Source organism: Dendropsophus ebraccatus, chromosome 6 (assembly GCF_027789765.1).
Source record: "Dendropsophus ebraccatus isolate aDenEbr1 chromosome 6, aDenEbr1.pat, whole genome shotgun sequence".
In the NCBI taxonomy this organism is placed as follows: Eukaryota; Metazoa; Chordata; class Amphibia; order Anura; family Hylidae; genus Dendropsophus; species Dendropsophus ebraccatus.
In genome coordinates this window covers 59614783-59686871 of record NC_091459.1, presented here as the reverse complement: position 1 = coordinate 59686871, position 72089 = coordinate 59614783, and the positions used below count along the sequence as shown (strand labels likewise).

The 72089-nt window shown below is 42.8% G+C and overlaps 1 protein-coding gene across 2 annotated transcripts; it reads right to left on the bottom strand.

Annotated features, from left to right (window-relative positions):
* Positions 1–21612: 21612 nt before the first annotated feature.
* SAMD5 (sterile alpha motif domain containing 5) lies at positions 21613–46863 on the bottom strand. 2 transcript variants are annotated; one of them, XM_069973779.1, is made up of 3 exons: positions 45968–46863; positions 23694–23786; positions 21613–21937 (listed from the first exon to the last, which is right to left on the bottom strand). In XM_069973779.1, the coding sequence occupies exons 1-2, from the start codon at positions 46430–46432 to the stop codon at positions 23730–23732; spliced, it is 522 nt and encodes a 173-aa protein (XP_069829880.1). In that variant the 5' UTR covers positions 46433–46863; the 3' UTR covers positions 21613–21937; positions 23694–23729. The 2 variants fall into 2 exon arrangements, with proteins under 2 accessions (XP_069829880.1, XP_069829881.1); XM_069973780.1 differs by lacking the exon at positions 23694–23786.
* Positions 46864–72089: the final 25226 nt, after the last annotated feature.

The window sequence follows — 72089 nt, the reverse complement described above, 5'->3', positions numbered from 1 at the left end:
CATAAATTTTCTGGTAAGATTATTATGCACAGGGCACAGGAATATAAATATTTGCTAAACAAGTTAGGAGAAGACCATAGGTCATTTTTAAGTAGGGACATTCAATTATGTTATTAAATATAGTATAGCAGCACAGGCCAAAGTAGAAAAAAGTAGAAAAAATTAATTAGTGCACGCCTCACCAGGCTGGGCTCAATGTCCGAGATTATCCAATACATTTAAAGGAGACAGCACTTTGTAGAGTGAAAAACGGTGACTTTTATTCACACCTCAATGTTGCGACGTTTCGGCTATACACAGTAGCCTTCCTCAAGCAGGAAGGCTACTGTGTATAGCCGAAACGTCGCAACATTGAGGTGTGAATAAAAGTCACCGTTTTTCACTCTACAAAGTGCTGTCTCCTTTAAATTTATTCAATTATGTTATGTCAGGAGGAAAACTAGGTCTGTTCTGATGCACAATGTTAAATGTATAAGCATTTTCTAAATTGTATCATAAAATATAGATTTACTAATCCCCCATGTGATACTTTGTTTTAATAACCTGTTGACTTTGGTTATGTCCAGCCTTTGGGCATCCACTAGGTTGGGTCCCTCATGATCAGTTCAGTTGCAGTCTCCTGAGCTGTCCCATCAGTACTGACAGTTGGTTTTCACTTCACACCCAAACAAGGGGGATTATGAGAAAATGTCAACTCTGTTGGGTCAGTTTTAGAAAGGAAATCTGGAAGTGAATACTGTACATCCACTGGAGAGGAAAACAATACAGTGATGTAAGCTACTTTACTTAAAACTGCAATATATATATATATATATATATATATATATATATATATTGCAAAGGAAAGTTGCACATCCAGGAAATGGTGAAGTGGGTGCTTGCAGAGAAAGTCCCTTGGCCAGAGATCCCAAATACAGACAGCAACAGTCCGCAGCACTCCTACATATAGTAAAAAAGTGGTTTATTCCATCAAGATGTTCAGAGTTCTGGGAGAGAGATGAAATGTAGCTATTTGTGTTTGCTCCTGTTTTGATAGAATAAACCACTCTTTTACTATATCTTGGAGTGCTGCGGACTGTTGCTGTCTGCTGTGCTTCGTGACACCACTCCTTTATGCTTTATGCTTTTGTATATTCCATTTAAACATCCCTTTAAGGGATAAAATATATACAAACAAATGGAATGAAAAAATGAAATTGTTTCTTCAGCAGGTGGGAGATATAACTGATCAGTTATTGATGGTATGTGGCCATCTTTACCTGAGCACCACAAGATGCTCGAGGTGCACAATGCTCGCCCGAGTGTGCTCGCTCGACACTACATATAACAAATTCATAACTAGCGAGAGAAATCTTTTCAGGAACTTCATTGATTACAAGAGTATCTATCAACAACTTTATATGCATACTCAACTGACAGAACCATATTTACATTGCTGTACACTACAATTTCTTGGCTGGAATTCCAATACGACCTTTTCATTCTATCTAACTAACCAGCAATTGATGTATTCTAACATAGTTATATTCCTGCTTTGTAATACACAGCGTTAGGTCAGCCTATACATTAATCAAGCTAAACCGTAATAAATCTAAGTCTTGATTGTTGTGTTGGTTTGGATCCGTCTGGCCTAAGGCATTCTGCTTGGAGTAATGGTATCAATGACCTGAAACTAATGTATAATGAATGTATAATATTAACATAAATGTCATTATACTTGTAACACTTGTGCACACAGGTCACATAAGAAACTGTATTGTGGTGACTTGCAAGGTCGGACAATTGTAATGAATGACAGACTTTGTGAAATGTGTTCTTTAATGAGAGATATCCTATTGAGCACAGAACAGGATAATAGCGTGGTCACAGAGCATTGCTTATTCGCGATCTGCATGTTCAATGAGGGGGTTGTGAAATTAGTTTTTTAAGATGTTGGAAGCAGAAAAATGTACATATGATTGTACATCATATACCTATTTAATGTGTCACTATTGTTATAACTTTTGAAATCTGAATCAGCAAGGGATGTGGTATAAAGCATGTTTACAATTTACATTGTTTGTTTGTTTCAGTTATCATGGAAAAAGAGTCTAAACACAGAAAGTCCCATGTTTCCCAGGTCATCTGTACACACAGAGACGGAAGTCATTGACACTCTGTACTGCCCAAGACTTTCTGTGTTTGTTTGTTTTTTTCAACCAGCACAAGACTAAAAAGCTTCAGTAGTATAGCTGTTATATAGCTGCCTTCTGGAGACTGGACCTAGCTACAGTAAGTATAGCTTTTATGTAGCTGCCTTCAAGAGACTGGACCTAGATACAGTAAGTATAGCTGTTATGTAGCTGCCTTCAAGAGACTAGACCTAGATACAGTCAGTATAGCTGTTATATAGCTGCCTTCAGGAGACTGGACCTGGATACAAGTAAGTGTACCTGGATACAAGCAAGTAAGTATAGCTGTTATAAAGCTGCCCTCAAGAGACTGGACCTAGATACAGTAGGTATAGCTGTTATATAGCAGCCTTCAGCAGACTGGACCTGGATACAAGTAAGTATAGCTGCTATATAGTTTCCTTCAGGAGACTGGACCTGGATACAAGTAAATATAGCTGTTATATAGCATGTTTTCAGGAGACTGGACCTAGATACAGTAAGTATAGCTCTTATATAACAGCCTTCAGGAGACTGGGCCTGAATACAAGTAGGTATAGCTGTCATATAGCTGCCTTCAGGGAACTTGACCTGGATACAGTAAGTAAAGCTGTTATATAGCAGCCTTCAGGAGGCTGGACCTGGATACGGTAAGTATAGCTATTATGTAAACCAAAAAAAAAAAAAGAGAGAAGGAAGGTCGGCACGTCCTGAGTAAGGAGACAAAAAGATGCACAATCTCCGATGCAAGTCTCCTTACTTGTGACTTTTGTACCATGAGATTTTAATGCATTGGAATAAAGTACAGCATTTTTAGAACGTGCGACCTTCCTTCCTTCTCTTTTTTTTTTTGGTTCGTGTTGCATTGAGGTCTGGGATATCCTCAAGTCGGGCACTCACCAGGTGAGCTGGATAAACTGTTTGCTTTCACTATAGCTTTTATAAAGCTGCCTTAAGGAGTAAGTAAGTATAGTTGTTATACAGCTGCTAGAGATGAGAGTATTTACAGTACAGAAAAAGTGAAGTGTTTTGTTAGCTCAGCAATTGGCTGATCAACCAGCTGCCTTTGAAGTCTGTGCTGCTCCAACCCGGGTGCCTGGAAAGCTGGCTCCTGTCCTGAGAGAAGTTTTGCTAAATTGGAACTAGCTTTTTCAGGCACCCAAGATTGCGCGGCACAGACTTCCAAAGCAGCAGGCTGATGAGCAGACTGTCATGCTAACAAAGTGATTCGCTTAGTTGGTACAGTAAATTTGCTTATCTCTAATAGCTCCCTTTAGGAGACTGGACCTGGATACAATAAGTATAGCTGCCTTCATGAGACTGGACCTGGATACAGTAAGTATAGCTGCCTTCAGGAGACTGGACATGGATACAGGTAGTATAGCTCTTATATAGCTGCCTTCAGGAGACTGGACCTGGATACAAGTAAGCATAGCTTTGGAATAAAGCATGAGAACTAGAAACAATAAATAAATGAATGTAAATTGCAAACTTGATTTATGTTACATCTGCTGCTGATTTAGGTTTTAAAAGTTATATCGACAGTGACACTGTAACTCCTGTTCACAAAAACAAAAAAATTGTTATAAGTTGATAGTTGGTGTTGTGAAAATACATATAAAACAATGTCTGCCCTGGTTCAGCCTAAAGAAGAGGCATTTGGCATATTAATGAAAATATTATTAAAGGATAACTTTCTTTCTTTCTCTTTAATTAACACACGTTACAAAGTTATATTACCTTATTATGTATGTTATTAACCTATCTGGCCCTGTTGAACACCCTCCCCCCCGCCCCCAATAGAAGTGAAAGAAAGCTTACATACCTACTGTAAAAATTGTCAACCCCGTCCTCTTTTCCTGGTGCCATATTGTGTCGGTGTAGAACTGAATGGGAGAGAAAAGTTCCTGTAGAATGGGAGAGAAAAGTTCCTGTAGAATGGGAGAGAAAAGGCTACTGGTGCACTTGATTGGCTGAGCAAGCTGGAAGCCATGTGAAAAGCCATTGAAAAGGTTGCCAGTGCCCAATATCCTTTTCTCTCCCAAGCCGGAAGTGAGGGAGATCTGGAGGTGACGGGGACCGCAGCTGGCGGGTAATTAAAGTGCTGATGGTCAGCAGAGGGATGGTAAGTATAAAATGTATGTGTGTCTGTTTTTGTTGTGGTTGTCCTTTAATGCTCCGTGTGATACATTTAGGCTATGTTCACACTATGTATGTGTGCGGCTGTATTTTTTATGCGGCTGTAAATGTGCGGATGAAACTACAGTCGTGGGAAAAAATAGACATGCGGCTGAAAACATACGGTCATTTACTTGGAAATCTGGTTCAACTAAAAATAACAAATAAAATCTTAAGAAAGTGATGCAAACACCTCTGGATGCATCTGGGAAAGCAGGGAAACAGTTTACATGAATTGCTATTACCGGGGTTTGCGATCCTCTGCAGTATGCCGATGCCGATGCCTCTCATAGTTAATATATTGAATTAATAAAACACATTTTCATTGTAATAAAGTCCCTTTCATTGTTCAATAATTAAATTTAAACGATTCCATCATTTTGCAATTAAATATACTGTTAAAATAAATATATATATATATATATATATATATATAAATAAATGTATATTTATATATATATTTATTTCTTGACAGTATATTTAATTGCACAATGATGGATTCATTTAAATAAATTATTGAACAACGAAACTGATTTTATTACAACGAAAATGTGTTTTATTAATTAAATATTAATTAGTACAGGAAGCTCCAGTAAGCCGTTAATTCATATTGCCGGCAATAGAGCATTCTGTACTAATCATCACTTTACTTTAATTAAAACATCAAATGTTTCTTCTAATTATGTTATCACAATAGCATTATTAGAAGAAATATTTAGAATTATATGTGCGCTCAGCTGATTGGCTGATCGGCTGAGCGCACGTATAATTAGCGGGTCCGCAGCACAGTGACTTCATTGTGCTGCAGACCAGCGAAGAGGACACATCGGGGTGAGTATAGAGCTCTCCCCACCCCCTCCCCAGCACTGCACCCCTCCCAGCAAGGAAGGGGGGTCACTTAACCCCTTCGTTGCTGGGATGGGTGCAGTCTGACATCAGTCTGGCCCCCAGGGGGTTAAGGGGGATGCAATACATCCTCCCTTAACCCCTTGGGGGTCAGACTGGAAGCAGCGATCTGTAAAGATGCTGCATACTGTAAGGAGCACAACACCGCTCATAATGATGGGTGTTGTGCTCCTGTTTGTGTGTTTTTTGTATGTTTCTCCCTTTTTGTTTTTCAGATATCGGTATCCTGGGGATTACGTCGGATTCCGTGGACTACGTCGATGACCAGCGGTTGTTTGTTGTTTTTTTTTTATAAAATGGTCAATGAGGGGTGTGGGGGTGTTTTTATTTGAAATTTTTTTTTTTTAACTTGTGTCTTGTCTTTATTTCTTTACTTTATAGACTTAGTAGTGGAAGACGTCTAATAGACGGAATCCATTACTAAGATGGGGCCTAGTGTTAGCCGGTATAAAATGGCTAACACTAACCCCCTATTATTACCCCAGTACCCAATGCCACCAGGGGTACTGGGAAGAGCCGGGTGCCAGTGGTCCCGGAGCGTCAAAATTGGCGCTCCTGGACCGGGCGGCAGCAGGCTGGTAAGATTTAGGCTGGGGAGGGCCTAAACCAATGGCTCTTCCCACCCTGGTGTTACCAGGCTGCTGTCGTTTGGTTTTTAACCCGGCTGGTTATAAAAATAGGGGGGACCCTATGCGTTTTTTTAAAATAAATAAATAATTTAAAAAACCGCACAGAGTCCCCCCTATTTTTATAACCAGCCGGGTTAAAAACCAAACGACAGCAGCCTGGTAACACCAGGGTGGGAAGAGCCATTGGTTTAGGCCCTCCCCAGCCTAAATCTTACCAGCCTGCTGCCGCCCAGTCCAGGAGCGCCAATTTTGACGCTCCGGGACCACTGGCACCCGGCTCTTCCCAGTACCCCTGGTGGCATTGGGTACTGGGGTAATAATAGGGGGTTAGTGTTAGCCATTTTATACCGGCTAACACTAGGCCGCAACTTAGTAATGGATTCCGTCTATTAGACGGCTTCCACTACTAAGTCTATAAAGTAAAGAAATAAAGACAAGACACAAGTTAAAACATTTTTTTATTCAAATAAAAACACCCCCACACCCCTCATTGACCATTTTATAAAAAAAAAAAAAACAAACAACCGCTGGTCATCGACGTAGTCCACGTAATCCGACGTAATCCCCGGGATACCGATATCTGAAAAACAAAAAGGGAGAAACACACAAAAAACACACAAACAGGAGCACAACACCCATCATTGTGAGCGGTGTTGTGCACCTTACAGTATGCAGCATCTTTACAGATCGCTGCTTACAGTCTGGCCCCCAAGGGGTCAAGGGAGGATGTATTGCATCCCCCTTAACCCCTTGGGGGCCAGACTGATGTCAGACTGCACCCATCCCAGCAAGGAAGGGGTTAAGTGACCCCCCCCCTTCCTTGCTGGGAGGGGTGCAGTGCAGGGGAGGGGGTGGGGAGAGCTCTATACTCACCCCGATGTTGTCTCTTCGCTGGTCCGCAGCACAATGAAGTCACTGTGCTGCGGACCCGCTAATTATATGTGCGCTCAGCCGATCAGCCAATCAGCTGAGCGCACATATAATTCTAAATGTTTCTTCTAATAATGCTATTGTGATAACATAATTAGAAGAAACATTTGATGTTTTAATTAAAGTAAAGTGATGATTAGTACAGAATGCTCTATTGCCGGCAATATGAATTAACGGCTTACTGGAGCTTCCTGTACTAATTAATATTTAATTAATAAAACACATTTTCGTTGAAATAAAATCAGTATTGTTGTTCAATAATTTTATTCTAACAAATCCATCATTGTGCAATTAAATATACTGTCAAAAAATAAATATATATATAAATATACATTTATTTATATATATATATATATATATATATATATATATATATATATATATTTATTTTAACAGTATATTTAATTGCACAATGATGGATTCGTTAGAATTAAATTATTGAACAACGAAAGGTACTTTATTACAAAGAAAATGTGTTTTATTAATTTAATATATTAACTATTTGAGGCATCGGCATTCGGCATCATTGCCGGCTATTTTTGAAGTACTCCATACCGACCGCCTGTCAATCCACGGCCGCATTTCCAGCCGCAAACAATGGTCTTGTTCATTTTTTATGGGTCCGTTTACGATAGGGACGTAGATTCATACATAGTGTGCACTGTGCAGCCGTAAATCGTATACTTTCCAGCGTACTCATGAACCACTAAAAATACCGCCGCACAATTACAGCCGCAAATACAGCCGCACAGTTACATAGTGTGAACCTAGCCTTAAAGTGTATGAGCAGTAGGGTGGACCAGAACGCTTCCTGTATGTATCTCTTCCAATGCCAATTGGAATAAAGAATATTTTATGAATCTTAGCAAGTGTCAGGCCTACTGTTTCTCATTTCTCTGGACGAGCCATAGAGATCCTGCCTCAGACAGGCTTTACCAGCAATAGCATAACATTGATCAGTATAAGTAATCTAAAGATTTCTTATAATAATTCCCTGGGGGAGCTTAAAAAGTGTGAAAGAAAATAATTTTTTTTTTAAAAGTCCCACCAAACTTTTTAAAAAGACTCCAATCAAAATAGTACTGATGATCAATCTATAAACTGTATATATATATTATTTAGTGATAAATAAGTAGTAATGCTACTACGCCAATGGAAATGCTAACAGTTGACAAAGTAGCATTAAAGGATACCTACCATCCCGCTTGCGTGGCAAGATACCTTCTCAAAACTCCAGCAGGTACTGTCTGCTTCTAAAGTAAGCAGTTTAAAGAACTGCCAGAAATGCTATATACTGCATTGTAAAGGCTTAAGGAACGGAATGCGTACCTGCCTGAGTTTTGCTGTGTGAGTGGAATGGTAGCTACTAAAGATGAGTGCAATTCAAGCATGATTGAGTTTGATAATTCAGCATTTGTATACTGGTGGCTGAGGAAGTTGGATGCAGCCCTATGGAGTACGGGAAAACCGTGATACAGTCACAGCTGAAGCCATAGTATGCTCGATTTACACTTATCTCTAGGTACAAGTGCAATGGAAAGCAATTTTGGCCTTTGGTTAGGCTAGGGAATAAAAATGAGCAAATTTAGAGCACTAGCACTTTGTTAGCTTGGCGGTTGGCTTGTAAGCCAGCTGCTTTTGAACTCCGTACCCTTCAGCTAAGAGTGTCTAGAAAAGCTGGATCCAGTCCTGGGAAACAAGGAAAAAGATTTCCAGGACTGGATCCATCTTTTCCAAGCACCCAGAAAGGAGCAGCATGGAGTTCAAAGGCAGCCGTTGACAGAGCTGAGCCTAGCAAAGCGATTTGCTTCCCTAGTACTGTAAAATCACTCAACACTACTAGGGAACAAAATATCTGTCTCTTTGGGCAGTGACACAGTTCAGAAATTGCAAACACACAAAAACACAGAAAAATGCAACAGCTCACCGCAACAGCAAGATACAGACCCACCACAGACATGAAAATAATTAAAAGCAGCCCCCCCAACTGCCAAAAAAACTTCCACAAAAATAATGAGTCTCTTGGTTACTATTTGCAAACAGTGTAAACTGCCTCACCACAATAAGGTGGACTCATATCGAGGCAGACCCTACACTGTAATGGCCTCTCCATGGCATGTAATACGCCTATGCTCTGGGCATGCAAGATCTGTCTAATACCTGCAAATATGATTGCACCACCTGGGTGAGACAGGTGGAGTGCACGACCAAATGGAGGCAGCCACTCCCCCAACTGGAGTTTTTAATTAGTTTCATTTCTGTGGTGGGTCTGTATCTTGCTGTTGCGGTGAGCTGTTGCATTTTTCTGTGTTTTTGTGTTTGCAATTTCAGCCATGGCAGCGTGCTCCTGCCTAGTGTGAACGGTGTTGCAGGAGAGCTGACCAATTTTTTCTTTTTTTCTGTGTTCCAGTTGGGGCAGTGGCTGCCTCCATTTGGTCATGCACTCCACCTGTCTCACCCAGGTGGGGCAATCATATTTGCAGGTATTAGACGGATCTTGCATGCCCAGAGCATAGGTGTATTATACGCCATGGAGAGGCCATAGTGTACATACAGTGTAGGGTCTGCCTCGATATGAGTCCACCTTATCGTGGTGAGGCAGTTTACACTGTTTGCAAATAGTAACCAAGAGACTCATTATTTTTGTGGAAGTTTTTTTGACAGTTGGGGGGGCTGCTTTTAATTATTTTCATGTCTGTGGTGGGTCTGTATCTTGCTGTTGCGGTGAGCTGTTGCATTTTTCTGTGTTTTTGTGTGTTTGCAATTTCAGCCATGGCAACGTGCTCCTGCCTAGTGTGAACGGTGTTCCAGGAGAGCTGACCAATTTTTTTCTTTTTTTCTGTGTTACAGTTCAGAAATTGTCATCAACTACAAAAATATTCAGCGCAGGACAACTTGATATTGTTTCTACACAGCATGTGCACGTACATTCATACCCAGGCTACTAAAAGCTGACTCTCTAACCTTTCCTTCTGCTGTTCTTAGGGCATCACCAGCAATTTGTCATGTATTTCAGTCCACTTTATAAGTGACTGGTTTGCTATTAATTACTGACTGACACCTTTTCTCCCTGGGTGACCTCCGTCCCAGTCTGGCTGAATGTAATCTAAAAGTGATACTAACACTCATTCCCACCTGTGAGATCCCTGCTAGCTCATTCTGAAATAACTTTCATCCGGCTTTGTCAGCTCTAAAGACAGAATGGATGTGTTACTATGTAGCCACTGTAGCAGGAGTTTTTGATAGTATTTTAGTGATAAAGTGTTTTACATTGGATTTTCATGGAAAAGTCACACTACAGTACATATATATTTTAAAATCAAGAAAACATGAAGTCTGACAAGGTTATGTTCACACTCAAAAACAACAGCTGCTTCACCATGAATGGCCGTTGTTTAATGCTACCTACGGCAGGAATGAATGACCATGATCATTAATTCTGGCCATAGATAGTGTTAAACATCAGCTGTTTGCGGTGAAACAGCCATTGTTGATACATGTTGGTGAACATAGCCTAGGGAGTGTCATACAGCTTTTTTTAACTGCCACTGCAGTACAAGTAGATGGAGTAGAAGTACTGTTTTTCCCATTCCTTTTGAATCCAATCTTAGTTTTGGATCAAGAACTGCCAAGTGTGATCGTAGCCACAGCGTTGTCCACTGGGTATATTTAGTCTGCCATGACTTCCTGAACATTAATTAGGCAGAATATACTTTCTCATTTTATCTGGATACAGTCCCATGTTTATGTTGCTGAGGGAGGACATTGCTCACACTGACTTCCTTGTTAGCAGTTTTATAGGGGGAGTTGCAATAATTATTACCTGATTTTAAAAATAAATCTAGCCACCTGCCCACCTGAAGTACTCCAGTAAGACCCTGGCTTAGTTTTTATAGCCAAAGGGGGGAAAAATTAAAAATGTGCAATATTTATCATGGCCCATGTTCCTAATGATAATTTTTTATTCTTTACTTTTGCACATGGACCAGAGATTTTTACACAGAATGGAAAAAAGTGCAAATGATAAGTGACACCTCCCCCCTCCTTTTGTTTCCAGGCCTTTGCAAATGTAATCAGATTTTGTCAGTTGCGAAAGAGGAACACCATAAATAGATAAATTCAAGGGGTTGTGGGTCAATAAGAAAAAAAGTATAAATTCTGTACTAAAACTAAGCAGCTGCAGGACATTATCACCTGCCCCATGCTGCTGCTGGTGACAGGATCACTTTAAGTCACTTTTACATTGGTGTATTCTGCATCTGTCTTTTTTAGGCTACGTTCACACAGCGTTTAACAGCGTCTGTTGCATAGCAACAGACGCTGTTAAACTTCCAGCTGTCTGGCTGCATAAGGATGTCCTGCAGCTGATACCACTGTAGGAAAGTTCTTTATTTACAATTGAGTTTAGCCACTCACCCCAATGTAATGTGCGCCTGCCACTGCACTTTACATTGTGTGAACAGCTATTATTTTCATACACTGTTCGGTGAACAGCATACTGAAATAATAGGCATGTACATGTTCTAAAGAACGGGCTTTAAAATAACGATGCTTGAACACAGCAGGCGGCAGTGCATTGACTTCAATTCAATGCCACCCCTGCAGTTAAGAACGGACGCTGATTCCATTTTTAATCAGTGTCCGTTCTTTACTTAAAAAGAACGAAGTGTGAACATAGCCTTACAGACCATAACAAGGAGTTAATATAATTCTATGGGCATATTCTATGAGGTAAAATATATAAATGTCCTTGAAAACTGTAGCATGTGCTATGTTTAATCATTTTGTAGATAGAATATGCTTATTGACGTCTATGGAGAGGGGTTAGTATATGCATGAATCCGTATGTGTTCTTTATATGATTGGTAATGCATCAGTATTTCATCAGAATTTAACTTTTATTTCACCTATATTTATAAAGGTCTAGGCATGTTGCCCACTCAACGCTGGAGGAGGAGGGAGAGAGATACCACAGACAGCGGACAAAGTAAAGAAAGAAGACAGAAGATGGAAGATATAGGATTGAAGAAAGAAGAGAGAAAACAGAAGAAAGAAGAGAGAATATAGAAGATGGAAGACAGAAGAAAGAAAACAGAAGAATAAAGACAAAGAAAACAGGATACAAAAGATACAAGATGTGTGACAGAATAAGAAAGACAGAAGAAAAAAGACAGAAGATGGAAGAAAGAAGATAGAAGTTGTAAGACAGAAGAAAGAAAAAAGAAGAACAAAGACAGAAGATGAAAGATAGAATATGGAAAACAGAAGAAGGAAGACAAAAGAAAGAAGATGGAAGACAGAAGAAAGAAAATAGAAGAATGAAGGCAGAAGATGAAATATGGAAGATGGAAAACAGAAGAAGAAAGACCGAAGATGGAAAATAGAAGAATAAAGACAGTAGATGAAAGAAAGAAGGTTGAAGAAAGAAGAGAGAAGATAGAAGATGGAAGACATAAGAAAGAAAATAGAAGAATAAAGACAGAAGATGAAAGATACAAGATGGAAGACAGAAGATGGAAGATAGAACATGGAAGATAGCAAAGCTCTGTGCTTGCTGCTCCTTGATTACACAAACATAACTAATAGAAAATGACAGTGATGTTGCATTGGATAGCGCAATATAGACAGAGCAGAAGACCCCCTCATGCCAAGAAAGTGCAGCCAGCACGAGACAATTAAAAATAAAATATGCACGAAAAAAAGAATTAATCTAGAAAAAAAAAATAACACAAGGGATTAAATGATTTAACTAGATTTGCATTTCCAGGGAAATACATAGTGCTTGAAAAGTGACTTCCCTTTAAAAGTGACTTCCCTTTAAGAGAAACTTTAACCCTTGATAACCTCCCTTTAAGAGCGACTTTGGTACAGTCCCTTTAAGAGAGACTTGGGTACCGTCCTTTTAAGAGCGACCTGGGTACCGTCCCTTTAAGAGCGACTTGGGTACCGTCCCTTTAAGAGCGACTTGGGTACCATCCCTTTAAGAGCGACTTGGGTACTGTACCTTTAAGAGAGACTTGGGTACCGTCCGTTTAAGAGCGACTTGGGTACCATCCCTTTAAGAGAGACTTGGGTACCTTCCCTTTAGGAGCAAGTTGGGTACCGTTTCTGTAAGAGCGACTTGGGTACCGCCCCTTTAAGAGAGACTTGGGTACTGTCCCTTTAAGAGCGACTTTGGTACCGTCCCTTTAAAAGCGACTTGAATACTGTCCCTTTAAGAGTGACTTCGGTACCGTCCCTTTACCGTCCACTTTGGTACCTCGGCTACTTCACTGACTCAGCTCTGCTGTATCATGCAGGTATCAGCTCGGCTACATCACTGACTCAGCTCTGCTACTTTACTGACTTATCTCTGCTACTTTACTGACTCAGCTCTGCTACGTAGTGTGGGTGTCAGCTCTGCTACAGGACTGGCTCAGCTTTGCTACATAGTGTAGTGCGGGCGTCGGCTCTGCTACACGGGTGGCTCAGCTCTGCTATGTAGTGCAGGCGGAGGCTCTGCTACACGGCTGCCTCAGCTCTGCTACGTAGTGCAAGCATCGGTTCTGCTACATGGTGCCTCAGCTCTTCTACGTAGTGAGGGTATCGGCTCTCCTACACAGCTGGCTCAGCTCTGCTACATAGTGCAGGTATCGGCTCTGCTACATGGCTGGCTCAGCTCTGCTACTTTACTGACTGAACTCTGCTACTTATAATGGTAAAGATCATTGCTTGGTTATCATGACAATCTTACTCATGCCATTGAGACAAAATCATTAAGGACCTTCCATATATCTTCAATATCTTCTACTGGCCAATAAGGGACATGTGACTGTGGGGATGTTGTGAGGCATTGACTGACAAGACCTTAGAATTTCTATTGGCTGCTATATTTCAGCTATTTGCATATGTGCTGTGATTGGCTGTTAGCGTTAACAGTGTGGCCATTATTTCCAATGGGAAATTAGGGGTCTTTAAATGTAAATTTCTTAAAAACGACAAATCCGATCGGAAGCAAAAATAGATAGCACACCTGTCACCGCCGAAGGTTTCGAAGCACAGTTTGAACAGAGTCTGTGCGCAAATTGGTTCAGGCTGTATTAAAGGGGTACTGCGGCGCTCAGCAATTATTCACAGAATAACACACATTACAAAGTTATACAACTTTGTAATGTATGTTTTGTCTGTGAATCGCCCCCTTCCCGTGTCCCCCCACCCCTGCACGTGTACCCGGAAGTGTGGTGTGATATTCATACCTGACGTGTGTTGACCCCCGTCTCCTGTCGATGCAATCTTTAGGAGGCCGGCCGACTCGCTGCAGCTGTCCCGCATGCCGCCCCTCCTCTGCAGTGTCATCAGCTGCTCAGTCATCAGCACAGTTATGACGCGGCAGAGGGGGGCCGGCAGGAGCGGGTCGGCCGGCCTCCCGAAGATGACGTCTTTGAAGAAGATGGAGGACAAGGTCGGTCGACACGGATCAGGTATGTATAGCGCACCACACTTCCGGGTACACGTGCGGGGGTGGGGGGACACGGGAAGGGCGCGATTCCCAGACATAACATACATTACAAAGTTGTATAACTTTGTAATGTGTGTTATTCTGTGAATAATTGCTGACCGCCGCACTACCCCTTTAATTGCAGAAGAATGGCTGAAGGAAGAAGAAGAAGAAGTGGAAGAAGAATACGGATTACAATATAGTGCTTTTTCAAGCACTATAATTAAAAAAAAACTATGATTGGTTCTCTTTAAGCTGCTAGATCTAAGGGGAAAGAGGAAATTGATGGACAAATGTCATTACGTGTAATACCAGCAAGAATATAACAATGGACCACTGCCTCCACTCCCCACAACAACCATATAGACATTTCAGTCAAGACTATTTCAAATCTTTATGTATCTATTTTTTGTGGAAGAAGGAATGGATGTAATAAGCTGTGTTGCGAGCAGAAATCAGCAGGTGACATAATTTCGTCTTGCCAACAAACATTCATAGTAAGGTCTATCATTATGCAGAGAACAGAAAATCTCGCTGAATCCACCTCATAGAAATGAAGACCTGAGATCTCCCATCTAAGTAAAAGCCTTTCATCTCTGGTAACCGTTCCCAGACATGTAGCTGCTGCACACAAAGTGTGTGGTAACCAAGGTAACAAACCAGTAGACTGACAAAAATAACAGTCGGCGACATTCCCTGAATGAAATGAGCTTTCTGACATGCTTTCTGGATCTGTTTGCGTAGCTAAGAACACGTGCATATGGTGGGACTACTCGCAGCTGGAGTAAACAGATTTTCTACTAGAAATAAAACGCAAGAAAAAAACTATTAGGCCAATTTCATTTTACAACGTTATGGGAATATCTTTTACCTTCAACACCTTATTACCATCACATCTTGTTTAAAGAGGAGACCTCAGAAGTGCACGCTGGGCTGCAGCTTCATCCAAAACCCAGAACATTTCTGAGGACCTGGCCTAGATTTCTCTTTTTGAGACAAAAAGTCTTCTATTTTTTCCTAGTAGCCAATCGACGCTTAGTAGAGATGAGCGAGCAATTACTGTTAGCAGCCAATATGGCTGCAGCTTAGCAGGATGTGCCAACCCCTTCCCCACATATATATATATATTTTGCTAATTTAAGTCGCCAAACATGCGGGGAGGAGACTTGCTATTTTACACGAGTACCATACAGTACTGGTTAGAGTGTTGAGTACTGTCGAGAACCCCGATACTCAAACGAATATTATACTTGCCCAGCCTATTTTTTTTACCACAGCTCTGAATGGTTGTTAGACTTTTTGCTTCAGACCATTTTACTTCCAATATATCAGTTGTGCCTTGGGTGTTTTTTTAAGTGTACTTAAAAATTGGCAATGGCAATGGGTTACATAGATTGTTTTACTATTAAGATCCATTTTCAAATTTAAAAGGGGCTGTTCGGCCAGGACCCCTTTCCATTGAAAGCTGAGGGAGGGGGTAAGGAAAAAAATGACATACACTTACCTCCCTGGCTCCTGCTCCACTACTCCATGACTCTGGTTCCTTGATGTGCGCCGCTCCTGGGTTCTGAGATACAAAGTAGCAGGCCTGCTGAGCCATTCAGCAACTGTAGCAATGTCCTGCCTCTGCCACTGACTGGCTGAGCCTGCTATGTCACGTTTCCAAACACAGAAACAGACGCACATTGAGGACCGGAGTAGCGGAGTACGGTCGGCAGTGCAGGAGCCAGGGAGGTAAATGTATGTTACTTTTTTCCCTTCACCCCTCCCTAATCTTTGGGCAGAAAGGGATCCTGGCCAGAAAGTAAATTATTAGTACAATATTACGCAGGTAGCAATCTTGCATGGTCTATTTGTAAAAATATTGAGTTATATGCTTTACTGCAGGACTCATGGACATAGACACAAGGAACATCTCCAGGCTCTATTCTGATCATTTTCCAGTAGTTTCCTTCCTATTATCACAGACAGAACTGGAAGTTGTTGCTTAGTTTTAGGCCTAGGGGCAAGAATATAAATTGTTAGATTTCAGGATTTTTTATTATACAGTAGTTAAAAGGAAAATTAGTCATAACGCTCAGCATTAAACTCCTGGTGTCTGGAGAAGATGGATGCTGCTCTAAGGTGTCCTGGAAAACAAGGATAGAGCTATAAGGGGTATGGGTTTAGCCATGTGGTGGAACCTGGATACTTTCTGAAGTTTTCTCATCAAAACATCTCAACCTAAAATTTCTAAAAATATACTTAACACTTTTCTGATGACATTACCTCTAAGGCACAATCTTTTACTCAACTATACATTGGTGACACAACTGTACCCTGGGCAGTACAACTATACAATACAATATAAAGGGAGTATCCTCCACAGGCTCTTTTCTATAAAATTGGTCCTGTGCATGACACTCACTAGGGAGTGTATGGTCACCTTGGTAAGTGTACCACCCAGCACGCACGTGCATCTCTCCATGGTGGAGGTCAGATCAGGCGGGAGATTATCTTCTAGCAGTCATTCAATTGAAATTATTACTGATTACTTCCTGAGGATGAAAATATATCCTGGTCATGCTTATGACCAGACAGAGCACTAGGGGTAGGGTGATCTACTGTAAATCTCTGCCATTTGCAATAGCAGCAAAGTGGATGAGATTGGAGAAATCTTATTTACATGCTGTAGAAACAAATAAGCAGAAAATCCATTTGTTGACATGTAGTCCCTGAAGTTCTGCTACATGTAAATGTCTGTGTCAGAAACACTGGATTTATTGCGCATTCAGTTAAAGGAGAAGTCCTTTGAAAATTTTTATTAACCCTTTGAGGACCAGGCCCAAAATGACCCAGTGGACCGTGCAAAGTTTGATCTTTGTGCTTTCGTTTTTCCCTCCTCCCCTTCAAAGAGCTCTAGCACTCTCAGTTTTCTATCTACAGGGCCATGTAATGGCTTATTTGTTACAGGAATAGTTGTACTGTGTAATGGCGTCTTTCATTTTACCATAACATGTATGATGGAATCCCAAATATATTATTTATGAAGATATAAATAGGTGAAATTGTAAAAAAGAATGCAATATGGTAACGTTTGGGGGGTTCCTGTGTCTACGTAATGCACTATATGGTAAAAGCGACATGATACTATTACTCTATAGGTCAGTCCGAACACAACCATATGCAGGTTACACAGATTTTCTAATGTTATATATTTTTTTTTTTATGAAATCCTTTTTTTGGCAATTAAATATTAATAAAATGGGCCTATTGTGATGCTTATAACGGTTTTATTTTTTCACCTACGGGGCTGTATGGGGTGTCATTTTTTCCGCCATGATCTCTAGTTTTTATTAATACCATATTTGTGAAGATGGGACGTTTTGATCACTTTTTATTATTTTTTTTAATATATAATGTAACATAAAATCGGTAATCCGCGCACTTTTTTCCCTCTTTTCGTGTACACTGTTAGCCGTTCGCAATGACGCTTGTTATATTTTAATAGATCGGACAATTACGCACGCTACGGTATATTATATGTTTATTTATTTATTTATTTTTATATGTTTTATTTGTATAATGGGAAATGGGGGGTGATTTAAACTTTTATTGGGGGAGGGGTTTTGGGGTTGTGTGTTGGCGTTTTTAACTTTTTTTTTTATACATTTTAAGTCCCTTTGGGGGACTTTTACATACACTAGTTTGATTGCAGACACTGATCATTGCTATGCCATAGGCATAGCATTGATCAGTGTTATCGGCGATCTGCTCATTGAGCCTGCCTGTGCAGGCTTAGTGCAGCAGATCGCCGATCGGACCGCACGGAGGCAGGTGAGAGACCTCCGGCGGTCCGTTTTACAGATTGGGACCCCCGCAGTCACACTGCGGGGGTCCCGATCGGTAAGTGACAGGGGACTCCCCCTGTCACTCACACTTAAACGCTGCGGCCGCGCAGCGATCACGGCGTTTAAGGGGTTAATGACACGCGGCAGCGCAATCACTGCAGCGTGTCATTACCGGTGAGGTCCCGGCTGCTGATTGCAGCCAGCCAACACCTGCTATGAAGCGCGCTCCGCTCCGGAGCGCACTTCATAGCTCATGACATACCGGTACGTCCAGGGTCGTCTGGTGACAGACTTCCAGGACGTACCGGTACATCCTAGGTCGCCTAGGGGTTAAAGTATTGTATTGCCCCCCAAAAGTTATACAAATTACCAATTTACACTTATTATGAGAAATGCACATAAAGTATTTTTTCACCTGAACTTACTACTGCATCAAGGCTTCACTTCCTGGATAAAATGCTAATGTCACGACCCGACTCCAAGAGCTGTGCGGGCTGTGGCTGCTGGAGAGGATGATGGCAGAGGGATGCTCAGTGTCCCTCCAGTGCCCTGTGTCCCTCAGTGTCCCTCTGCCATCATCCTCTCCAGCAGCCACAGCCCGCACAGCTCTGGGAGTCGGGTCGTGACATCACGATTTTATCCAGGAAGTGAAGCCTTGATACAGTCCTAAGTGCAGGGAAAAAAGCACTTTATAAGCATTTCCTGTAAAAAGTGTATATTGGTAATTTGTATAACTTTTGGGGGGCAATACAATACTTTAATAATAATTTTCACCGGACTTCTCCTTTAAGAAGTCAGAATCTACAATAGATCCATTGTGTCACCTGTGGAATTTCTAAACTTACTGGGTTCACACTACATTTTTGCAATCGTTTTTTTTTTCCATCCTTTTTTTGCAAAAAAGTATGAAAAAACAGATACATTTGGGTGCATCTGTTTTGATCAGTTTTTCCACTGACTTCCATTATATATAAAAAAAAAAACGGACCAAAACGGATACTTTTTTTAACATACACAAAAATGTAGTTGACCTTATTTAAATGTTTGTTAAAAAATAACAGATCTGCTTTGATCTTTTTATAATGGAAGTCAATGGAAAACGGATCAAAACGGATGCACACAAAGGCTATGTTCACACAACGTCAAAAATAAAGAAAAGGCGTCCAATTTTGATATTTAAAAAAACTTCCATTTTTGCAGCGATTTACCTGACAGCAATAGCAATGCACTGAGGTCAATGGGAAGATGGACATCCAATGCACACAATGCATTGAATAATGGCCGTTTTAACGGCGGACGTCAAAATAATGAACATGATCATTACTTTCGGACGTCTTTTGTCACCCTTCTTTCTCCATTTTTACTATTAAATTCAACGGACTTTTCAATAAAGCCGCATCCAAAGTCCAATTAGTCCACCTGAACTAGAATAATGTACAAACACCAGTCATTGCACTAAGGGGAGGCCAGACAGCTAAATGACGTCCATTATTTTAGACTCAAAATAACGGACATCATTTTAAAGGGAGCTGAAAAAAAAGTTGTGCCACATGCATTCTTTTTTTTCATCCATTTGTTGCAAAAAATAGAAAAATTAGAAAAACATAGTGTTACCCCAGCCTTACTCTATAAATTAAAATGATATAACTTGCACTAAAACCCACAGCCAAAAATCTGCACAATTTGGTGTGGACCATATGAAAAAAAACAAACAAACTATGTAATAGTTAAAGGGGTGTTAGAAAACATGGCCATTTTCTTGTAGAGACAGCATCACTCTTTGCTCCAGCTTGGGTGCAGGTTTTGCAATCCTGTTCCATTGAAGTGAATGAAGCTTAAAGGGGTTATCCAGTGCTACAAAACATGGCCACTTTGTTTCAGAGACAACACGACTCTTGTCTCCAATTCAGGTGCAGTTTGCAATTAAGCTTCATTCACTTTAATGGAACTGAGCAGCAAAACCCCACCCAAGCTGGACACAAGAGTGGGCTGTCTCTGTAAGAAAGTTGCCATGTTTTTGTAGTGCTGGATAACCCCTTTAATTGTAAACCACACCTGAACTGGAGACAAGGGTGGTGTCATCCCTGGAGGAAAGTCGCTATGTTTTTCTGATGCTGGTTAACTCCTTTAAGTCTATGTTCACACATAGTATTTTTGCTCAGTATTTTGGTCAGTAATTTGGAACCAAAACCAGGAGTCGATTGGAAACACAGAAAGGCTATGTTCACACACTGTTGAAGTTGAATGGATGGGAAATAACGTCAATTCAACAGTGTGTTGACATAGCCTTTCAGTGTTTTTAATCCACTCCTGGTTTTAGTTGCAAAATACTGGTTTGCAAAATAATAAGCAAAAATACTGCGTTGGAACATAGCCAAAAGGCCTCATTTTCACGTCATAAAATTTTTGAGGACCATATCTTGAGCCTACAATTTTCTGTTCCCAATCCTCAAAACTTCTTCCGTTAGTGCATCCATAGTATCATCCATATCGTCCATATTTTTTGTGGATCCATAAGATTGGAAAGTATTTGTAAAAAAAAGGAGGAATGGTCAAATAGATGACACTAGGTAGAATTGTGAATTTGTGAGTTAAAACTAGTCCGCAAAAAATACAGATCCCATAAACTTCTATTAATGTGTGCTTCAATTACGATCTACACCAAAACATGCCCTTTTTGTGGCATGGATCCAAAAAAATTACAAATTTGTGACCAATGAGAGATAAATTTGTCTGTAATTGTGGACAAATTTTAATCAGAATGAGGCTACAGGCTACATTCATATGTTCCTGAATTTTTCAGGACTAAAAACAACTTTAAAATTTGCAACCCTGTGTCAAATTGGCGTGGCCTAGAGTGTCTGTGCCCTAGGCTTGCACCTCCTCTCTGTACCTCCTCCCCGCCCTCTACATCATTATTAATACCCCATGGCAGGATTTCTTCTAATCACCTGTCTGAACACTGCACATGTGTTGGATCGTTAAGGCACATGTGCAGTGTTCAGATAAGTGTTGAATAGGAGAAATCCTGCCTGGGGCATTCCTAATAGTGAAGATGGCGGGGAGGAGGGATGGAAAGGCGGTACAAGCCTAGGGCATAGACACTCTAGGCCACACCAATTTGACAGCTGGACAACATATAGTTTCATGACCTAATTTACTGGTTATGCCATGTTGTTTAGGCTGCTCTCTTATAATGTTATTTGTACACTTTATGGCAATGTTGTTTGTATTGTTAATGATTGTATTATATTGGTACTGAATAGTTCAGCATAATGTATTAATAGAAGGTACTATAAAGTGCTCCGACCTACCTAAGGCCAGTCCTGCATTCGGGTCCCATTTACAGTGTGCAATTTGTTTTGTTGTGTTGTTGTTATTGTTGTTGTTGTTTTGTTCTGTTCTATTTCAGTAGAACCACAAAGAATGTGTACCGTAAAGACTAAATGTCATTTTATTTCACACAAGCGTTTTACAGTTATGACAAATGACACATTTTTCATTTTCCATTTAAGCAATTGTAAATAATTATATACTTCATTTGTTCTTTTATTATAATTATTGATTGTGACTATAAAGGATAAAGCGGGTCTGTTGCATGTACACATTATAAAAGATTTCTGTTTATAGCAATACATTCTGGAGTGTATGTGATGTTATATAAAAGCAAGGTGTTCAAGTACATGTCATCTTCTTCTGCTGCATAATAAAACCCACACTGATCAGAGAAAGGGGTCCTGGGTCTTGAACGTCTGTCTCACATCAGTCTCTCTTTCACCAAATCAGAAACTCTGTGTGCTGCATCCTTGGAAGGGAACCATGAATTCTTTAAAACTGCTAAAAAATAAATAAAAAAGAACATAGTTGTAACAACTGGGTCTATGTATTATTTTACCTGTCTACTGTGGAAACGCTCTGGATGTGGCATGCAGCAGCTCTTATCTGTTATGTTTAAGGTTCTGCCAACATAAGCAGCCTGCAATATGTGGTTATCATGCTGGTGTCACTATCTATCGATCTATCTATCGGTCCTCTTACATTTGCAGATTTGTCGGTCGCAGGGAAAGGGGGGGTGCAAACTAGCCCCGATCAGCTAGATCGGTACTTGTTTGCAATGCCTTTAAGCAGGCAAGACAAATCGAGGGGCCCAGGCTGCATGAACGATCCCTGTATCATTCAAGCCGCCTGGGAAACTGCTGTCAGTTTTCTTTTATCATTATCAGGCACACAATACCCTGTTTACACAGGAAGATGTTTTCCCTGACAATGATAAATTTGAAAGCCTGCTCTGAAAGCGACTCTGTACCCACAATCTGACCCCCCAAACCCCTTGTACCTTCGGATAGCTGCTTTTAATCCAAGATCTGTCCTGGGGTTCGTTCGGCAGGGGATGCAGTTATTGTTTTAAAAACAACTTTTAATCCTACAACGATGTGTCTAACGGCCGGGGCTTACATTTGTATATGCATTAGGCTGGCACCACCTCTCCTTCCCTCCTCCTTACCATTAGGAATGATCCAGGAACATTTATTGCTGTTTCAGCTTTGCACAGGTGTATTAACGATCCAGCCCATGTTCATTATGCACAAAGCTGGGCAATAGGAAGCAATCTGCCTGGAGTATGCCTAATGATAAAGAGGGTGGGGAGGAAGGACAGAGAGTTTGTGCCAGCCTAATGCATATAATAATGTAAGCCCGTTAGACACAGAGCTGCACGTTTAAAAGTTGTTTTTAAAACTGCATCACCTGCATCACCTGCCGAACGGACCCCAGGACAGATCCTGGATTAAAAGCAGCTATCCGAAGGTTTAAGTGGTTGGGGGGGGGGGGGCATTTAAGACCCAATCAGCCAAGGATCGGGCATTTTCACTGTCCTTGGCTGATCCCTTTTACACAGGCCAATTATTAGCTGCAGGAGTTATAATCTGCCCATGTTAAAGACCCAAAGGGAACCAATCAGCCCAATTGGGCTGATATGGTTCCCGAGAGCGCTGTATAAAGCTCCTGCAGCAGCCATGGCACGTACTGGCCGTGGCTGCAGCAGAAGCTTTATACCGGAGAAAAAAATAGGATCTAGTCATCGTGCTCTGCCTGTCAGCGCACTCAGAGGGTTTGATTGACAGGCAGAGAGGTCCGTTACTGGCCTCTCTTCCTGTCAATCATCCTGCGGAGCACGCTGACAGTCAGAGAGCGTTGACTAGATACGGACAGGGAGGAGCCCATATCACTGCTTCCCCGCCCGTGTCTGTCATGCGCCCGGAGAATAAAACTCTTTTTTCCCCAGGTATAAAGCTTCTGCTGCAGCCGCAGCTGGTACATTCCATGGCTGCTGCAGGAGCTTTATACAGTGCTCCTGGGAACCATATCAGCCCAACTATATCAGCCCTTATACATTAAATGGTTATGGGAGGCTGCAAACAAGCACAGATCAGACAGACCAGACTTGTTTGCAGTGCCTTTACATGGCAAAAGAAATCGATGAGCCGGGCTGCACTAATGATCCTTGTGTTGTTCATGCAGCCATGGAAACTGACAGCAAAGAAGAATATATCCATGCTGTAAGTTTCCAGATCACATAGTAGTACATACTTACCTAGTGCGCTGCTACTGTGATGCAGCATCCTCTTCTTCAGCGCTCCTGTCCGGCCGCTTTGTCTTCAGGATGGCGTAGCACAGCATCAGCGCACTAGGAAAGTATGTTACATAGTTACAGTTAATACGGTTGAAAAAAGACACGTCCATCAAGTTCAACCAAGCTGTGTGATCTTGAAACTGACCGCACAGATACATATGTATATCCTATATGTATGAACAGTATATCCTATACGTATATCTGTGCATCAGTTTCCTTTTATCATCATTGGCCTCACATCCTCTGTTTACAGGATTGAGCATTTTCCCCGTCCTTGGTTGATCACTGTTACTTTTACATGAATTTCAGCCACAGGAGCGTTTCTTGCAACACTACTGGACAATTATCTGCCCGTGTGAGAGGCCGTTAACATCTCTTCACATATCTGATGTCAGAATAGATAGAGTTTCCATATCATTGGTACCACATAACTTAAAACTGTTTTTGGATAAAATTTATAGAAATAGCAGTCACTTGTTCGACTGAAGGAATATTCACAATGATGTACTTCGCCTTTTTAGTATATACTGGTGATTCCAACCTGATTTCTAATAAATACTGTATAGGATTATTAATTTAAAATTGTTCCATGCACACATTTTTAATTTGTACCCAGTTAATCCATATTAAAAAACTACATCATACTTACCTCTAATTTAACAATATGACTTAAGCCCCTATTACAAGAAACAACTATCAGCACACTTGGCCAATTAGCAATTGTCTGGACGATAAATGTTTGGTGTAATAGCTCATGGTGAAAGATCAGCTGTATCAGCTGATCGCTGTCTTACAACATGTTGAATTAAAATGGCAATGGTAGTGACGGTCTACTGGCCATATACGCTCACCCCCCCCCTCCCCCAGGCTCAATGTCATTGCATGTAATAGCACAGACAGCGACACAGCGAGCAGGCAATGAGGAGCAAGCGAGTGCTGACCTGACAGGTCGGCATTCGCTTGCTTTGTAATACCAGTCCATGTAATAGGGCCTTAGACTAGGATTACACTTTTGCCAGGGCTCCACTCAGGAAGCTCAGTGAGAAGTTTTTTTATTTTGCAAGAACTAAGTGGACTGCAAGAAATAATTTTTTGACTGCTCAATTTCTCAAAATAAACACCAGACTGAAAGCTGACGTACCCCCTTTAAGTTAATGGGATCTCTTGGGTATCGGTCTGCATCAGTTAATGCTTGTTATTGAATAGACTGTCTGGATCCATTGTGTGTCACCAAACAGGCTTTCTGAAGGACGCTCCGAACAGAGCCCACAGCTTTAGGCTATGTTCACACACAATATTTTAGTCAGTATCTTGGTCAGTATGCTAAGCCAAAACCAGGAGTGGAACTGACAGAGAGAAACTATAAGGGAACAATTTGGCTATGTTCACACACCATCAAAATGATGTGATTTTAAAACAATGAAAATTATTAGTATAATATCAGTCAGTGTTGTAAAATAACCGCCATTATTTGTCGTCCATTTGTCGTTATTTTGACGTCCATTTCCCAAAAGTATATATTCGAGAATTAGAATGATTTACCAAAGAAGGTGGGGCCTGAAAATATGGCCGGCAGCCTGATTGGAGGAATGGAGGAGATGTGCCTGATCACAAGCAGCGTGGATGTAAGTATACACCCTCAGACACCAACTTCCAGGCATCATGTAAATGGTATTTGGGAAGACTGTAATAAATAATTTTGAATGTTTTTACACTTTTAAGCTTCACACAAATTTGACAACTAATTTGCTTGAGCAGAGCTTGAGTTCATATATGTTAATTCTCCTGTCTTTGATGTATTCCACTAACCGCTTAGGGAATTAGCAGTCTACGGTAGCTGCATAATTTATTAGAAGAAAGATTATACACCAGAAAAGGAGTAAGACACAGATTTCTTAACAAACTACTGCACACTGAGTGTTAGGGCTTCCTTTGTCAACCTGTAAGCCAATAGTGGAGGTATAAACACTTGTTTAGTGCTCCGCTTACCAAAACTAGAGATGACCAAACTTACAGTAAGTTCAGGTTCCCACAAATCCAACCACTCTGTATTTGAGTCCCAGTGGCTGGAGAAGAAGGATGAAGCCCTAAGGTTGCCTGGATAACATGGATACAGCTATAGCAGAATTTTTCCAGACAGGTCTAGAGCTGCAAGCATCTTCTCCATCCACCAGGATGAAAATACAGAGCAGTCAGGTTTGTGCAGAACTTGATTTGCTCATCTCTAATTGTAACATGCCACAGTTAGAGATGAGCGAACTTCAAGTTTAAGGCTATGTTCACACTATGTATGAGTCCAGCCGTAGTTCGTACGCAGCCGTAAATGTTCGGCTGAAAGTACGGCCGTGTGAAAAATAGACATGCGACCGGATTGCGAACATGCGGGCGAACCGCGAACATATGCCCGTAGAAGAGTTATGCTTTCCTAGCTTGTTTCGAAGCGATCTGAAACAGGCTATTTACTTGGAAATCTTCGCCCAGCCCAATAAAACACACAGAACCTTTTGGATCTAAAAATCACGTTCAATTTGGCTGAAATAAGTACTCCGTACGGGACCGCATGGAAATCCACGGCCGTGAGTTGGAACATTTCTGTCCTCAAACAATGGTCTTGTTCATTTTCACGGCACCGTATACGATCCGGCCATAAGCTCATACGTAGTGTGCATTGTGCGGCCGTATATCGTATACTTTCAAGCGAACGCATCAACCTCAAAACTACGTGCATATATTCGCGGTTCGCACTAAGGCGGACTCATACGTAGTGTGAACATAGCCTAATGGTGCGTTTACACAGGCAGATTTATCTGACAGATTCTGAAAGCCAAAGCCAGGAATGGATTTGAAAAGAGGAGAAATCTCAGTCTCTTCTTTATGACCCGTTCCCTGTTTTTAGTCCGTTCCTGGCTTTGGTTCAAAAATCTGTCAGATAAATCTGCTTGTGTAAACACACTCTAAGTCTGGGTTCAGGTTTGGCAACTTCTGTGAACCGGGACACTCAGTATTTACCCCTACACGTCTGGAAAAGTCGGTTGCTGCCCTCAGGAGTCCTAGAAAACATGGATACAGCCATACTCTATGTTCCCACTTTGGAAAAATATTAGTGAAGGTGGCCTTCTTGTTAAATAGACGGCCACTAATGATCGATGTCTTCCTGGTGACCCTAGGACGGCAACCAAAGGCTGAGTGTTCGGATTTGCAAAAGTTGCTGAACCCCAACCCGGACTTAAATTTGAACGTCACTCATCTCTAGTCATGGTACCTTGTGCAATAAAATTATGACAACCCATACAAGGCTCTGTTCTCATCTGGGTTGGAGGCGTCATCACAAATTCCATCAAAAATACAGTCCTACAGTATGTAGTCAGTTGAATGAAAGAAATGATAGATACTCAACAAACCCTACTAAAGTCAGTGAGGTCTGTCTAGAGTTGTTGGAGCCCATCATGTGATGGATCTAGAACCTTTGTCATTTTCATTGTTCTATAGAACAACAGAAAATAAACAGGCAGGTGTGATTACACAATAACCTAAAATTGCAAAAGAAAAGTATTTGGTGATAAACGCACCAATTCATTATATATAAATATTAATATAAAATAATATGCAACATGATAGTCCATACACATTTGGAGGGTTTGTGTATTTAATTTAATCTTGGATTTACTGTATGCCATTTACAGGTGCACAGGTTGTCACAAAACCGCTTAGGGAAGCAATGTATAGTATTAGGTTAAGTTCACACAACGTATATTTTCTATCAATCATGGCCGTTGTTGCAACAACGGCCGTGATTAAAAGAAAAGATACATTACATTGAAAACAGAAGGAATCCCAGCCGGAGTGTATACACATAGATTCCTAGCAGCAGAACTGACAGTTCACACAATAAAAAGAGCAGCTCCAGCCTCACGCTCCTTTGTGTGCTATGGTGAATTGGGATGAGGGCACACATGGATGCCAGAGTAGCAGTACCGGCTGTCACGGCCGCGGCGGCGTCCCGCGTTCCGGGCCGCCGCCGCGACCGCCTCCTGCCCCATGCAGCAGCCGGTGTCCATAGTCAGGGACCCGGCGCTGCTGTTACTTCGGCCCCGGGGGGCGCCTCACCTCTCCACGCGTGCCGGCTGTCTCAGATTTAAAGGGGCAGTGCGCTCCTAATTGGTTAGTTGCACTAATCACTCCCCTATAAATCCCAGCATGCCCTGTCCCTTGTATTGGAGCCTCTACATGCTTCCCATAGCGTTTGGCCCAGCTCCGTTGTTCCTGATTCCTGTCCGCTACCTGGTCCCTAGTCCCTGTTCCTGATTCCTGTCCGCTACCTGGTCCCCACTCCTTGTTCCTGGTTCCTGCTTCCCCGTTACACTTTGGTTCCTGTGTTCAGCCTGTCACGTGCGGTCTCACCTACAGACCATTGCCAGTACCATCTCCTGCCTACTGCTCCTGCCACGCCTCGCCTGCCGTCACTAGCAACCAAGCCAGGGGTAGCGACCTGGGGGTCGCCTGCCGCAGCAAGTCCATCCCGCCTTGCGGCGGGCTCTGGTGAAAACCAGCGGCCCCTTAGACTCCGCTCCCTGGTGAGGTTAGTGCCATCGCTAGTGACGGTCCAGTGGATCCACTACTCCAGGCGTTACAGTGGGCTCCAACCATGGATCCTGGCGAGGTGCCTGATCTCCGTGACGTCGCCAGAGTGGTCACTCAACAGGCGCAACAAATCCAGAAACAGTCGCAGCAGATCCAGCAACTCACTGCCGCCTTACAGCAGCATACTACAGCCCAGCGCACACCACCTCCTGACGCTGTTTCTACACTTCGACTGGCTCTCCCAAGCAAATACTCTGGTGACTCCAAGTTGTGCAGAGGATTCCTGACTCAGTGCACCATGCATATTGAACTTTTAAGTAGTCAGTTTTCCACCGAGCGCTCTAAAGTGGCTTTCATCATCAGCCTATTGGAGGGTAGAGCCCTGGCCTGGGCCACGCCACTGTGGGACCGTGATGATCCTGTTGCTGCCAATCTCCGGGCCTTCCTATTCGAGTTCCGCTCCGTCTTTGAGGAACCTGCCCGTGCTTCTTCAGCTGAAACTGCTCTCCTCAATCTCTCTCAAGGGAGCTCCTCTGTTGGCGATTACGCCATCCAGTTCCGTACCCTGGCGGCTGAATTGGACTGGAATGAAGCCGCTCTAATAGTCACCTTCAAGAAGGGCCTATCCAGTCAAGTGAAAGACGTGCTTTCCGCCCGAGACCTACCTACCTCCCTGAACGAACTCATCCTACTGGCCGCCAGAGTTGATACTCGTTTTTCGGAGAGGGAGGAGGAGGTTCGGCATGAACATCTACTAAGCCGTTCCCGTCGCCATCCCCAGCTGGCGCCGGTTTTCCAGAATCCTGACTTTCCGATGTCCCAGCCCTCTCCTGAGATTCCTATGCAGGTGGAACGGGCTCACCTGACGCCTGATGAAAGAGTCCGTCGTCTGGAGTTGAATCTCTGTCTCTATTGCGGTGGTTCAGATCACTTTCGGCTGAGATGTCCCCTACGTCCTCAAACGTCCGGAAAATGCTCGCACCTAGGTCCGGTGGGACAGGTGTCCCTAGGTGTGAATGCCACCTTTCCCAGTCTGTCTATGCCAGTTTCCATCCGAACTCCCTCAGGACAAAATCACCAGACTACTGCCTTTCTCGATTCTGGGTCAGCAGGCAGTTTTATTGCGGCAACATTGGTCCAAAGATGGCAGCTACCCGTGACCCGACTAGCCAGGCCCCTGACTACCTCCTCGGTCACGGGCGAAATTCTTACCGACCGTGTGTACTACCAGACCGCACCTTTAGTCCTCCAGGTGGGTCCTTTACATCAGGAAAAGATATCCTTCTACGTCCTGCCCCATTCTTCCCCCGCCGTCCTCCTGGGACTCCCTTGGCTGCAATTACATGCCCCTAAGCTGGACTGGAGAACCGGGGAGATTCTCAGTTGGGGTCAGGACTGTTCCAGCCAGTGTCTCAAGTCACCTCTGACCAAGTACTCTATGTCGTCATCCAACCCCGCCAAGCCTCTATCCGGCCTACCGGCTGAAGACCCAGGCTTGGCGGAAGCCTTCTCTGCCGAGGTGTACCCTCTCTCCGTACCCGAGACTGAGGTCATGTCCTCTTACCACCAGGAGAACTTACAGAAGGATCTCATCCACAAACCCACATCCCCTTGCCACGTTATACCTCCTGATCGCCTAGTACCAGTCGTCACCTCTACTCTTCGGAAAGTACCCCCCGGAAAGACCCGTGTTCACCCTGCACTTCAAAGAGGTATTTTGAAGTGGGGACATTCCTCATTGGAGGCCGGGCACTCTGGAGTCCGTAAGACCGGCCAACGGATCTCCCGCCACTACTGGTGGCCCAGTCTGTTCCAAGATGTCAAAGACTTTGTGGCTTCCTGTGCCGTCTGCAGGCAAGAAAGAGGGGGAGGCCAAAGGGGGGGGGTACTGTCACGGCCGCGGCGGCGTCCCGCGTTCCGGGCCGCCGCCGCGACCGCCTCCTGCCCCATGCAGCAGCCGGTGTCCTTAGTCAGGGACCCGGCGCTGCTGTTACTTCGGCCCCGGGGGGCGCCTCACCTCTCCACGCTCCTGTCCATTGCTGTGCCGGCCGGCGCGCGCGTCCCCGCCTCCTAGGGCGCGCGCGCGCCGGCTGTCTCAGATTTAAAGGGGCAGTGCGCTCCTAATTGGTTAGTTGCACTAATCACTCCCCTATAAATCCCAGCATGCCCTGTCCCTTGTGTTGGAGCCTCTACATGCTTCCCATAGCGTTTGGCCCAGCTCCCTGTTGTTCCTGATTCCTGTCCGCTACCTGGTCCCTAGTCCCTGTTCCTGATTCCTGTCCGCTACCTGGTCCCCACTCCTTGTTCCTGGTTCCTGCTTCCCCGTTACACTTTGGTTCCTGTGTTCAGCCTGTCACGTGCGGTCTCACCTACAGACCATTGCCAGTACCATCTCCTGCCTACTGCTCCTGCCACGCCTCACCTGCCGTCACTAGCAACCAAGCCAGGGGTAGCGACCTGGGGGTCGCCTGCCGCAGCAAGTCCATCCCGCCTTGCGGCGGGCTCTGGTGAAAACCAGCGGCCCCTTAGACTCCGCTCCCTGGTGAGGTTAGTGCCATCGCTAGTGACGGTCCAGTGGATCCACTACTCCAGGCGTTACACCGGCCAGGATAAATTTCACTGACACCGGCCGATCTGTGATACTGAAGGGTCACAGAACGGCCAGTGTCATACAGCGTTTGAACCCGGCCTTAGATGGACGTTTCTAATCAACCATACAGAACCCACACATATTGATTTCTCGACCATTACAAATTACAAAAAGCTCTACTAGACAGGGGACAGGAGAAAGTAGGATGGAAAATTAAAAAATATATATTTAGCCCTTTAGGACCCAAGATGCTGCAACCAATCACTGCTTTTTTTTCAGTGACAGTGCTTGACCAGGAGTGACCAACGGAATGAGTATAAGTTGTTTTTTTTTACACCTTATCCTTGCCTCATTAAATTTTTTATTAAACCCAGAAAACCCCTTTACTTGTTCATTGTGTTGTCAGGGCCCCCGGGGAACAAAGAGACACAGAACAAGTGGGCCATATGGCTAGCACCTCCCAACCTACTTGCAGAGCAGGTCCTAACTGATCTTCCGAAACTGGGCAGCAGTCCCTGCTCTCAATTAAGTGCAAAACATAGACAAACAAAATACAGGACACAAAATAGATAGCACAAATGGGCCGAGGAGAATACCAGACAAGCAAGGTACAAAAGCCTGCGATAGTAACAGAGAGGGCGAACAAGGTATAATGACAGTAAACAAGGCAAAGTAAAAAAAGAAGCAGAGGTGAGAACCAAGAAAGCAGTAAGGAATGGAGGACCAAACAAATGGAGGACGATGCCAGTGATGCAACAAGGTAAACGATGAACAAAAAGCCGAAGATAATAGCAAGATGAACTAAGGACAAAGCGAGGCACACTGAACCAAAAGACAAGGAATGGAAAGAACAGGCAAAAGGATCAGGAAACCAGGAATAGAGACTGTAAAGCAAAAATGCTGGATCAAGCTGAACAGACTAGCTGAACAAAGCTATCAAGAGCCCAGACTGAGATGAGAGAGATGTCTATGAGGGAGACCAAGTCCTGGACACAAAGCTCATAGAAAAAGCATAAGAAACACAGAAAGCCAAAGGTGAAGAGACCTGTCCATCAAAACACAGCAGAGACAATTAGGGAGAAGGCCACAGCAAGGTAAGTGCAGGGAGAACTAAGAAACATGGAACGGATCACAGAAGACAACAGCAAAGAACATAATAAAACCAGGAACAGAATTAAAGGGGTTATCCAGCGCTACAAAAACATGGCCACTTTCCCCCCTACTGTTGTCTCCAGTTCAGGTGTGATTTGCAATTAAGCTCCATTTACTTCAATGGAACTGAGTTTCAAAACCCCACCCAATCTGGAGACAATAGGGGGAAAGTGGCCATGTTTTTGTAGCGCTGGATAACCCCTTTAAGGCCAAAAGGTGCAGAGGTCGAATCTTTGCCGCAGAGCGTGGCACTGATGCCCTTTCAGGCACGATCATGACGTGTGTATTATGCTTTTGATAGTTTCAAATAGAAATGTTTTTTTCCAGCCTGTAAATATAATAATTCAGAGGTAGACTGTTGTACGCAGTGCCCCCAAATGTTTTTTTGAGAGCAATATGTTTTTTTGAGAGCAATTCAATAAAAATAAGGATACCAAACAAAGAAGATATAATTCCTCTACAAATATATATGTCATCTAATAGAATACCAAGACAACAAGATTTAGGAGCGGTTCTGAAATTACCAAGGAGACTACATAGGATTGGCACCATATGTTATGACATATGAGTCATTTAGCAAATAAAGCTAAGTGAGTGCATTCCTAATGTATCCCAACAGATAATTTGTGCAAATGGCTCATCCTCTGTATACTTTGTTGACATCTGCAATCTGCTCAGATAGACTTGAAATATAATGTTATTTGCAGCAAGGGAGACAGATTTCTTTTACACTAAAGAAAAAAAAACACACACACAACTGTCTGGAGGTACCACGTGCTGATGAACATACCTCCTGCACGTCACCCTAACTTCCAGGAACATCTTACAATCTGGCTTTGCAAATGCACATTAATCACATTAGTCTAATCTGAAAAAACCCTGTTCCTCTACAGCACCTTACCTTATTTTACTCTTTATTCCATTACAAAACATTAGTAATGAAAGAAATTGAGGGAAATTAAAGGGGGTTTTAAAGGTGTTTTCCAGGATTATAAAAAAAACCAGCTAATTTCTTGCCCAAACAGCGCCAGCCCTGTCCTCAGGTTGTGTCTGGTATTACAGTTAAAGGACAACTCTGTCGGGACCTGCAAAAAAAAAAAAACATAGACACACACACTACATACTCACCATCCCTCCAGTGACGAGCGCCACTCAAATCGCCCGCCGTCCGCGTCTCCGTCACCTCCTACCGCCATCCTGCGATGTCCCTCACTTCCGGGTTCATGGGAGAGAAAAGGTGCATCGGCAGCCTTTTCATTGGCTGGAGCGCATCACATGGCTTCCAGCAAGCTCAGCCAATCAGGGCTGAGCAAGCTGGAAGCCATGTGATGCGCTCCAGCCGATGAAAAGGCTGCTGATGCGCAAGTGCACCGGCAGACTTTTCCTCTCCCATTCACTTCAGCAGAAGACGCAGACGAGGAAGAAGACCTGGCCCGCCCCCTGGCTCTGACGACATTGTCACAAGATGGCGCCCAGGAGAAGAGGATGGGGGTCGTCAGTAATTTGGTATGTATAATTTATTTGACTTCTGGGGGGGGGGGGGCAGATAGGTTATTAACACACATTAAAAAGTTATATAACTTTGTAATGTTTGTTAAATAAGATGGAGTTGTCCTTTAAGCTCTATTCACTTCAAGGGAACTGAGCTACAGAACCCCACACCCAACCTGAAGACAAGATTAGCGCTGGAAGAAAGTGGCCATGTTTTTGGATATATTATGGCTATGTTCACACATGTTCACACGCATGTTTGCACAGCATGAAATATGCAGCAAACACTGTAGCCCTTACAATAAGTATTGGATGTAGCCATCAGAGCATTAAGAATATAAGGGGACATATATAAAACTTGCACCCCTACGCCAGCCATGACCCCAGCTCACCAGATAAGCAGACGGGGGGCCCGGCAAAAAGGGGTGGAGGCGTCACCAGATTTACTATGATCCAGTATACAAAGATCAATATTAACTATATACAAATATTATCTAATACTAGTATACAAGAGGCACATAATACTGCCATACCATGACTACCACACAGTGAGTGAATAATACCACCACACTGTTACTGAATGACCAATAATGCCACTATGCAAGGAACAAATAGTACCATCAGACCATGACCACATAGCATAATAACAATACTATCTCCACCCTATACACAGGCTAATATTACTCTTGTGCCTGGAGGCAGCATTATACCTCCCGCCACAAGAGGCATCTACCTCCCCCAGTGTTGTTACTTGTTCACAGTCAACGCCAGAAGACAGAGGGAAAAGCCAGAAAAGAATACCACTGCAGCAGGTGAGTATGATTTTTTTTAAATCTCCATTTTTATGGCCAGGAAATACTGACGATTTCCTGTAGCCTCCTGAGAGGCTTCCTGATCAGTTCTTACAGACTGTGAAAATATCTTAACTCTCTACTTTTTCCAACATCATTTTTACCTTATCCTCACCCAAATTGCCACAAATGACATTAATGCCCCTCTTAGTAGGTATCTGCCACCCAGTAGGTAGTCAAATGCCCAGAGTAGATAGCGGCAACCTAGTTGGTAGATATGCCCCCAGTAGGTAAATGTACCCAGTAGTTAGTTGTCTCCTTGTAGGCAGCCAGGTGCCACATCTCTTACCCTGTAGAGCATGGGCTGCATTGAGTATAGGTTCCTTGCTCTATCATCTTCAACCTGCAAGTGCATTTGTGTATGAAAGTGGAGCTTTCTAGCAAGGGGGGGTCAGGAAAAGAGATGATCGAACAGGGCCGAAGTTCAGATTCGTACAAACCCAAACCAGGTTCGTACGAACCTGAACATTGGCCCTGTTCCATCATCTCTAGTCAGGAATTGCCCAGAAACTCTGCCCCCCCCCCCCCCCCCAAAAGCTGGGAAGACAGTGACACTCTAGGCGTCCCCCTGTGTTATACCTTTACCTATGGCCAGATAAATGTTTTTTACACAGCTCAGCAGTGACAGAGTTAGTATAAGAAGTATTAGAAAATTCCAAGCCATTGGGCAAAGGATAACAGGGCTTACCGTGTACAATAATACACAAAAATTTGTATAGTATTCAGACTGAATCATTCATGCAAGACAGGATTTCTAGATATTTGTTCATTGATTAAAAACCACCAAACCACATGCAGCGTACCATGTGAAAAAAATGCATTACATTTTGAAGATTCAGTAAAAACATATTCAGTAAAAGAAAATCATGTTATATTTATTTTGTGTATATATATATATGTATATATATATATATATATATATATATATATATATATATGTTATATATACTGTATATATATATATATATATATATATATATATATATATATATATATATATATATAAAATTTGTTTTCTGATTGACCACTTTCCCTGTCTCAGATCTATAATCCTCAGCATCACACGGGCAGCAGAATGTTCAGAATTGAAGTTAATCACAGCCATTATGTGAACCCCTACAGAGACTTTTTTCCCTTAGATGTTCCCTTTAAATCCTTCATAATTTTTATTTGTTGCTGTATAACTGCAGTAAATTGTGCAGAGCTGAAATTTCTATTATCTTTCTTCTGCTCCAGCAGACACCCACTGGCTGCATGGCTGTACACTATTAGCAATGGTCCTGTCAGACGCTTATTCTCTTCAAGGCAATTAAAATGTGAGGATAGGCAGCCTGGCTAAAAGTTCATAGAGAAATAAATTATGTGCTTCTCTGAGTCCACATGTCTGGGGCTTCAGCTTCTCTTTCATTGAAGTTGGGGAGGCAGTATTGTTTTTCTGTTTTTTTAAGCTATTTTCTAGAATAAATTGCTTATAGGAGATATATATCACTAGTATACACTATTTTATGTCATACCAGACCTTTTTTTATTCCTTCCCACATTGTCACATCAGTAAACAGGACCACAATTTAGCCAAATATTTGCACTGATTGACTCCTAAATATAATTCCCTGCTTAATATTTATGTTTATGGAATGTAAACAGTGATTGATCATAACACTGTAGTGCATAATATTGCATAAATGATTGATCAAGCAACACCCCACCATTTTATAGATGCTCTAAATCAGTCATCCAGTTATAACCATTTAGCCCTTGTCAAATCAAAGGACGATTTCGGTGATTTTTTTTTTTTTCAAATTAACTGGTACCAGAAAGTTCACAGAGCACAGTGCCAGACTGGAAAGAATACCCCACCCGCAGGACATACAGCAGCTGATAAGTACTGGAAGACTGGAGGTTTTAAAACAATTAAATAATGAATCTGTATAATTTTATACTACCAGCTGATTTGAAAAAAAATATTCTTTGCTGGAGTTCCCCTTTAACTCAGGTTTGTTCCAGCTTCTAGTAAATCAACTACAAGACCCATTGCCTAATATATTCCCCTTGATAAGTACTATTGTAGCAAGATGATCAATGCCATTCAACCCAACATTGTTAGAAGCAATTAGCCATGTTATGACTATCCAGTTACATAGTTACTGTACATAGTTATTATGGTTAAAAAAAGACACATGTCCGTCAAGTTCAACCAAGGAGGGGATGGACAGAGAGAAGGGGCATGGATGATGGGTCGGTTCTATACATATGCATTTATGGTATTTTGGTCTAAGAACGTCTCTCTCCTGTAGTGAAGGCTCTACTGTTTTTGCTGTGACCAGATCCTGGGTAGACTGTTCCACAAATTCACTGTTCTCATAGTAAAGAAGGCTTCTCACCTTTTTTTCTCCATACAGAGGCAATGCCCTCTTGTCTTTTGAGGGGATTTTACCTGTAAGATTTTTTTCCCATATCTCCCCTTATATGTCTCTTCTCGAGACTAAACAAATCTAGCCTCATAACTAAGATTCTCCATTCCCCTTATTAGTTTAGTTGCTCATCTTTGGACCTTTTCCAGCTCTAGGACGTCCTTTCTATAAAATGGTGCCCAGAACTGAACACCTTACTTCAGATTAAATGAATATTGACATTCTATTTACCTGCAGCCAAAAAGTTAAAAAGAAAGACAGAGACATATGAAAAGTTTTTATCGGTCAAGATCTGAGTGTTCTTACTCCCTACTGATGGAAAGAAAAGTGGGTGAAAAACTTTGTACCATGTGAGCAATTCAATCTGACTATACAAGTCTATAGGGCCAGTTTCATAAACAAACAGTGGAGAGACAAGCAATAAGCCAAGTCTTTTTTCCCTGTTCATTCTGGCAATCATTTGGGGTCTGAATACCCAGCAGAAGATACCCTTTAACATTTAACCCTTTAACATTTAACAGAATGCTGATTCAGATGTAGCCATGGTTAGCATGATCCCTGCCACAACAATTGTACCTTCAAGGCTACTGTACAACTAGTTTTAGGCTATGTTCACACAAAATAACAGCTGTTGTTTGATAATGATAAATAATATTGTAAAATAATGGCCGTTATTTTGCATAAAAAGATGTTGCGTGAACAAAGCCTCAGACATGCACATGTCTATGCAGAAGATTTGGAGCTCTGCATCAGAAAACCGGAGCTCCATCTGTTTTCCTGTCCATGTGAACACGGCCTTACTCATCCGAAATCAAACTAAACAAGAATTCCAAGCAATGCAAGATACATTAACATTCAAATCAATCCTATACATCATATATTGTGGAATAAATAAGCAAGGCATCAGATATGATGCATCCTCGAGACTCAACAGCTCTCTAGTCCTAATTTTTATACTAAGTGCCTGCTTGGCAACAATTTACTGAAAGCTTTATACATATTCAATTTTCCTATGAATACACCCAAAAAGCTTGTAGAATATAGTTTATCTGTCAGAAACCAAAGTCTAATTATTTAACAAAATTTATCTTCTGTGCATCACAAGCATAAAAGTTATTATTTTACAGCTTTATCACTAGAGCAAAATTATCTAGAAAGCATAAAAGCTTTTAAATCAATCACAGGTGAGTGATAAGATGCACTTAGCTTTACTTGTATACCGCGCTTAACAAATAAGCTGCAGTGAGAAGCTGCATTTCTTCGAGCATCACAGAAACATACTTTTCAGAATTCCTTTTTTTTCCATGGGTTTGCTGCATTCTTCTACTACAACGGCCAATTACCTGCACATACATATTAGGACAGGGGCAGGCTGTATACTGTAAATAGGGCTTGTATACACTGTAAACCTCACATCAGTATCTACTACACATGTGTAATCTCTCCGAAATGGGCATTTTTATATTAGGTTTTATAATTTTTATATTATATTATATTATGGTCACATGGTCCTTCATCATGCCGGCCATCTTATGGACAGAAACAACACAGGTACACAGGGAGCTTCTGTCAGTAAATGCTGTGAGTACACTTACTAATACTGTACACTGAGCAATGTTTACTATAAAGTGGCCAACCCCTTTAATCATGTAATTGCTATCCCATCATCCCTCAATGTGTTAATGCAATGAAGCTCCAACATGTGCAAACATACCCTTCTGGACTATGTTAAGAAATAGCATGTAATACACATTTAGGCCACATTCACAGAAAATGATCTTTACTGCCGCTGAATTCGGATGCGGGCGCATCCGTGCGCACCCTCATCAGAATTCTCTGTTGCTCAGAGCTGGAGTTTCAGTATCATTTTTCCCCTGGAAAATGATAAATGAAGCGCACGCAGAGGCTGCACCCCCTCTGTGTGCTGCCGCACCCCCCTGTAACGCCCCCTCTCCACCCCACTGATGAAGGTGGCGCAGAACGATCCAATGCGAATGAAATATTCACAAAAAGACCTTTTGCGAATATTTTCCCACCGATCAGGCCGATCTGCACCGAAAAAAGGCATTTTCGCCTTTTAATACATGTCCCTCTATGTGTGTACACTCCGGCCAGGATTCCTTAGAAGGCAGCACTACGTAAGTACCGTAGTAATCACGGCCGTGATCAACAACAGACGTAATCACTATGGTACTTATGTAGTATGAACATAGCCTCAATCAGCGTTAGTTAGCGTTAGTGATACCATCACTATTTCTGCTGCAATTCTATCAAAATCGTAGCAAAGTATGGATATTTTACCCCGATATTATAATATAGTGGCAAAATAGTATAAATTAAATGCACATTAAGGGCCTGTTCATACTATGGATTCGGCGCGGAGATTCCGCCGGGAACCTCCATCCGCGGACTCCGCGCTGAATCCTTTCTGCTATACCTTTGAATGGGAGGGCTCTCCCATTCAAAGACATAGCTGGAGGGAATCGGGGCGGAGTCTGCGCCAAATTCATAGTCTGAACGGGCCCTAAGATTATGTTCTCACTATGTAATAAGATCGGCCGTATTTTGTGACAACGACCAATGTTATTAAATATGGCCATTGTTTTTCCATAGAGTGAACATAGCCTAAATGCTATGGGTGAACATACCCTTTGTTTAGTTTGCTACAGCGATTATGTCATTTAACATCCATGTGAGTGGTGTAGCCTCTGGCCCGGGCAGGCTTCTGACGTACATACAGTTATCACTGCTGATTCCACATTCTGCAACAAATCTGCCATGTGTGATGTGTAAAGTTACTGTTCCCAATCCCTATTGTCAGTGTCTGTTAACAGAATCAAGCCCATAGACAACTTCTCATTGTATGGTAGATTTCCATCTTCTAGTGCCAGTATTAATCCAGAGATGCATCTATCGGTGTCCGTATGCCATCTCTGTAAATCGTTCCTTCTGTACTGCATGCAGGTTTACAGTTTTGTGATTAAGTGAAATTCCCTAAAGAAATGATGTAAGGAGCCAGTTATTTAAATGAGTGAAAAGACCTTGAGGGTGGATGGAGAAGAGACTATGGCTGCGACATCACAAGCATGCCGGCTTCCATAACAAATTAAGTGTCCGTATGACAGATTCCATTTAATAACAGGTGAATGCTGGGTTTGCCTGTAGTTATACTATGTTTATTCCGTCTAATTAAAATCCACTATAGTTAGAATTTAGCGGGTTTCCGACTAGACAGTAATAGCCTGCTGTATTCCTGATGAGACAAGCTAGAAGAAGTCATTTTTTAAATGTACCATACTGCAAGATTGGAGCAGACTACTCTTTAATGTCAGTGCTGATTACATGCAATAAGAGACGTGTGGGATAGAATACACAGCAGATGTTTTATGTGTACCCAACTTCCAATCTTATCTATTGCAATGCTTAGTAGGTGAGCAGTAGTGGATTTTCACAGCTAGCACAGGCTCACTTAATTTTTTATGTATCTCTTATAGAATAGTAAGTTATGGCACTGTGTATGCTCGTACAGTTTACAGCAGGGATAGGGAACTTTCGGCCCTCCACCTGCTGCAAAACTACAATTCCTGTCATGTCTGGACAACCAAAACTAAAGCTTTAGAGCAGGAATGGGGAACCTTTGGCAATCTAGGTCATTGGTTGTCCAGGCATGATGGGAATTGTAGTTCTGCAACAACTGGAGAGCCAAAGGTTCCCCATCCTTGCTCTAAAGTATTAGCTGTCCGGGCATTGTGGGAAATGTACTGTAGTTTTGAAACAGCTGGAGGGCCGAAGGTTCCCTGGTTTATAGTTTCCACAATTCTTCACTATAAGCAAACCATTATTTAAAGGGTTAGTGTTTCTTATGGAGCCTGCTGGTATGTAGATTATTATAGACTGGGCAAACATATGCAAATGCTCTCTTCAAAAATAAATAAAGAAATCTATCTAGTACTGGCTATGGGGGCGGATACGTAAGTCAATATCTAACCCATAAAAGAGTCTTGAAACATGACTAAAGATTATCAGGCCCAATGAAAAGTCAGAGATTGACTTACTAGAAGGGCTAGCATTGGAAAGATGTGATTGGGTTTGCTTGTTCCGTTACCGATTGCTGTGTCTGTTACATGGTGCAGAGCTCTGTCCCTAAAGGGCTACCACTCTACTACTGCATAGGCTCCCTGATCTGTTCCTTTAATATTCAAGGCTGTGCTTTGTTCAATTAGAAATCAATGCTGTTACCATAGCAGGGGGCTTATTCCTAATGCAGATCTATGGGGGGAGGACAGAGTGAAGATGTAGTGTCCTGGTACAGGTGTGCCAGCAAGTGTTATGCCACCTGGCTAAAGGTAAGTCTGTCACACTCTGGGATGATGGGTGCCTTTTTGCACCACTTGGTGTCTCACTCTCCCCTATCTGTTGTAAGCACAGCTGAAGGATGAAGGGTTAACAGTTTTCTGCTGTTCACTGTTTGACCAATTACCAGTGAAGGTACCACACACACAACCCACCAGCTACACTTCTTTCCTCCCTTTTCTCCTACACTGCCCCCACCAAGCTACAGATTTCTTCTATAAGAGACTTTGACTACAAGATGCACTGCTAAACCCAAAGGTAGGGTAACCATCACCTGGGTCAACTTTGCCTACACCTGGGATCCTTCTGAAAAGTCAGGACAATCCGGGCAGAGTACACGTCTACTTAGGCAAGGTCCCCAAGCGATCACCACTTCTTTAGAGTCAAACCACACTTCTTCTTCTTCTTCTTCTCCTTCTATTATCTCCTAAATTAAGTCACTACCTCAAGCACTACTATTACCTACACCTACACCTAGTGAGCTTTACCACTGTAACCTGTATTGCACTGAAGTCTTTAAAGGGGTTGTCCGGCGAAAAAAATTATTCACAGAATAACACACATTAAAAAGTTATACAACTTTGTAATGTATGTTATGTCTGTGAATGGCCCCCTTCCCCGTGTTTCCCCCCACCCACGCTAGACCCGGAAGTGTGGTGCATTATACTCACCGCATGTCGTGTCGTCCACGGTCTCCGATCGTCAGCAGTGACGTCTTCTTCGTAAGTTCGGCGGATCTTCCCGAGTGCCGGCCGCCCTCTGCAGCGTCATCCGAAGCTCAGCCGCGATTGGCTGAGCATAACTGTGCTCAGCCAATCGCGGCTGAGCAGCTGATGACGTGGCCGCGTCATCAGCCGCTCAGCCGCGATTGGCTGAGCACAGTGATGCTCAGCCAATCGCGGCTGAGCGGCTGATGACGCGGCCACGTCATCAGCTGCTCAGCCGCGATTGGCTGAGCACAGTTATGCTCAGCCAATCGCGGCTGAGCTTCGGATGACGCTGCAGAGGGCGGCCGGCACTCGGGAAGATCCGCTGGCCTCCCGAAGAAGACGTCACTACTGAAGATCGGAGACCGTGGTCGGCACGTGACAGGTAATGTATAGCGCACCACACTTCCGGGTACACGGGTGGGGGTGGTGGGACACGGGGAAGGGGGCCATTCACAGACATAACATACATTACAAAGTTGTATAACTTTGTAATGTGTGTTATTCTGTGAATAATTTTTTTCGCCGGACAACCCCTTTAAGTAAAAGTCACCTTCTGGTTAAGTGCTGGACATGTTGTGCTACCCTTTCAAATGCCGATGCCCGTTATTCCAGGGGTGGGTATTGCCACTCCTGGCCACCATGACAAGTGCCCCAGAGAAAAACACCAACACCCACCTGCTGTATACCACCGTAGCACCAAGGGCCACGGCAAAGAGAAAGACGATGCCGCTGCTCTGTAGTAAAGGAAATTAGGTGACTTAGAACAAGAGGAAAGCCGTCTGTGTAGAAGAGAAATGGTATGAGCAGCAGTCTTTGGGTAAGAAGGAGATCAATGGAGAACAATTATCATTATTTCTGCAAAACATTCATGTGAAATTCATAAAATATTTGTTTTACATAGGATAAAAAGTATTCAGAAAATGTATCTCATTGTGTCCATTATGAATGAAAATCCTGCTGTAATCACAAAAAATATATTTAGTTATCCAATATCCTTCAGTGAATACTGTAGATAAATGTGCAATGCAATGTTACCAGATTTAGTTACGTGTGCAAAACTCTGAGCATATCTGTCATCTTGCATTATATAAGAGTTACAAAATAATGCTGAAAGTCCTAATGCTAACTGGTGTAACAGAATTGTAACTACCAGGTGTTGAGTGAGCGCTAAAATGCTTGAGTGTTCGACTTGAGAATCAAACCCCATTGAAATCAATGGGAGACCCAAGCATTTAACCAGTTTCCTACTGCTGGGTGGAGTGGAGCATGCCTGGTTCACCTTCAATGTGTCTTGCAGTAAGGTATTGCATTTTTCCTTTCAAATTTTTGCATATTTTGTCACTTCACTCCGATGTTCCTTTGAGCACTATGATTGATAGAGCATGCTCGCCCAACACTACTATTTAAAGGGCATTTCTTAAAAGTCTTCAGCCAGTGTTCTTCTGATGTTATATTACATTATATTATAGATCAGCCAATGTTCTTCTGATCTTATATTACATTATATTATAGATATTACAACATTTTGTGTAGTAAACATACAATTTATTCATTAATATTATCATTATATACTGAATACACTCCAAATACACCTGCGCAATCTATTGAAAATCATTACTGGGCTGAAAGAGTGTTTATCCACATTGATATATTTTAGGAGTTATCTTACATGCCACTTTCCTAACATATACAGTAGTTAGTAACAGGACCAAGGTGAAAAATTAATTATCTAACTGGAAATACCTATAACTTGTACTGTTATAGGTCTGTGTTCAGGACATTATTCACCTGCTAAAAAGATCTGTATCTATAGCCAACTGCTTAGTCTACATGGAGTTGCCTGTACCATGCATGCTATGACTGGGGTTGCCCCATGACTAGGGCCAGTGATGCCAATTATCAACATCTATTAGCCGCTGCTATTTAAGGAATTCCTGCTACAGCAGACACGATGCATACAGTGTAGGTACTTGGTAATAGTGCTTCATTTGGTAATATATTTTGGAGACATTCCATTCTGAGCATCCAGTGGTGCAATATTTTTTAAACAGAACCTGACAGAAACTGTATTTTCTTCCTTATAAAATCAGAGGCATCCTGACATACAGTTAGGCCCCATATACTACTATGGGTGTTCCATTTCACTGTATAAAGCTATAATGTGTATTCGGCTACATTTACATGTTGAGTCGTTTTTCAGGACTGCACACAATGTCTGCAATCATAAACAATCTTTGTCCGCAATCTGCGAAAAAATCATTCGAATTGCATCCATAATCCGTTTTTTTTTTGCAGATCAGCAAAAACAGGAACGGTGATAGTCAAATTTTTTGGGAATGGATTAAAAGGATTACTCTTGTATATTATTACCGATTTGCAGACATTATTGATGTTTCAAAAATTACGGATCCATAAAAATAACAGATGCTCCCGAAGACTTCTATGGGACAATCTGTGTCGCAATTACAGTCTGTACTAGAGCTTGTTAGTAATTTTTGTGAATGAAAATTTTGTAGATTGCAGATCCGTAAATATACGGACAGTGTGAACAGCCCTATTGAAATCAATGGGTCCTACATTTGTCAAACTACAAAACTATGTAACATGTGAATGTGGCCTTGTTTCTTATGTTATAAGTGAACAGAGAGGCAGAACCCCCTCCTCTTCTCATCAGATCAGTAATCCTAGAGAATAAAGTTAATTATATGAATATCATAGGAGGCATTCCTGCTGCCATAATTCTATGTCTTATAGGATAATCACCCCCTTCTGCGCATACAGAGACAGCGCATTCCTCAGCACACATTTAGAATCCAAACTAATCCTTGCAGAAACCATTCCTGGAATGTGCAGCACTCCAGCGCACTCCACCAGCTCACCGCTCATAGACTCACATGCTAGACTAAGTAACTAATAACCATTTAACCTGCAAAAATCAATGGATAATCTGACCTCAATGACGTTTCACTGGTCAGGAAATTTATATCAGGCCCCATGTGGATCTTCAACATAGAGAAAAAACATGATAAAATATCAGTCCAGCCACTTAGGAGTTTCCTGCACCTGCTGCAGATATATGTATACTTTAGTCTAGACATGAGAGCATCTCTGTACTCTGCTTGCAGAATAAAGATATCATATAAGCAGATAGATATGTACATATGTATATAGAATCATTTTTATAACTGCTGTAACTAGATATTTGGTGTTTTCATTACACCCAAAGGTAGATGGCATTATTTGTCTCCCACAGAGGTAAAATCCATTCTAAGAATGCCCGCTGGATTGAAACATTATTGCCGTCACCCTATAAAGCTTAAAGGGAAACATTACCTAGGTACTAGCAAACACCAATTTAGAAGGAACCAAGGTAGAAACGCTTTATATATTAGCCTTGCAATGAACTCAGATGTCATCCCTTACTTTCTATTGCTTTCTAAATGGCTGCGCCTTACTGATTTTCAAGGACATTCTTGTCTATGGCTGATGTGACAGTCCCTCTCCCTGAAGTAAAAGAACACTGATCTCTCTGGTAAATGAAAGTTTCAAAGCCAATTATAGTTAAATGCTGAACAGACCCCAAAGCTGGTGCTGAAATGACCTGCCGAGGAATAAGCGAGTGGACGACCATGTCTATTGCTCACAGGAGACATAGACTGACAGCTCCTTGTATTTAACTATGAGGAAGACAATGGAGAGTGGAGAGTTATATAGCCGTAAATAAAAAGCTAAGTCTTGTTATTTGGAAAATATCACTATGGTCCTTACTTAGGGTAGGTAGGACATGCAATCCTCATCACTGCCTAGTGATTTATAGCACCCTAGAGAAGGTACACTTAATCTATATATTATATTGATGTATATCTGTACCATTATAGTCTATAAGTCTTGAAACTTAACTGAACATATATAAAGATTCACAATATATAGCAACAAGTTTACCATTCAGTGCTGAAATACAGTAGACAGGAATCCCAGACATTTCCACAAATACACTGACCACCTCCAGTACAGGTGGATACCCACCTCTCTGTATTCAGCTGTCCAGTATGCCACATACCTTACATAGGCACATGTTATTACATGCACATCTTACCTTTTTGGAGAAGGGGGGTTTACTGAGATTTACTCCATCCCGAATGAGTTTATCCCTTATCATGATCTTTAACTTTAGCTTTGGATAAGTAACCAAGTTCTTATTCAGTTGGACACTTTTATTACTCCTTGGGACCGGTTTATGAGCCTGTGCTTCTTTCCAGGCTTTGCTTTCATACTGCTCCACCAAGTGACTGGTGTAAATCTCAGGGGTGGGAGAATCTACCTGGGGCTCTAAAGTGAAATATAATCCGCTTGCTGACGCCTTCTCCTCTTCTCTTAGTCTGTGGACAGCATCGTGGATCTTCTTCCGATGCTGCTGGACCACCACCCCGATGGCATCCAGATCAGGGTCCCCAATCTGTTTGCACACCTCCAAATCATCATATCCATTATCCACAAAGGACTCGGCATACTGGGAAAGCTGCAATGCTTTCAGCCATTCGTATACTATATTCGCACACATGGTGAGTTAAAACAAAAAAAAAGGAAAATATTTGAGGTTGGACAAATGAGTCGCTTACTTCCAAACCATAAAAGAGAAAATTAACCATCTAAAAGTTAGGAGGAGAATTCCTGGCCAGCAATGTGCTCCGACAGCTGCTCCTACAAGTAAACAGTTGTGGGAAAGCAATGAGCTCCATTACAGCGCAGGTACCTGATGGTCCGTGTCATTCTGCAGCCAGGACGTGACCAGTCAATGCACTGGAACAACCAGCCCAAGAGCAGAAATCAGGCTGCGTCTCTGGCTGCTGTCCCTCAAGCCGGAGTAAAGTGATGACACAAGAGCAGGAAGAATTCAGAGCAGGCAACACCCTGATGCCATGTTAGTAAATATTTGCCGAACAAGTTAGTATGGAGGAGCAGGCTGCTACTTTTTATTGCTCACTTTGGGTTGAGTATACAGGAGCGATCCGAGAAAGCTGTCTTGCACACTCGTCTCTTCTCCCGCCCTCTCTTCTCTCCGATGCCAGACACACTTCTTGCTCCTCCACCAGTCAATACACTCCAGAAAAAAAAGAAAAAAAAAAAACATTCAATACTGTCTGAGGTTAGTGGGCTGCTAGTTGGCTCCTGTCATTCCTTGCTTCGTACAGCCTGCTAGAATAGGTCCTCCTGGCTCCGGCTTGTCCCCTCACAAGGCCGGCTGCACTCGTGTGTTTCTATGTTGTTCCAGATTCCATTCGCAGCGGCTTCAGAGAGGATTACAAGCGTGGTTCAGCCGGCAGCCTGTGCTGTGTGACTGTGTGTGTGGATGAGGGGAGGTGGGGACTTTGATTCAAGATTAATCTGCAAGGGAATACAGCAGGCAATTTGGCTGTGGCCAGCCTGGCTTCCATAAGGTTATTTGTGTCATTCCCTCTTCTTTCTAGGCAGTCTTTTATCTCCCTTTAAATGTGTCCTGCATTCACTGCAGAAATGCTAATCATTCTCTACATTTCCTGGTTTATTCCAGACTCATTCATCCAAACAAGGGATTGGGAGAGCTTCAATGTGTCAGTTATTGTGAATAGCATTGGAAAGTAAGAATCTCAGCCTATTGTAAAATGGATCTGACACTAGGAGCGGTGATGTCAGCCAGAACACTCTAGGTAAACCTATCTACCCCACTTATCTGCGGAATGTATGCATTCTACAATCACGGAAAAGACAGAGGAGAAATTGTAAATTCAGTCCACACTACCATCTGTTATCACGCCGTGACCTATTGTTTCTACCGACTATTTGTTAGAGGTTTTATTTTTTATGTCTCTACATACACTGTATGGACTTATGGGCCACCCCAATTTTTATCTTGTATTTTCATTTTTTGGAGAGGCATAGCACTTTTTTCTGCCTACGGGGCTGTTTCCGGTGCATTTTTTGCGCCACGGTCTCTAGTTTTTATTAGTATCATATTTGTTCATTTTTTTTTGTATTTTTCTTTTTATTATAATTTTTTTTCTGATATATAATGTAGGAAGAAATCAGGCATCCCCATGCTTTTTTGGCTTTTTTCATTTACGCCGTTCACTGTGCAGGAACACTGTTGTTATATTTTGCTAGATCCGACAATTACACATGCTACTATATATATATATATATATATATATAAAATATGTTTCTACACATTTCAAATCCCCTAGAGGACTATTATATTCATTCATTAGATTGCATACACTGATCAATGCTATGTCATTGCATAGCATTGATCCATGTGATCAGTGATCTTCCTGTAGAGTTTGCCTGAGGTTCCTTATAAAGGACCTGTCAGCCGCGATGCCATGGCGAAGACCGCCCGACCGCCATAACCCGCACACTCAGCTTCAGGCCATGATTTCTCTGCCCAGGGACTGGGTCCAGAAGCGGGACTTCTAGTGAGGGTTAAGTATGCCGGGCTCCACAAGGGGGTCGGGCGGGCTCCACCACAGCATCCCAGCTGACAGGTTCCCTTTAAGGGGTTGAGTAAGAAACAAAAAGTCAGATAAAATTGCAATTCTCAGTCTGGTCACTAAGCATCATAATAAACTGACATGTCCTGTTCTATAGAGATTAGTTTGTATTAGTCTGTATTAGACTGGGTTCACACACAGTATATTTCAGGCAGTATTTGGTCCACATGTCAGGTCCTCATAGCAACCAAAACCAGGAGTGGATTGAAAACACAGAAAGGATCTGTTCACATAATGTTGTAATTGAGTAGATGGCCGCCATTTAATGGCAAATATTTGCTGTTATCTTAAAACAACGGCTGTTATATTGAAATAATGGCAGTTATTTACCGTTATATGGCGGCCATCCACTCATATTCAACATTGTGTGAACAGATCCTTTCTGTGTTTTCAATCCACTCCTGGTTTTGGTTGCAATGAGAACCTGACATGAGGACCTAATACTGCCTAAAATATACTGTGTGTGAACCCAGCCTTAGTCATTATCATCACAGGCAGGATTACAATGAAAGGTAAACCAGGCCATACATTTCAGATAGCTGTCAGACAAACTGTGTCTCTTAAAGGTTTTGTCCAGTGAAAATCTTTTTTCTTTCAAATCAACTGGTGTCAGAAATATAGATTTGTAATTTGCCTCTATAAAAAAAATCTCAAGTCTTCCCATACTTATCAGCTGCTATATGTCATGCAGGAAATGTTGTTTTCTTTTCAGTCTGAATGCTCTCTGCTGTCACGTGTCAGAAACTGTCCAGAGCAGAAGAGGTTTTCTAGTGGGATTTGCTACTGCTCTAGACAGTTCCAGACAGAAGTGGCAACAGAAAGCACTGTATCAGACTGGAAAGAATACACCACTTCCTGTAGGACATACAGCAGCTGATAAGTACTGGAAGACTTTTAAATCGAGATTTTTAAATTGAAGTAAATTACAAATCTATATACTTTTCTGACATCATTTGATTTAAAAGAAAATAATTTAGGCAGAATACCCCTTTAAGCAAACCCCTTAGGAACACACACACACATCCCTGAATCCTCAATACCTGTGAACATTTTATCTTATTGTGTTTATTTAGGCAGCCTTATAAAACTTTCATAGCTCCCATGTTTGCAGCTGGAAAGACGCTGTGGATTGCTTTCTCTACATAAAGGATGTGACACCTGTTTGTGAACTTGTAGCAGGGAACACGGCGCCTTTGACAAAAAGGAAAAGATATTTTATTTACTGTATAAATGTAACAAAGAGGGTATTGTTGGAGGAAGACATAGCAGCAGTGGGGACCTGTCTGTTATTGTATCTGGTAGAGTCACTGTGAAAAAAATCTGCACAGTCAGAGTCTAGACAATTCTGTGTTAAACCATTCATGCCCATACTCATCCATTCTGTTAATGCAGTGTGGTGCTGTTACAGCTCTTGTATCATGCCAGTAATAGGGGAAAAAAAACAGGCAAATACCATCTTAATGAAAACTGGATTTGAAGCTGCTCTCCAAAAAGCTTTCTCTGGATTGATTACATGAAAAATGAAGCCTCCATTAGACAGCTGGGGGCGTCCAATATCATCTTCCATAGGCAGTTGTCATTCCAGCTTTAGATTGGTCATTATCCTCATTGTGCATACTCCTCACAAAAATTTAGGGATACTTGGCTTGCAGGTGAAATTTCAGAATGAACCTAAAATTCCCTCTGACCTTTACCTTTGCCAGGTGTAAGGGTATGTGCATACTACAGAATCCCAACGGAAAACCTGTTGCGGAATCTGACGCTTGCACCCACTTGCAGACTCTGGTGGCCGTCGTCCGTTCCAAGAATGGACTCTACGGCATCGGCAGAAATGCGCACATGTTACTGTATACAGGGCAGGTGTGTCTAGTGGTGGTGGTGGTGGTGGTACAGTGTACAGAACAGGTGTGTCTAGTGGTGGTGAAGTCACAGTGTACAGGGCAGGTGTGTCTAGTGGTGGTGAAGTTACAGAGTACAGGGCAGGTGTGTCCAATGGTGGTGTTACAGTGTACAGGGCAGGTGTGTCTAGTGGTGGTGAAGTCACAGTGTACAGGGCAGGTGTGTCCAGTAGTGGTGGTGTACAGTGTACAGGGCAGGTGTATCTAGTGGTGGTGGTGGTGTACAGCGTACAGGGCAGGTGTATCTAGTGGTGGTGGTGTACAGCGTACAGGGCAGGTGTTTCTAAAGGTGGTGATGTTACAGTATAAAGGGCAGGTGTGTCTAGTGGTGGTGGTGTTACAGTGTACAGGACAGGTGTGTCTAGTGGTGGTGGTGTTACAGTGTACAGGACAGGTGTGTCTAGTGGTGGTGGTGTTACAGTGTACAGGACAGGTGTGTCTAGTGGTGGTGGTACAGTGTGCAGGGCAGGTGTGTCTAGTCAATACAGAACTGCCCTACACTATGTGAATAGTACAGTGACAAGCCCATAATACAGTATAAGATCATGCCAGTCATTGTGCCTTGGCATGAACAGCACAGGCCCTCACGTCATCTTCATGGAGGACAATGCTCCTGCTCATATAGGTCGCATCATTACGGTATGTTCACACTGTGTAAAATCGGCAGAAGTCCATGTCAATTTTTTGAGTGGAGAACAACAGGAGACAGTGACATGTTGTTGGGGTATACTCACCACTGGTGTTGGCTTCTATTTCAATAAATTGTTTGATATTTTTTTAATAAATTTCACCTGCAAGCCAAATATCCCTAGCTTTTAGTATTGTATGTATATTTAGCCAAATACACATAAAACAGGATGCCTCTACTGTTAATATATGGAATAAAGGTTGTACACCTTTGTTGCTTTTTACTCATTTTCTTTACCCTGCTATAAATAATATACATATAGCTGTAAGTATAGTAAATTAGCCGTCTAAAGGAAACTTTGCAAAACCATAAACAGCTGTGAGCTAAATTCCAACAAATTCCGTATACAGGTCAACTTAGAGTGGAAACATTTGTAAGGGGAGCTTCAGCGAAACTTGCAGGAAGCATTACAGATTTGTAAATTACTTATATTTAGATATTTGTAAATTACGTATATGTCCTGCAGGACATACAGCAGCTTATAAGTATTGGAAGACTGGAGTTTGTTTTTGTTTTTTTAAATATAAGTAGTTTACAAATCTATATAAGTTTCCAGCATCAGTTGAAAAAACATTTTCTGCTGGAGTACCCCTTTAACCCTTTGAGGACCAAGCCCAAAATGACCCAGTGGACCTAGAAACCCCCTGGGGTAAAACTGATTGTTATATATGTTTCTCAAGTCGTTACGATTACAACGATATGTAATATATATAACTTTCATTGTATCTGATGGTCTGTAAAAAAATTCAAACCATTTTTAACAAATATATGTTCCGTAAAATCGCTCTATTCCCAGGCTTATAGCGCTTTTATCCTTTGGTCTATGGGGCTGTTTGAGGTGTAATTTTTTCCGTCATGATCTGTACTTTCTATCGGTACCTTGATTGCGCATATGCGACTTTTTGACATTTTTTCTGGTTTTGATGCGACCAAAAATGCGCAAATTTGGGATTTTTTGCACTTGCGCCGTTTACCGTGCGAGATCAGGAATTAAATAACTTATTCAGGCGATTACGCACACGGCAATACAAAACATGTTTAATAATTTTTATTTATAAAATGGGGAAAGGGGGGTGATTCAAACTTTTATTAGGGGAGGGGATTATTTATTAATAACACAACATTTTTTATTTTTTTTACACATATACTAGAAGTCCCCCTTTGGGACTTCTAGTATATGCACACTGATCTCTTTTTTCAATTAAATATTAATAAAATGATCCTATTGTGACTCATAACGGTTTTAGTTTTTCACCTATAGGGTTGTATCACTTTTTATTAAGATAGATAGATAGATAGATAGATAGATAGATAGATAGATAGATAGATATTTTGTAACAAAAAATCAGCAATCCTGGCAATCCCTCTTTTCGTTTACGCGACTCAACATATGGGATGACAATTGTTATATTTTAATAGATTTGATTTAATTATTAGAGATGAGCGAATCGGGTTCAAGTCCATCCGAACCCGAACGTTCGGTATTTGATTAGCTGGGGCTGCTGAACTTGGATAAAGCTCTAAGGTTGTCTGGAAAACATGGATATAGCCAATGACTATATCCATGTTTTCCGCATAGCCTTAGGGCTTTATCCAACTTCAGCAGCCACCGCTAATCAAATGCCGAAAGTTCGGGTTAGGATGGACTTGAACCCGAACCCGGTTCGCTCATCTCTAATAATTATGCACGCTTCGGTATGTAATATGTTTGTTTATTTATTTATATATGTTTTATTTATATAATGGGACAGGGGGTGATTTCAATCTTTATTGGGGGGAGGGGCTGTGGTGTATTTTTAAAAACATTTTTATTTATTTTTTTACACATTTTAAGTCCCCCTGGGGGTCTTTTACATGCAATCATTAGATTGCATACACTGACCATTGCTATGCCATAGGCATAGCATTGATTAGTGTTATAGGCGCTGATTAAGCCTGAACGCACGGAGGAAGGTAAGACACCTCTGGCGGTTTGTAAAAGTGATCAGGACCCCCGCAGTCACACTGTGGGGGTCCCAATCGGTAAGTGACAGGAGCTTTTCTTGTCTCTTATAGAGCTGATTGAACATCGGAAAATCCCTAGACCCCCAGGACGTACGTGTACGTCCTTGGTCGTCTGGTGACAGACTTCCAGGATGGATGTACATGTACGTCCAGGGTAGTCTAGGGCAGTGGTTCTCAACCTGCGGACGCAGGTTGAGGGGGTACGCGGGAGGAGTAGAAAAAAAACAACCGGCATGCATAATGAAGTGTAGTGTCAGGGCTGAGGTGTGTGTGAGTGTGTGGGGGAGCTTGTGTCTGGCTACAGGGGGGCATGTGTCTGGCTACAGGGGGCATGTATTTGGCTACAGGGGGGCATGTATCTGGTTGCAACGGGATATGTATCTGGCTATGGGGGGCATGTATCTGGCCGCAAGGGGATATGTATCTGGCTACAAGGGGGCATGTATCTGGCTACAAGGGGGCATTTTTTCTGGCTACAAGGGGGCATGTATCTGGCTACAAGGGGACATCTGGCTAAAGGGGGCATGTATCTGGCTACAGGGGGCATGTATCTGGCTACAGGGGGCATGTATATGGCTACAGGGGGGACATGTATATGGCTACAGGGGGACATCTGGATACAGGGGGGCATGTATGTGACTACAGGGGGGCATGTATCTGGCTGCAAGGGGATATGTATCTGGCTACAGGGGGACATGTATCTGGCTACAAGGGGACATCTGGCTACAGGGGGGCATGTATGTGGCTACTGGGGGGCATGTATCTGGCTACAGGGGGCATGTATCTGGCTACAAGGGGATATGTATCTGGCTACAGGGGGACATCTGGCTACAGGGGGCATGTATCTGGCTACAGGGGGATATGTATCTGGCTACAAGGGGAACATCTGGCTACAGGGGGGAATGTGTCTGGCTACAGGGGGGCATGTATCCTGCTACAGGGGGGCATGTATCTGGCTACAGGGGGGCATGTATCTAGATATGGGAGAGCATGTATCTGGCTACAGTGGGCATGTATCTGGCTACAAGGGGACATCTCGCTACAGGGGGGGCATGTATCTGGCTGCAAGGGCATATGTATCTGGCTACAGGGTGGCGTGTGTCTGGCTACAGGGTGGCGTGTGTCTGGCTACAGGGGGCATGTGTCTGGCTACAGGGGGCATGTGTCTGGCAACAGGGGGGCATATGTCTGGCTACAGGGGGGCATATGTCTGGCTACAGGGGGGCATGTATCCTGCTACAGGGGGGCATGTGTCTGGCTACAGGGGGGCATGTATCCTGCTACAGGGGGGCATGTATCTGGCTGCAAGGGGGCATGTATCTGGTTAAGGGGGGCATATATCTGGCTACAAGGGGGGCATTAATAATTGCTACAGGGGGCATTATTACTAGGGAAGGAGGATTTATAATTGGGGAGGGGGCATAATTTTTTGGACATTTCTACTGACTCTATTTATGGGTTCTACAGATCAACCCTACAGTTATGGTAGGATATGATCCGAGACAGAGACTTTACACAGAGCCTAAATGCTGCATTTCTGATCTCTGCCTCATTAAGGCAACGTTTCTAATTGATCGTATCCATGGGGGTACTTGGCTGGAGCATCTCATGACATGGGGGTACTTGGCTTAAAAAGGTTGAGAAACACTGGTCTAGGGGTTAAGGCTTTCTGTGGTTCCCACAATGTAAAAATAAGGGAACATAGCCTTAGGGTCCTACTCCACGGGCCGAGGAGGGCCAACGATGAACGATGTAAACGAGCGGCGCTCGTTTACTGGGCCTATTCCACGGCCCAATGATCGCTGAGCGAGGGCTGCAAGGACATCGTTACCGATGTCCTTGCAGCCCTTGCAGCATCATACATTACCTGTCAGGTCTTCTCTGCGCTGTCTTCATCCCCGGGTCCCACGCGCTCTATCTTCAGAATGGCCGGTCAGCTGACCGGCCAAACTCAGCCAATCACAGGATGCGGCGGTCCCAGCATGTGATTGGCTGAGCGCTCCGTCAGCTGACCGGGCATTCTGAAGATAGAGAGCGCGGGACCCAGGGATGAAGACAGCGCGGAGAAGACCTGCAGGTAATGTATGATGCTGCAGCCTGTGAAATCGTCAGTCGCCCGCTGCGCACCGCTATTCAACCGTAGCGATGCGCGGTGGGGGAACGATGATTTTAGGTCTGGCCCTAATTGAACGATCAGCCGATGACACGATCATCGGCTGATCGTTCTCTCTATTTCACCAAACGATAATCGGCCGAATCGGGCCAAATGGGGACGATCCGGCCGATTATCGTTACTGTGGAATAGGGCCCTTAGTCTGACTGTCCCTGCTATATGTTCTCAGGTTTATGAGCCTCACAAATTAAGTGAACTATCCATGTTATAACAGTACTAAATACTATGAAAAAGTACAATACGGACAGGAAAGGGTGGAGGAGATTTCATACTGGCGGCGGTGCCCATTATAGCTGATCCCCAGAAGACTGATGTGCCTTCCTAACTATTGTTTATTGCGCTCACCTACAGTGCCTTATTGTAAATCCTCCAGTCTCTAGCACTCGCCAGCCTGGGAACTATAAAACCTTATTTCTCTGTTTTAGTTTTATAGTCAGTAATAGGACGCCGGGATCAATATTTAAGAGGTCAGAATGTGTTTTGTATATTGAGATCATATCATACTGCCAGATATACCATTATATAATCTCATTTATACCTCTAGAATCATGAAGAAGTGTTCTGCTTTTAACTTCTGAGTACTCAAAATGCTTGTGCTGTTATATTCCAGCCAGGAAATTGTGAAAACAAAATCATATTCTGCTTGTTCACATTTAGTATTTGGAGTCTTTGATCTGTGGGTCTGGTAGGAATCAATGTTATTTACATTTTAAGATTAACATACTACTACTAATACATACTAACAGGGCCGTATTTACCACTAGGCACCCGTGGTCCGGTGCCTAGGGCAGCACCTTGCAGAGGGGCAGCACCAGGGAGCAGGGGGACAGAAAAAACTATTTTTTTTGCTTTTATTCTTTTAGTTTCCCTCCTCCCGTTCAGACTTGTCAGTAAATCTGGTGTCTTTTCCAGGGGGGGTGGGGGGTATGGTGGTGTTGGTCAGGTCTGGTATCGCCAATAGGTGCGTGTAGATGGGGCGTCTTCAGGTTTAGTGCCTAGGGCAGCAGCAGCTGTTAATACAGCCCTGCATACTAATAAGAAATAAAAGTTTGCAAGTTTGGCACAGAGTCCCCACATTGTGCCCTACACAGAAGTAAATATACAGTTGTGCTCAAAAGTTTACATACCCCGGGAGAATTTTTGCTTTCTTGTCCTTTTTTAGAGAATTTATAATAGCACAAAAACTTTTTCCCACTCATAGTTAGTGGTTGGTTGAAACCATTTATTGTTAAACCGCTATGTTTTCTCTTTTTAAATCATAATGACAACAAAAAACATCCAAATGATCCTGATTAAATGTTTACATACCCCAGTTCTTAAATGAGAAGTCCAGTGAAAAATTTCCTTTTTCACTGCACTTACTACTGCCTGCACTTACTACTGCATCAAGGCTTCACTTCCTGGATAAAATGGTGATGTCACGACCCGACTCCCAGAGCTGTGTGGGCTATGGCTGCTGGACAGGATGATGGCAGGGGGACACTGAGGGACACAGGGCACTGAGTATCCCTCTGCCATTATCCTCTCCAGCATCCACAGCTCGCACAGCTGGAAGTGAAGCCTTGATGCAGTAGTAAGTGCAGGGAAAAAAGCACTTTATGTGCATTTCCTGTAATAAGTGTATATCAGTAATTTGTATAACTTTTGGGGGACAATCAGTAGTGGATTATAATAGGGGCGTTTTGGGCGGCAGCCCGGGGCCCTGAGCTCCTGGGGGGCCCATGACCACCCAAAAAGTCTTATACTTTCAATGGTGTACTGTCTCCTGGCTACACTTCTGCCATGATTTGCAAAAAATCACAGTTTTTTTATGGCAATTTTGCACAAATCAGGACATCATGACATTATCTATCCTGTACTATGAACGCCAGGCTAGTGCTTCCATAGTTACAGTGGGGTGGGGGGGCCCAGGCTTGGGGAACATCCCGGGGCCTATGGTAAAGTTAATCCGCCCCTGAGGACAATACAATACCGTAATAAAACTTTTTCGCCGGACTTCTCCTTTAATACTGTGTATTGCTCCCTCTAACATCAATGACAGTTTGAAGTCTTTTGTGGTCGTTGTGCATGAGGCTCTTTATTTTCTCAGATGGTAAAACTAACCATTTTATTGGGGAAAAAAAAGCCTCCAGTTCCTGTAAATTCCTGGTCTTGCATGAACTGTGCGCTTGAGATCTCCCTAGAGTGGCTCAATGATATTGAAGTCAGGAAACTGAAATAGCCATTCCAGAACCTTCACTTTGTTCTGATATTCAAGAAATTGATAATGGCAGTCAGCAGTACTCAAACTGTGATTAACAAATGGAAAATCAGGGGCCCTGTAAAAACCAAACCACAGTCAGGTTGACCCACAAAAAATTCAGCCACAAATGCCAGAAAAATTGGTTGGGATGCTAAGAAAAAACTCACAAATGACCTCAGCTGAAATACAGCAGTGTGGCTGTTTCAAGATGCACAATAAGCAGGCACTTATAGAAAAATGGGCTGCATGGTCATGTCAGAAGGAAGCATTACTGTGTAAATGCCACAAAGTATCTCATCTACAATATGCCAAACAGCACAGAGACAAGCCTCAAAACTTCTGGAACAAGGTCATTTGGAGTAATGAGACCAAAATGGAAATTTGGAGAGGTACCCCTGATGAAGTTCCTGTTGGGACGTAACGCGTAGCGCATTATGGGTCGCCACTAGTCTGCTCCTCTCCCTCGGGATATGGTTATATGTTATTTTTGTGTGCTGGTATTTTTTCTTCTGTTACACTGGTCCACTTTGTTTACTTACCTATAGTACAGTGCAATGATTGTTCACAACACTTTACATGATTCAGTTTATTTCACTGGATATATGGTACCTTTTATGCAGCAGTGTGAAGGGTTGTGAGCTGTACTATTTATCGTGTTGCAGAACCGGTGGACCCCTTGAATTGCATAGGTCTCTCATGGTTGTGGATATTTTAATTGTTTTTACATTGTAGGGATTTTGTTTTCCCTTGTCATTGTTTTGTTATTTTCTTCTTTTAGAATATTCAATAAAATGTTTTGATTTTTGTACTTCTGCTGGTGTGCTCCTTCTCTGTAACATACCCCTGTCCTTTTTTTTCGTAGTATAATTGATTTTGGTTTGTTTTAGGATGCACCTAATTCCAGGGCTATGCGGGCCCCTTTCTTTAATGTAGTTACATTTGGAGAGGTGTTGGATCTCTGATGTTTTAAGGAAGTGTGAACTACAAAGGCACAGGAAGCTTGGTCATAGTTGAAGGAAAGATGAATGCAGCACATTATAAGCAAATAGTAGAGGCAAATTTGCACTCATCAGCATTGAGGCTGAGCATGGGCATATTTGGACATTTCAGTATGACAACCATCTAAAACACAAGGCCAAGTTGACCTGTCATTGGCCACAGCAAAGTAAAGGTTCTGGAGTGGCCATCTCAGTCTTCTGACCATCATTAAGCCACTCTGGGAAATATCAAGCATGCAGTTCATGTAAGAGAGCCCAGCAACTGGAGGCTTTTTGCCAAGAAGAATCTGAGAAACATCTGAGAAAGTAAAGAGCCTCATCCACAACTACCACAAAAGACTTTAAGCTGTCATTGATGTTAGAGGGGGCAATACACGGTAATAAGAGCTGGGGTATGTAAACTTTTGATCAGGGTCATTTGGATGTTTTTGGTTGTCATAATGATTTAAAAAGAGAAAACACAGTAGTTTGACAAAAAAAATGCAGCACTCACCAAATCTTCTTTCTGGTATTTATTGTACAAGAGACAAACACCAACAGTCAGCAGGATCCACAGCAACAGCAGGTGTATTCCACTAGAGTTACTGCAAGTGTGCGAAACTGCCTTTAGTGGAATACACCTGCTATTGCTCTGTAACCTGCTGACTGCCATAGTTTGTCACTTCCCGGAGAGGTATCTGGCTAGTCCTGTGTTTCGAGACTCTTCAATGAGGCTCCACGGGCTCTTCTTTTGCATATTCATGTTTCCCAGGGGGCAATGCACCTAGGATTTCACTGCAGTGAGCATTTTCAGTAGCAGCCGGCAGTGTTATCGTTCCGCTGGTCTCCCTGAGATCGTCGATCTGTTTTTCTTATGGTTCTACTAGGCATTGCTCCCACCTAGCAAGAACCCTGCTCCACGGTGATAAGGGGCAACACCCCGAAACAGCTGTATGTGGATGGTTACCTGGCCTTGGTTTTTCCCTTGTCATTAAATTGACTTATAGGGCCACTTAACATGGTGGTTTCGGTGGTTTCCTTACAGGAGCCACCCTTTGGCTGGGTCCTTCCCGGAAGGATATCTGGCTAGTCCTGTGTTTAGAGATTCTTCAATGGGGCTCCACAGGCTCTTCTTTTGCATATTCATGTTTCACAGGGAGCAATGGACCTAGGATTTCACTGCATTGAGTGATTTCACCGGCAGCCCGCAGTGTTATCGTTCGGCTGGTCTCCCTGAGATCAGCATTCTGTTTCTCTTATTGTTTGTCACTGGTACTATAAATACCAGAAACAACCTTTGGTGAATTACGCTTTTTCTATACACTTCGTTTGGAATCAATATTAACTATATAAACATGACTTAGAACTACGATAGTAAGGTCAAAATCTAGAAAAATACATGTCTCAGTTTAGACAATGAATTTGTCACCAAGAATATCATCTTATAGTACTGAGACATATTTATCTTTCCGATATAGATTTATACAAATAAATAGATATATATCTATATATAGACAAGTTACCTAAAAATATATACTGTAGCACAAACACTTATATCGTATATCTTGGTTTTAATTGTTGTAAGTAATGGAAGAATTACTAGATTGTTTAGATTGTTTTTCCCTTATTTTCATGATGCTCCATAATTAGTGACACCCAAGATAAAAGATAAACCTCATGTGAGTATTTTCAAAATTTGAACAATTCATAAAATAGTATTTGCATCATAGATTTCATATTGTTTCATATTTTACTTAGAAAACAAACTTTAGTGTATTGACCCAGTTGTACTTCAATGGCTGTAATTATTATTTTTCCCCACATTTGTCATTGTACTGTTAATATTCCCAATACTACTGTATTAATCTGGAAAGGAAATTATGGAAAGAAAGTTCTATTGTGTTGGTTTTTTAACAACAAATATGGACTTACAGTGCCCTCTGTTGGCAAGGTGATGATTTAGCACTAGCTTCTGCTTTAATAGCTGGGATAATCTCGCAGATGAAGTAGTAAAAATCTATTATTTTTTTTTTACAGGATTCAGAATATCTGGACAGAAAATATGATAACATCTATGGTAACATCTCTGTTCTAAATGTAATACTATATCTTTAAGTCCTTATGAGCTGCTGTATGTCCTGCAAGAAGTGGTGTGTTTTGGAAACTGTCCAGAGCAGTAGGAAATCCCCATAGAAAACCTCTCCTGCGGGGGGGGGGGGGGGGGGGGGGGGGGGCAGAGCCTAGCTGCCTATGGAGTAGCACACGTTTCTCTGTGCTCCTCTACCAACTTTGAGTCTTCACATCACAAAGGGGAGCCGGACACCCCAGAATGAGCAGAGCTACCAGAGACAAGCACAAGGACACCCCTAGAACCTCTCGAGTGCGGAACCTGCAACCCGACATGGAGAAATACCTCAATAAAAGGTCAGCCTCTCCCGCTCCGGCCTGATCCAAGATGGCGCCGTCGGGGAAGAAGCAGCCCGCGCAGGCCCGTGACTCTGATAATGATAGTATGGGTGACTACTCTGAGACGGGAGAAGATGCAGAAGCCGGCCCGGTCTCCAAGAGCTTCATGAGGAGGTTGGTGGCCCCGATAATCCATGAACTGTCTGACCTACGCCAGGATGTTCAGCATATAGGTAGAGACTCAGCAAGCGGACATTATCTGCCATAGTGCCGTGGTGGCACAAAGCCTTAACTCTTATGGGGCCCGACTGAATGATGCAATATTGGCCATAGAAGACCAGGAAAACCGCAACAGGCGGAAGAATATTCGCCTCCGCGGCATCCCGGAATCATTTGCCCACGAGGCCCTTCCCCAGATTGCGGCCTCTATATTTGCAGACTTGCTGGGCGCTGACAGAGCTGAACTTGTAAGAATAGAGCGCATACATAGGGCCCTGCGCACCAAACCAACCCAAGGCGAACCGCCCCGAGACGTCATTTGTGGCTTGTTGGCCTACCCTGATGCTACAGCCATCCTCAAAGCAGCGAGAGAAAAATCCCCCCTGTCCATAGAGGGATTCGACTATCAGATCTTCCAAGACATCGCTGCCTCCACTCTCAGCAAGCGACGCCTGCTTAAACCACTACTGGACGCTCTCCAGTCCAAAAATATCCCCTTTTGTTGGCTGTACCCATTTGGGCTGGGGATTATGCAACAAGGCATAATCCCCAGCAGTCCGCACGCCATCTGATTTAGACTCGCTCTGGACCAAGCTAGACATGGAGCCGCTGGACATCCCCTCGTGGCTTCCAGTGCCTCTGTTATCGGATCTACCTCCACTACCTGACCCTGGCGTTTGGTCGGTTAAAGGCAAAACCAATTTTCCAAGACAGAAGAAGGATCGCCGCAACCTGGGAGAGGGCTGATTGCCCCTGAAACGTTCCGCAGTGTCCTAATCTCTAACTTGTTTGCTCACATATACGTGAGACTCTGTTACTCGGCTCTCCGAGTTGATCTTCTCCTAAGCCACTTGTTTATGGTTTGTTTGTTCCCTTTTAGTAATGGTAACTCTCTAGTCCGGTTCCACTAGTCTGTTTATATAGTTTTATACCCCATCACACCCTTGGTTGGTAGTAGTACTAGGCCCATGGTTGTACTCTCTACCCCTCCCCCCGCTTGCCTCTCTACTCAGGGGCCCGCTTCTGTATTACTTCTTCTGGTTACCAGCGGACCCTACCCCCGGGTCGTGTTGCACTATGTAAATAAGTTTGTTACCTTTGTTACCCCCCCTCCCCTCCCCCATCCCTCCCACACCTTGTCGTGTTTCCCCCTGTCTGGTTTCCCTATGTCTGGGGTTTGCTCTCCTTTTAGGATGGACGCTGTTCCATCTCCCACTACATATGATCATGGCTAGCTTGAACTGTATTTCCTATAATGTGAAAGGTATGAATATTTCACAAAAACGTTCACAGGTGATTAGACTCATGAAGGCTCAAAAAGCATCTATACTTTTCTTGCAGGAAACACATTTTAGAGCTGCCAATTTGCCTAAAATGTCCATCGCAGTCTTTTCCCAGTGGTTTCACTGCCCACACCCTGACAAAGCAGTGGCTGGCGTAAGCATTGGCATCTCTAAACATGTTCCATTTATCCTCACCGTTCAGCAGACTGACCCTAATGGCAGATACCTCTTTCTCAAAGGTTCCATTGCACATGAAAAGTTCTCCTTTGCATGTCTGTACGCCCCCAATGCAGACCCCATTCCTTGGATTTGTGACACTCTACGGCTCTTCTCTACTTTCGCGGAGGGGACCTGTGTGGTTGGTGGAGATCTCAACACCCCTCTGGAACCATCCCTGGACTCGACCTCCACCTCCTCACATGTTTACTACCCCAAACTAGGTCGCTTGAAAAGAGACTTAGCCCAAATGCACCTGGTCGATGTCTGGAGATTATTGCACCCCACAGGAAGAGACTTTTCCTTCTATTCTAACCCCAGGAACTCGTATCACAGGATTGACTTTCTTTTTGTATCTCAAAGGATCTGCCAAAAGGTGAGGTCTGCTGAAGTAGGTAATATCACAATATCAGACCATGCCCCTGTTTTGTGCACTATCTCAATACTTGAAGAGCACAGACCTATGCAGTGGGCACTGAACGAAACACTCCTCAGTGATCCCCAATGCTCCACCGATATACAGACAAAACTTAGATTGTTTTTTTGCTGAAAATTACTCTCCTGTCATCTCTGCCCCCATTTTGTGGGAAACCCACAATGCGGTGATGAGGGAAGAAATCATTGCCCTGGCCTCGGCCAGGAAAAAGGAAAGAATGAAACGCCTTAACTCCCTTTTCTCACAAATTTCTACTTTAGAATCCCTCCACAAGAAATCCAGAGTGACTCAAACTTTGGCTGACCTAACCTCCTTACGTAACCAGCTCAAAGACCTACTCAATGCGCAAACTGCTAGAGCCTTCATGAGATCTAAATGTAAGTTTTATCTACACGGTGATAAATGTTCACAACTTACCTCGTTTCTGCTGAGAGAACGAGCTACTCACTCCCATATTGGAGCCATTCGCTCCTCCAAGGGCCCCCGGGTTACTAGGACAGAGGATATTGCCTCTGAATTCTCCGCCTTTTATCAGTCTCTCTATAATCTACGTCCCTCACCTTCTGAGGCTGCCCAGGCTGAACACTTGTCTCTGATTAACTCTTTCCTGAACTCTGTCTCTTTGCCTTCCCTGTCTCCCTCCCAACAATCCTCCCTTCTAGCCCCTATTATCTTGGAGGAGGTGGAGAGGATCCTCGGCTCGATCCCCACAGGCAAAGCCCCCGGCCCCGACGGCTTTCCCATCTTATATTATAAAAAATTCTGTGATATCCTCATACCCCGCTTTGTTTCCCTCTGTAATTCTCTCTTAACGGGCAACCCCCTTCCTAAACAGGCTTTAGAAGCTCATATCACTATCATTCCCAAAGAGGGGAAAGACCCAGCACTGTGTGGCAGCTATCGCCCTATTTCTCTCCTCAACACGGATGTCAAATGGTGGGCTAAAATATTGGCCTCCAGACTGAGCAGCCTTTTACCTTTCCTCATTGGCAAGGAACAAGCGGGTTTTGTACCCGGTCGCGAAGGTAAACATAACACAAATAGGGTGATAGCTGCCACACACTTTGCTAAATCTACCAAGACCCCATTAGTCCTTCTCGGCACTGATGCCGAGAAGGCTTTTGATAGAGTTAACTGGCTTTATATGAAGCATGTTCTCCTGAAATTTGGTCTACCCTCTTCTTTCGTCTCCGCTATCTTCTCCCTATATTCCTCCCCTTATGCCAAACTGAAAATAAATGGCACCCTCTCCCCGATATTCCACATAACTAATGGTACCCGTAAGGGCTGCCCCCTGTCCCCCTCCCTTTTCATCCTGGTTATTGAAACTGTTATACAAAAGATCCGCTCTGACCCCAAAATCTCCGTCCTACGAGTAGGCTCATTAGAACATTCCACGGCTGCCTTTGCCGATGACCTTTTAATATTTCTTTCTAACCCCAAAACCTCTTTTCCAGCCCTGATGGATATTTTTAATACTTTTGGCCAGGTCTCCGACTTCAAAGTTAATTATTCTAAGTCTGAAGCACTAAACGTCTCTGCCCCCGCCTCTGGGATCTCCTACTTGAAAGCCCACTACCCCTTCCTATGGCCAGACAAGGGCATCAAATATTTAGGTATATTTATCCCCCCCAACCCCTCCCACCTATTCTCAGTTAACTTCCCCCCCCCCCCTACTCTCTAAGATCTCCTCTTAGCTTAAAAACTTCCAGCTTCCTTTTATGTCTTGGGTAGGGAGGAAGAACTATCTAAAAGCCTACATTATGCCGCAGCTCTTGTATCTTATTCAATGTGCCCCAGTCCATATCCCGAAAACCTACTTCACTAATGTGAGGAGGACCTTCTCTCGCTTTCTTCGGCGTAATAGCAAACCTCGTATAGCCTATGACAAACTCACCCTCCCCAAGTCTCATGGAGGGTTTGCCCTCCCTGACCTCAGGAAGTATTACGAGGCCTCTCATCTGGCTAGATGGCTCTCCCTAGTTTGTGCTGCCTCTAACCCCGCTAGGCCTCCCCATATCGACTTAGAAATATCCCTTTTATCCCCGACCAAGGAACTGTTGCTTTGGAACCCATCTTTAATGAGCCCTGCTTTACTACATAACTGCCCCTTGCTGTCAACTACCCTTTCAGTCCTCAAAAACCTGTGCGGTCGGGCTGACACCTTCTCCATCCCCTCCCCGCTTACCCCTCTCCACCTTCTACCCGCTCTTCATTCTAACTCTCTAGCCCCCCCCACCTCCCCTGTGGAATCACTTAGCTAAGCATCGCCTCAGAGACCTGTTTAGACAACTCAATCTACTCGATGTGTCTACCCTACTACCTGCCAGGCACTTCCAATCTCAACATATCCAGAACCTTTGCCAGACCTATGTTTCATCTACTCTGAACCTGAGAGGTATCAACTGGCTGGAGAGACTTGTACTTTTTCCTACTAACCCACTGAGGCCCATCTCTAAAATTTATACAGGTCTCATATCCCCTCCGGATGACCAACTGCCAGGTTGCCTTTGTGAGTGGGAACGGGAATTGCAGACCTCCTTCACAGCAGACCAAGCTAAATTCATGATGATACATTCACACGGTTTTTCCCCCTGTATCCGCATTCAGGAATCCTTATTTAAACTGTTCTCTCGCTGGTATAGAACCCCAGCTTTCCTATTTGACCATGGCGTTACCCCTAATGACCTTTGCTGGCGGTGCCTAAAACATAGAGGGTCCATCTCTCATATTTGGTGGTTCTGCCCGCTCATCCGGCCCTTCTGGGACCAGATCTTAACGCTAATTGCACAACTACCAGGCCCCACCTTGGACATCACCCCTGAACTAGTCCTGCTGTGGACACCTTCCGCCCATTTTTCTCCTAAAAGAGAGAACCTAGTTACGCAACTACTGGCTGCAGCCAAAATGATGATACCCCTATATTGGAGGTCAACTTCTCCCCCCCCCCCCAGTTGCCAGGTGGATAGAGAAAGTTGAAGATGTTAGGCGCTTGGAGGAGGTCTGTAGTTGGCAAACCCTTTCTCATGATAAACACTCCAACTTATGGTCCCCCTGGACATCTCTACTGCAACGGCACTTTAGCCCATCCTCTTCTCAGTAGTTTGCTCACACGTTCAACCCCATTACTCCCCCCCCTGATTATGTTTCCCATTGTATCCTAGCTATCCCCTCCCTTGTTCCTTTTGTACACCTACCCTCCCCCCCCCTCCCAACTGCCCCTAGGTCCATAACTGAATCGTCACTCTCCATGGGTCACCCCAATTCATGTTTATCTGGTTTACTTGTATGCTTATGTGGCAGGTTGCAGAGGCCCCCTCTCTGTTTTCCATCCCTTAGGTTGTATCCTGTTTTTATATGAAAATATATGTCTTTAATAAAAGAGATTTGATAAGAAAACCTCTCCTGCTCTCCAGACTGGAAAGAATACCACTTCCTGTAGGACATACAGCAGCTGATGAGTACTAGAAGAGATTTTTTAATAAAAGTAAATTACAAGTCTCTGGCACTTTCTGGCACCAGTTGATTTGAAAGAAAACATTTTTGGTGAACAACCCCTTTTACCAGTAACAGTCTAAGAACTGTTACTATAAAAAAAAAAAAACACAAAATGCAAAAAGATATCACGTAATTGCTGTGATCTCATTTAAAAGCATTTTTTCTGTCCAAAAATGTGTTCTGATTTTGCTTTGTGTCTATAAAATTATTAGTGCAGACAAATAGCAAAGAATATTAGTGGAAGCAAAACGGTGCATTCTGCTGACAGGAACGTGGTTAGGCTACGTTCACACTACGTATATTTCAGTCAGTATATGTATATTTCAGTCAGTATATTTCAGTCAGCATTGCAACCAAAACCAGGAGTGGATTAAAAACACAGAAAGGATCTGTTCACACATTGTTGAAATTGAGTGGATGGCCGCCATTTAATGCTGTTATTTTAGAACAACGGCTGTTATATTGAAATAATGGCAGTTATTTACTGTTATATGGCGGCCATCCACTCAATTTCAACATTGTGTGAACAGATCCTTTCTGTGTCTTTAATCCACTCCTGGTTTTGGTTGCAATACTGACTGAAATATACGTAGTGTGAACGCGGCTTTATAAGGCTGGGTTCACACACAGTATATTTCAGGCAGTATTTGGTCCTCATGTTAGATCCTCATAGCACCCAAAACCAGGAGTGGATTGAAAACACAGAAAGGATCTGTTCACATAATGTTGAAATTGAGTGGATGGCCGCCATTTAATGGCAAATATTTGCTGTTATTTTAAAACAACGGCTGTTATATTGAAATAATGGCCGTTATTTACTGTTATATGGCGGCCATCCACTCAATTTCAACATTGTGTGAACAGATCCTTTCTGTGTTTTTAATCCACTCCTGGTTTTGCTTGCCATGAGGATCTGACATGAGGACCAAATACTGCCTGAAACATACTGTGTGTGAACCCAGCCTCAGCTGGGTTCACACTATGTATATTTGAGGCTGTATTTGTGAGGCTGTATAGCAACCAAAACCAGGAGTGGATTGAAAACACAGAAAGGATCTGTTCACATAATGTTGTAATTGAGTGGATGGCCGTCATTTAATGGCAAATTTTTGCTGGTATTTTAAAACAACGGCTGTTATATTGAAATGATGGCAGTTATTTACCGTTATATGACGGCCAGCCACTCAATTTCAACATTGTGTGAACAGAGCCTTTCTGTGTTTTCAATCCACTCCTGGTTTTGGTTGCTATGAGGACCTGACTTGAGGACCAAATACTGCCTGAAGTATACAGTGTGTGAACCCAGCCTTATACTGTAAATACCATTGTATTACCGATTCCCCTCTTCTGATTATAGAATGCTATTATTTTCTTGAATTTTTAAAGACACAGGACTACTAATTCACTAAAAAGTTTGGACTGTCACAGCAGCTGTGTATCTGGACTGCCTAGACAATCCCTGCACTGCCTAGGTAGAACACAGAACAAGACAAATAAACACAATAAAAATAGGTAAACGGTCCAGGTCCCAACAACGAGCGGCAAAAGTACAAAATCGTAATCCAAAAGCAGAAACCAATCAGGCAAGAAGGTCAAGGCAGGCGGCAAGTAAGGATAGACAAGGATACAGGCAGAGGGTAGGGAGATAAAGCAATAGGAACACAGGAATAATGCTTGCAGGGAACAGAGCTCAATAGCCAATAACCAGTGCAGATACTGGAGGTGTTTAATTGGAAACCAGGGGTCTTGTTCATAACTGGATTGGCCCAGCCCCTGATCTCCAGCTACAGACACCTGAGACTGCCGGGACTGCCGCGGCTAGTGATTTGGCTGCTGCAGCCGAAAGCAATCGAGTGCCGAGTCGGGATCAGCGCCATTATGGCGCAGACCCCGGCCGGTGGCAGATGTGTGGATCACTCCTCCGGGACAACGTCCCGGGGGGGCGATCCACCCCACTAGACCAGGGATGCCTTACTGCAAGTAATCAGATGCAGCTGTTAAAGACGTATTAAAAAATACCCTAGGAAACACATTTGCACAGCACTGCTCATGAAAAGTTGCTAGACAGAAAACAGCTAAATAGCCCCAAATTGTGGGGATGCTAGGACCCTTAGTGTATCAGCTTTTACCTGATGACAATAAAATGGGATCAATCTTTGTCTCATCAAGGTTGCCCAAGTGACAGTTACCCCACTTTTGGGCTTAGCAGTGCTGGACTCTGTCACCTCTTTTTTCTTTGTTGTTCAGGTTTTTGTGCACTGTGTATATTTCTACATAAATTGCATTATAAGAAAAGATTTAAGTGGTGTGTGTTTTTTAAGTCAGACTAATGGGTGATGCAAACTCCCTTCACACACTGACATGAGGAAGTTTGGCAGTTATATGAATTTATTAGTTCCAGTTTCTTCCTGCTTAACATAAAAAAAAAAGAAATCTTCCAATTATTAAGGAGAAACTGCTTCACAGTATATATATATATATATAGTATATAGTAAATAATGATATTTTGAAACCAAGCATACATAGCCAGAGCAAAGAGTCACAAAACAAAAGCTTCATCATAGTCATGCAGACCGTCTCTTTGGGGACACAACTTGCCCATTTTATTGCCATTAGCTAAAAGCTGATACACTAATAAGAGTAAACCTTGGGATCTATTCATCACATATGAGCTAATAACGGTCTTCAGAGCGTTAGTGATTAAATAAAGCATCCTCTACACCTGAGAAAGTTCTCTCTTTTTAAATAGAAACACTTAGAAAATATTGGATTTTCCTACAGCAAAGTTCTGTTATTACTGAGATTTGAAAACTGCTAAACGTAATATAATATATAATATACATGAAATACACATGCACACCTACTTTACTGTTCTATACTATTGTATTTTTGACTGTGCACTCAGCGTAGTAAAGATATGCTTCCATTTAAACTAGTACTACTTTTGTGGAATACACTGGCGAACTGCAGAACATTATGCTTATGTACTGTACAGTATACTGAGGTTTGCCTGTGCTAGATAGTCTAATAGTGACTAGATAGCAGACAGCCATTCATACAAAATTGTATATGCTTGCTGTGGCCTGGCGTTGCTAGGTGGTAACTGGGCTTGTGAGTGTTTTGGATGGACACTTGTCACAGTGGCCAGGAGTGCTGATACCCACCCCCGGATACACTGGCACTGGACTTTGTAAGGCTATGTTGACACAACATATCTGAAAAGATCTTTCGGGCCACAGATTTCTGATGCGGGTGCATCCGTGCGCGCCTGCATCAGAATTCTCTACAGCACACTATGGAGCGAGTGGCCGGAGCTGCTTGCTCCACAGTGTGCACTGACATGGTTTTCTACGGCCACTATTCAATAAATAGCGGCCGCAGAGAGCTGACATGTCAATTGTTTGCGGCACCGCTAGGGATCCAGGCCAGAGTGTATACTTTACCCCAAATAATCCTCATAAAAAGAAACATCTGAGCCGAACCACAAATTTTTATAAATTATTAACAAAGTTTATCAAGACAATTTTGAAAACACAATTATGACCCAACACATCATAAAAAATTCATTGTACAAAATGGAGGACAGCACAAGACAGACAACACAACACAGGGAAAGGGAAGCTACATGGTTCATGTTGTTCACGTTGTTGTAGGAAAAACAAAACGCATGCTTTGACCAGCGAATCTTAAATATCACAAAGTGCTACATGCATCATGCAATAGACAAAAAATAATGGAGGCAAAGCATGTACAAAGAGTAATAAAGATATTGTATAGCTTAATTTCCAGAGGTGAAAATTAGAGAGGTAAAGTGCAGAGTGCTACAGTATAAGCTAATGGTCACCTCAAAGAGAAAATACAATAAATCACAGGAAGTAAAGATGACGTGCAGCTCCCTTACCCACATGAACACCCCAACGCACGTTTCGGTACGATCTTTGTCAGGAGGTGCATGATGGGAAGGGAGTATAGTATTTACAGAGTGGGTGACCAATCAGAGACAGTTGCTAGCAGGTATAGCAGGTAAATAATCAGTGTACCTGGTATAGACTGCACTGGGAGATATCGGCACCATCTTAGAGTGGTCAGCGCCGGAACTATGTCACTTCCGCCACAACCTGCAGATGCCCCAACCAATATGGCCGCTCGGGGGTGCAGTGGGCATGCGCAAATCACTAAATTCCACTGCAGCCCCAACGGCCACCGTTACTGGGATGTTGTTGGTATTATTGATATTATTAAAAGGCTACATAAGACAGGACTGTGTTTATTATGCAAAATTATTATTAAAAGAAGGGATATCCATTCGCTGGCGACCCGAGGCACTGAGCATGAGCCGAAGGGAAATCGGCGCCTGCGCAGCACCAGTGGGTCAACCAGAAATCCACAAACACCCATAAGGGGGACAAACCTGGAACAGAAAGACAAGACTAGCCATTAAACATACAGGGGGAGAGAGGTACAGGTACAGACCTACTTAATACTAGAAAATCATGGCAATATCAAACTATCAATTCATTAAGCATCAATATTAATATGCTAGTACCTGATGTTATATATAATATAATACCCTTAGGACAATTACATATCCACATATCAATACCAAAACTGTATAATATATAAAGTGAGTGGAAAAAGCAAGTACATAAATATTTATACTTTGTGTATACACACCGGATGGGATCCCATAGACAGCAATGGCACGTATATTAGTTTTTTTTACGAAAATATACGATGTGTGAACATAGCCTAAGACTGTAAGGGTAGCACAAGTGTGGATGCAAGTGTAGGTGTGATGAAAAGTAATGAGCACAGAGTCCAGAACTTAACCGGAAAAACTATAATTTTAAATACTCTTCAGTACAGTACAGTAATAGGAAAATGAGTGCAACTCAATGATAATCACAAAAAATGGAATATCACAGTGTTTTCTATCTTTGTGTAGAGGCTTTCTTATTCACACGTCCCGTAAAGTTATCCAATATTGGGGATCAGTAATCATGGTTCAACTTAGATCACATTAATTTATATTGGGCTATTTACACAGTCCATTTTAATTTTGAACCATAATCTGTTCCGTAAAAAAGGACATGTCCTAGAGCGGATTGTGATTTCGGTATGGATTACCACAGATCAAATCTAAGGCCTCTTTCTCACATTCAGTGATTTTTTTTTTTCTAGGCCTAAAAACCTCCTGGTATTTTCTCTCTGTGATCCGTGGAAAATCATCTGTATTTGCATCCGTTATTGCATCCTTTCCATATCTGTAAATGTGAACAGTACTAGTTTGCAAATGCTTTGCTTGAGGTGTAGTGTGGTGACCCCTGCTGTGGAGGTATGGCCGGTCACTTGCCAGATGGTTAAGTGGGATGCCAGTTCTAAGGTGGTTGGCCGAGATTTAGCCTTGCCCAGTGATGGCAATCTGTTGTGACGCCAGTGCCGGTTGGGTACACAGATATGGTGGCACACCTGCTTTTATTTGAATGGGCCGGCTATACCTTGTTCCACTGTGGTCAGTGACCTGCTGGGCTGTTGCGGGGTCCCTTGGGTTCTTATCACGGAGTGGAGTAGTGACCCACCCGGATGATTGGCACTGCCACCCACAGAAAGGGGAGCTGACCCAAGAAGTGTGTGTGTACTGTGTTGGTGCT

Excerpts from the sequence above, each read along its gene's own strand:
- SAMD5 (XM_069973779.1), bottom strand. The coding sequence starts at position 46,432 with ATGTGTGCGAATATAGTATACGAATGGCTGAAAGCATTGCAGCTTTCC. Across the intron at positions 23,787-45,967 it reads AACCCCCCTTCTCCAAAAAG|TGCGCTGATGCTGTGCTACG; the intron begins GTAAGATGTGCA and ends ATACTTTCCTAG.